At 43.6% G+C, this 59744-nt stretch overlaps 2 protein-coding genes across 3 annotated transcripts; both read left to right on the forward strand.

Moving 5' to 3' along the window:
* The first annotated feature begins 8834 nt into the window (after nt 1-8834).
* Nucleotides 8835-10351, forward strand: TEDDM1 (transmembrane epididymal protein 1). The gene has a single exon (XM_041749884.1). It carries the CDS (start codon nt 9446-9448, stop codon nt 10349-10351), a length of 906 nt encoding a protein of 301 aa, XP_041605818.1. The 5' UTR covers nt 8835-9445.
* Nucleotides 10352-17552: 7201 nt separating this feature from the next.
* On the forward strand, nt 17553-26887 carry GLUL (glutamate-ammonia ligase). 2 transcript variants are annotated; one of them, XM_041764804.1, is made up of 8 exons: nt 17572-17705; nt 18709-18828; nt 20272-20450; nt 21778-21939; nt 23379-23525; nt 23925-24052; nt 24236-24435; nt 25027-26887. In XM_041764804.1, the coding sequence occupies exons 2-8, from the start codon at nt 18722-18724 to the stop codon at nt 25343-25345; spliced, it is 1242 nt and encodes a 413-aa protein (XP_041620738.1). In that variant the 5' UTR covers nt 17572-17705; nt 18709-18721; the 3' UTR covers nt 25346-26887. The 2 variants fall into 2 exon arrangements, with proteins under 2 accessions (XP_041620747.1, XP_041620738.1); XM_041764813.1 differs by lacking the exon at nt 18709-18828 and having other exon boundaries at nt 17553-17705.
* Nucleotides 26888-59744: the final 32857 nt, after the last annotated feature.

The following is a 59744-nucleotide window of genomic DNA, read 5'->3' on the forward strand; positions in this document are numbered from 1 at the left end:
TCTGGAAGAAATGGATGCATTCCTGGAAACCTACAAGTTACCAAAACTGAAACAGGAAGAATTAAAAAACCTAACAGGCCAATAGCTAGTGAGGATATTGAAGTAGTCATCAAAAACCTCCCAAGGCACAAAAGTCCAGGGCCAGATGGCTGCCCAGGGGAATTCTACCAAACATTTGAAGAAGAAATAATAATTATTTTACTAAAGCTGTTTCAAAGGATAGAAATGGAGGGAATACTTCCAAACTTGTTCTATGAGGTCAGTATTACCTTGATACCAAAACCAAAGACCCTACCAAAAAGGAGAATTACAGACCAATACCTCTGATGAATACAGATGCAAAAATTCTCACCAAGATTCTAGCCAATAGGATCCAACAGTACATTAGGATTATTCACCACGACCAAATGGGATTTATCCCTAGGATGCAAGAGTGGTTCGACATTCATAAAACAATCAATGTGATAGATCACATCAATAAGAAAAAACAAGAACCATATGATCCTCTCAATAGAGGCAGAGAAGGCATTTGACAAAATACAGCACCCATTTTTTATTAAAACTCTTCAAAGTGTAGGGATAGAGGGAATATTTCACAATATCGTAACAGCTATTTATGGAAAGCCCATAGGAAATATTCTCAATGGGGAAACACTGAGAGCCTTTCCCCTAAGATCAGGAACACGACAGGGATGTCCACTCTCACCACTGTTTTTTTTTATATAAATTAATTTTTTATTGGTGTTCAATATGACAACATATAGAGTAACATCCAGTGCTCATCCCATCAAGTGCCCTCCTCAGTGCCCATCACCCAGTCACCCCCCACCCCCCACCCACCTCCCCTTCCACCACCCCTAGTTCATTTCCCAGAGTTAGGAGTCTCTCATGTTCTGTTATTCAACATAGTACTAGAAGTCTTAGCCTCAGCAATCAGACAACAAAAAGAAATAAAAGGCATTCAAATTGGCAAAGAAATCAAACTCTCTTTCTTTGCAGATGACATGATATTGTGTGTCCCAAAAGACCACCCTAAGATTGCTAGAACTCATACAGCAATTCAGTAATATGGCAGGATACAAAATCAGTTGTATTTTTATACACTAACAATGAGACTGAAGAAAGAAATTAAGGAATCAATCCCATTTACAACTGTATCCAATACCATAGGATACCTAGGAATAAACCTAACCAAAGAGGTAAAGGATCTATACTCTAAAAATTACAGAACACTTATGAAAGAAATTGAGGAAGACGTAAAGAGATGGAAAAACATTCCATGCTCATGGATTGGAAGAATAAATATTGTGAAAATATCTATTCTACTCAGAGCAATTTACACATTCAATGAAACCCGTATCGAAATACCATGGACTGTCTTCACAAGAGTTGGAGCAAATAATCTTAAGATTTGTTATGAAACCAGAAAAGACCCTGAATAGCCAGAGGAATGTTGAAAGAGAACATCAAAGCTGGGGACATCACAATGCTTAACTTCAAGCTGTATTGCAAAGCTGTGATCATCAAGATAGTATTGTATTGGCACAAAGACACATAGATCAATGGAACAGAATAGAGAACCCAGAAGTGGACCCTCAACATTATGGTCAAATCATCTTCAACAAAGCAGGAAAGATTATCTGCTGGACAAAAGACAGTCTCTTCAATAAGTAGTATTGGGAAAACTGAGCAGTCACATGTAGAAGAATGAAACTGGACCATTCTCTTACACCATACACAAAGATAAACACAAAATGGTTGAAAGGTCTAAATATGAGACAAGAATCCATAAACTAGAAGAGAACACAGGCAACAACCTTTTTGAACTTGGCCACAGCAACTTCCTACAGGACACATGAATGAAGACAGGGGAAACAAAAGCAAACATGAACTATTGGGACTTCATCAAGTTAAACAGTTTCTGCACAGTGAAGGAAATAGTCAACAAAACTAAAAGACAACCTACAGAAAAGGAGAAGATGATGTACAAATGATGTATCAGATAAAAGGCTAGTATCCAAGATCTGTAAAGAACTTATCAAATTCAATACCCAAGAAACAAATAATCCAGTCACGAAATGGGCAGAAGACATGGACATACATTTCTCCAAAGAAGACCTACACATGGCCAACAAGCACATGACAAAATGCTCCGCATCACTTGCCATCAGGGAAATACAAATCAAAACCATGATGAGATACCACTTCACACCAGTGAGAATGTCTAAAATTAACAAGACAGGAAACAACAAATGTTGGAGAGGATGCGGAGAAAGGGGAAACTTCTTGCACTGTTGGTGGGAATGCAAACTGGAAAGCAGTGTGGAGGTTCCTCAAGAAGTTAAAAATAGAGCTTCCCTATGACCCAACAATTACACTATTGGGTATTTACCCCAAAGATACTGATGTAGTGAAATGCCAGGATACATGCACCCCAGTATTCATAGCAGCAATGTCCACAACAGCCAAGCTGTGGAAGGAGCCATGCTGTCCTTTGACAGATGAATGGATAAAGAATATGTGAGATATATATATATATATATATATATATATATATATATATACACAATGGAATATTACTCTGTCATCAGAAAGGATGAATACCTACCATTTGCTTCAATGTGGATGGAACTGGAGGGTATGATGCTGAATGAAATAAGTCAATCAGAGAAGGATAATCATCATATGGTTTTACTCATAGGCAGAATATGAAAAATAGTGGAAGGGACTATAAGGGAAAGGAGGGAAACTTAAGTGGGGGAAAATTAGAGAGGGGGCCACCCATGGGAGACCCTTAACTCTGGGAAACAAAGAGTTTCAGAAGAGGAAGAGGGTTATGGGATGGGGTGACCAGGTGATGGGCACTGAGAGGGGCACTTGATGGGATGAGCACTGGGTGTTATACTATATGTTGACACGTTGAATTTCAATAAAAATTAAAAATAAAAATACTTTTATGGTATTTTTATGGAAGAAGAAGGTGAATCATCAAGGAGATGCACTCCTTTTGGCCTAGAAGAAAGCAAACAGCCATGTTGTGATCTTCCTGTGGGGGTCACATGGCAAGGAACTGTGAGCAACCTTTAGATGCTATGAGTGGTCCTAGCTGACAGCCAGGAAGAAAACAGTAGCTTCAAGTCTTAAAAACTACAAGGAGCTGAATTTTGCCAACGGTCAGTGAGCTTGCAAGAGAACTCTGGGCCTCAGATCAGAATCACAGCCCCAGTCAACACCTTGATTTCAGCTTGGTGAGATTCCAAGCAGAGGTCTTAGCAAACCCATATTGGATTCCTGATCAAGGGAAACTGTGGGATGATAAATGTATCACTTAAATTCCTAAATTTATGTTAGTGTGTTATGCAGCAATAGAAAACTAATATAGCTGGCGTTAGTTTTGGGTGAAAGTGTGTCCACTGGTCAGTGATTAGGAAACACTGTATCTAATTAAGATGAGGGGCCCATTGGTGAAAGATTGGAACCAAAATGAAGCAGGGGTCCTAATGAGAATGAGAAGCTTCAGGACCATCAAGTATTTTTGTTCTCTATAATTATAAGGCAGCCTTTGTGAACTTAGTTTCCTGGGCTCCAGAAATAGTGGCTTAGGGCACATGAGAATAATTCCAGACTTTGAGATACCTAAGGCAGAGGAGGGAACTGGTTGGGAGAAATCAGCTGAACCCTTCTGGTAGTTTGTTAACATCAAAGTTGATGGCCAAGTGATGAATTTACATGAGCTTCCAGGGGCCTCTTGGAGGCTTGGCAGGCAATGTATACTAGCTAACTGATTTAAAACCGATAAATCCTTAAATCTTACGGGCTAAACACAAAAGAAGGCTACTTCTCCCATGCTTATAAGCTTTCTACCTAGTCTTTCCGATGTGATTCCTCCCATCTTGTGACTTGTCCTTCTCTAGTGCCTCAGTCCTCTGTATTCAGCCAGTAGACATGGAAAAAAGAAAGGGTGAAAAATAGGTGGATGTTTCTAGAATCCTCATCTTGAAGTGGTGTAGATCACTTCCACACACATTATACTGGCCCAAATTCAGTCACTCAATGCCTGGGAAGTGTGGTCTCAGCAATACCCTACATTGGGGGCGGGGGGCGGGCGGGGCATGAGTATTCAGTAGTCAGATAGCTGTGTCTCTCACAGAGAATTTTGAAACTTTTCATGGGCTTCCCAAATTGCAGGATTAAGAATTCTGAACAAGTGGGACCAAGGGTCAACTCCTAATTTGGGCACACATATTCTGGTATAGAAGAGAAATGATCAAAAAAAAAAAAAAAAAAGAAATGATCTATGAATAAACAGACTCAGGGTGCTTGAGTTCTGTCCTCAGCCATGAGTATAAGTTCACTGCATAGCCATAATGGAAGAAATCGGTATAACAGAGGTAAGGTGAGTATATACTTCCACCTTGCCAAAAGTTTCCAGAAGAAAAAGAAATTTGCAGCTGTTGAAATGTGATCGTCAAAAAGTACCTGAGATCAATTATATAAACTGTGAAACCTAACTCATAATTATGCAACGAGGTATATAAAGCTCACGTTTTGGAAAAATCCAAAGAGGAAAATTATGGGCTGGTGTGCCAAGAGAAATACAGTACGTACATCCTTTCAAACTAAGAAATTAGAATGTTGTTTTCCATCTTCTGTGAGCTTTGTTTTGGAAAGTCAGTGACAAACCCCAAGGCTTACTAACCCTTACTTGAAATAAGATGAAAGTTTGGCCCATGAACAAATGGGCTATCTCTGACCTTGTGCATATTTCCGTGGACCCACTTCCTGTGTGGTTCTGCTTGAGTTCCCAGCCTCTGGCTTGCCTTCTTCCTGTGTTATATTTCTGCCTTGAAGCAAGGTGAGTTACAATCATTTTTTGTTGATGATGGTGATGAGGATATCTCTCCTAAACAGAAAGGAGGTAAATTAAAAGATGTTTTTGGAAAGCACCATACTAAAGCCACACAGTTACTGAGAAGTTTATAGTGTAGTTCTCTAGATCCCATTTTTGACCTAACTTCTATCTCCTCCATGATCTATTCTTTTCACTAAAACTTTAAAATTTGCTCAACATGTCATTTCATACTATCTAAATCTGCACAATCCAATACAGCAGCTGCTAACCACAGACAGATATTGAGCGCTTATACTGTGGCTTATCTGAACTGAGATGGGCTGTAGGTATAAAATATACACTGGAGTTTAACAACTTAGTATGAAATGAGGAATCTGACATACATCTTTTAAAATTCTTATATTGGGATCCCTGGGTGGCGCAGCGGTTTGGCGCCTGCCTTTGGCCCAGGGCGCGATCCTGGAGACCCGGGATCGAATCCCACATCGGGCTCCCGGTGCATGGAGCCTGCTTCTCCCTCCGCCTGTGTCTCTGCCCCTCTCTCTCTCTCTGTGACTATCATAAATAAATAAAAAAAATTAAAAAAAAATAAATAAATAAAATTCTTATATTAATTACATGTTGAAATAACACTTTGGTAATGTTGGGTAAAAATAATGTCTCGTTAATATTAACTTCACTATTTTGTTGTTAATGTGCTTTTCAAAAACTTAAAATTACATGTTATATTTGATTTCCATGGAACAGAGTAGTCCAAATAGTTTCTAATGTCTGTTGTATGTGTGTATATGGAGGTGTATGCCTTCAGCTAAATTGTAAGCTCTTTGAGGGTGAGGACTATGTCATATACTTTTTTTTATATGCCTTGCTATACTCAGTAGAATCAACAGCCGTAACAAATTCTTATTTACTGAATTCCTAAAGACCTTCTTGCTCATTCTAGCATTTCATGCCAAACAAATGGCAGTGTTTATGCCTGAGGCCCCTTGAGAATGGGGGTGGAAGGGCAGGTTCGAGGGGCATCTCAGTGTGGAACAGCCAGGACATGAAGGACCTCCACGGACTCCTGTGGTCAAGTGGCATTTCCCTCATGAAACAGCTGTCCAGGCACTCGTCCACAGACTCTGGAGCTGTCTGCCAGTTCCGCTAATCATTCACCACCTTTGGCTTCCTTCTTGGCTACCTGTGGGCAGTGTCTGGTTTGGGAAGAATGATTCCTATCTTCAAAGCCTGAGATCAGGATGTTCATGTTTTAATGAACAACATGTAGTGCTGGGGTCTGGCCAAGGTGGGGGGCCTGAGCATCCCAGATGGGACCTTAAGTGGAGCTACTTGTCCTCATATGTGCCACTTTCAACTTCCCATTTGGGTCAGTGCTACTAACCTCCCTCCTCCCCTGACTATTGGCAACCAGCTCACAGCTTCCAGAAACAAGCGGGAAAATGAATGTGGGAGCTGGATTGAACTCTGCTGCCCCCACCTTACACAGACCACAGCCTTGAAGTATGAGCAGCAATATTCAAAGTGACTAAATACAGCTCCCTGGGGCCTGCAGACCATGTATTGCCCAGCCCAGCCCTACTATTACTTACAGGAGTGATGAACCCTGTGCTTCTCCCAGAACATATCTAAAAAAAAAACAAAGAGAATCCCTGGGGTCCTCGCCTCCCTGACTCACTTCAGAAGTGTAACTTAGATTGTCCTTTTGCATTTCTCTGCTCTACCATGCTCTCCAGGCATTTTGATAATTCACCAAAAGAAAGAAACAGGAGATAAATATGCTCACATCTATGCAACAACATTTCATGCTCTTTTATTTTCACTTCAATAGAAAGTTAAATTCAACACGCAATTTTTTCAGGTAAGAGGTATGATATACAGCAAATGAAGGGAGAACTAGAATTAGAACCCAGATTTATGACTTCCGGTTGATACATTTTCCACTTCCTTATGCTGCCTTCTTAAAATTGCACTTCTATACCTCAATGATGGGTCACCTCCAGATTACAAGATTAAAGATGATTTTTAATGTTCTTTTTGCTTATACATATACCTGATTTTTTACATCAATTTAAAAAAGCCCCAAACATCTGGGGCATCTGGGTGGTTCAGTTGGTTAAGTGTCTGACTCTTGATTTCAGCTCAGGTTATGATCTCAGGGTCTTGAGATCAAGCTCTGTGACAGGCTTCACACTGGGCATGGAGCCTGCTCAAGACTCTCTCTCTCTCTGTCTCCCTACACTGCCCCTACATCCGCACTCACATGCTCTCTCTCTAAAAAAAAAAAAAAAGAAAGAAAAAAGGAAAAAGGAAAGAAAGAAAGAAAAAGAAAAACCTAAAACTAAATTTTAAAATAAGCAAATTCCGGGATCCCTGGGTGGCGCAGCGGTTTGGCGCCTGCCTTTGGCCCGGGGCGTGATCCTGGAGACCCAGGATCGAATCCCACGTCGGGCTCTCTGCATGGAGCCTGCTTCTCCCTCTGTCTGTGTCTCTGCCTCTCTGTCTCTCTCTCTGTAACTATCATGAATAAATAAATAAAATAAAATAAAATAAGCAAATTCCTTCATAAAGCAGAATTAAACTTCATTTTTCCAACTTGCCTTCACACTCAAATCTTAGCCCTACCGAATCTCTCAATAGTAAGAAGCAATCTGGATTACTGTGATCCTTAAGGGCAGAGAGAGATTGGATTTTTCTGGAATTAAGTGAACTTGAGAGAAAGGTATTTTGATAGGAGTGAGGGCTCAGAAGCAGTGCTATAAACTGGGTGTAAATTCTCCTCCTCTCCTCTAGGGGTGCTGTTGGCATACAGGTGCTGCCTCTCTGCCCCCAAGACATTGCTTGTACTGTGAGGCTGATGATTATGCAGAAGACAGTGATGTCAGCATGGTTCATGCTGAGTGATGCACTTCCTCCTTCCTTAGCACAACTGTCATACCTGGGAAAACTCCTATTTCAGTACCTACTGCAATAAACCCAAAACTATGTTGGGCCCCGGGGATGCCTCACGTTCTCTGTGCCTTTTTCTCCACCATTCTCTGCATTAGTTTTTTTCCATAAACAGATAAATGCATTAACAGATAAATGAAGCTGATGGGCTAATTCACATTAAAATACAAATGGCCAACACCAGCTCACTGGAGTCACTCACTCAACAGTATCTGCATTTTAAGGATTTGACTTTAATCCCATGAATCATGGGAGCAAAATGACATGAAATATGTATTTCTTATGGATATTACACCTTGACAGATTTGTAGTGAAAAAGTTTATAGTAGGCTGTGGCTATGTGATGAGGCTTGAGGTCATTTCAGGTCAATGTGGCAGCAGTCAGGAAGTATACTGCATGAAAGCAAGGACAGACAGAAACCTATGAGAACAAAATGAAGCCTGTGTCTTTCTTTCACCACCTCATACTTCAACGGCAAGTGACTTATAGAAGAAGCTGGTGCCCTGACACTAAAAGAAGCTAAGAGAGCTATAGGCTTGGTTGCTTCCCATGCCAAGGAAGTGAGCCAATGGATCAAAAACAGAAGGCATGAGGTAGCCTGGGTGGCTCAGCAGTTGAGCACCTGCCTTATGCTCAGGTCTTGATCCCGGGTCCAGGGATCAAGTCCTGCATTGTGCTCCCTGCAAGGAGCCTGCTTCTCCCTCTGCCTCTCTCTGTGTGTCTCTCATGAATAAATAATATTAAAAAAAAAAAAACCAGAATGCACGAGCTACAATGGCAGGTACCCAACACTTCCAGAGTGTGCTCAGGTTGCTGCTTCACTTCCACCTTCAGATTCTCATGTAAATCTCTCTTGTAGCCAATCCAATCTGGAACCACATAAGGAAGGAAATTATGGAAAATATGGCTTAAGTTTAGTTAGGTTGACACACTATAAAACCACCACAACCCCTGAAAATCAATATCAAAAAGTAGCCTTTCTGATCCATTTATTGGCCAGTAGAGATATTGAAGTGGGGTTAAGGGCACAGATGGAGATGTGAAGAAGTAAGAGGTGGAGGTGAAGGGAGATTTCTTGGGGATCTTCAGAATGTATCTATAAAAGAAGAATAGAAAAGTCAGATGCTAGGTATGTATTATATGATCACATCTCCAGATGTTTATAAATATATGTGTTCAGAAAGAGAACTTTAAAACTAGACCAAAATTATGTCTGAATGGCCAGGCTACCTCAGGATACCACAGCAACCCCTTCCCCTATCCCATGCTCCTCTCTCTTTGTTTGCGTGCTGGGCAGCACAAGGGGAAGGAAGCCATGGGGAAAAGGGACAGGTGTGCACAGAAGTACCTCAAGGGCCATAGAAAGGAGCCTCTAAAAGCACATTCACAAGCCTTCTTCTTTGGCAGAAGTCAGTTAGTTCCTAATGTACCAGAATGGAATGGAACAATGAGGCTTTACTCCACCAAAGACGTAGGCTTACTTCAAGAAGCATTTCCTATGTGGGGGAGCAGTAGGTGGGGTGAGATGATAAAAGTTGGTGGAAGGCAAATTCTTCCAAAACCCAGACCTTGAAGGGTCCCCAGAAGGTGTGGACTTGCCCAAATTTTGCTCTTCTCTCTTCGTTAGACAGATCTGTAGTTCAATGGGAACCTTCATTGGTCATGTGTACCCGGGACTGTTTCTAATCTTATATGGACTGTATCAGGCAATAGTAGTCTCCAAAGCTGTGATATTCAAAGACTCTCTCCTGGATCCTTCATGCCATCCTAGGAATAAGGGAAGATGGGCCAGGCTGTGGAAAATATCCTACAGAGGTTTGCTGAAGATGGTGACTGGCTCCATCTTAATAGCTTATGAGATCAGTTGCATTAAAGGAGGGTTGGTATTGATGAACAGACAATTGCCACCAAGATTTCTGTACCCCAAAGAGTGGCAGCATCTCACCATGTTCATCCTCCTCACCCTCAATGGCTGTGTAGATGTCATGAGCAAGAATTTGCTGCCTCAGAGGTGTGTGCTTCTAGAGAAAGGGACCCTGGTCCTGACCTTCTACGTGCTCCTGCTCTTGTTGGTATCACATGTCCAGGACACAACAGGGATAGAGCTTCAGATTCATTATCTGCTCATCTTGGTGGTGTTCCTATTGATGCTGGTGTTGACTATAGAGCTGTGGACTCCCGACACATTTCAACTCTTGCTGATTGAGGCTTTTCTGTTTCTGATGATGGGCTCTTGGCTGATGCAGGCTGGCTTTATTCTGTACAGGCCAGTCACTGGCTACCCATGGCAGGATGATGACATCAGTGACATCATGTTCGTCACCACCTTCTTCTGTTGGCATGTGATGATCAATGCCTTGTGTCTGCTGGGAATCTATGGCCTCTCTGCCCTCTGGCATCGTTGTCACTGCCCCAGCTTGAAGCTGATGGGATCCAAAGAAGCTCCATATCACAAGGGCACAGTAGGACCTCTGTACAAATTGCTGCAGGAAGTGGAGCAGTCAGAGAAAGATGAGCAGGCTCTTCTCCTTTCAAAGAGCTCTTCCTGACACAGGGCCTAGAATGCCTGGCACACTGTCCACCCATCTGCCTCCTTGCAGGTTCTCTCAGACATGAGCACTGCACCCTTTTTGGTCTCCAGTGAAGGTAATGGCCATGAAGGAGAGCAGCTGATCTCCATCTACTGGTACATCTCCTCCCCTTGAATGTCTACTTGCTGAGGAGATGAGGAGAGAGGAGCCTGAGAAAGAGTTGCTGATGGGACTCATGGAGCGGTGGGGAGGGCACCAGGGTGGGTAGGTAAGGGTGCAAGAAGAGCAATGGGGGGCAGAAGATGTAATAGAAGGGAGGCCTTCAAAGAGAGGAGAGCAGAGTCCAGGAGTCATGCTGTCCCTGGCTACTTCTCCAGGCACAAGTGATTGCCTTTTACCTGAGAGTATAATGATTTCTCACAATTCAAAACTGTAATCATTCAAGTCTTATCCTGATAAAGATAAGTAGGTACTTCAGTTTGCTCACCAAAGTTGCACCACCCTGTGGAAGTAATAGAAACAGAGTTTATAATTAATTCATACTGGTTGAAAGTATGCTTTTTATGCTTCCTTCCCACTTTTAAGGACTGCTTTCATATCAAATCCAAATTAATAAAGTGAGACTTTATTAATGCTTAAGTATACTAACATTTCAAATGTGCAGAATTCAAATATAGAATTCAAACGCTCAGTACTTCTACTTCATATTTTATTGCTCCTATTCCAGTCAAAGCTTTTCTGTTTCACCACTACCACCACCTTCACACATGTCACTTTCTGGATGGAATCCTGGGTCTTTGCAAATATCACTCCTTTGCATCTCACAGAAAGCCATCAGACAATCACATTTTTACCATGGTATTTGGTATGCAGCATAAAACCCACCTTCATCCTCACCCCACTGAGCACCCCCAAGGAGGCCTTCTCCAAGAATTTTTACTGACTCCTTTGTTCTGGAACTCTTAAGAACTTATATGAAACCCGTTTTGTTAAGTTGTTCATACAGCTGATACATTGTGCTTTGTACTGTCTCTGAAATCATTTCTTTCTGGGTAGGTTTTTCCTCCCACCTAAAGCATTGACTCCTAAAGGATAAGGACTTTGCCATATCCAAGTTACATAATTTCCTATATGTGCACCAAATATATAGCATAGGTGATGCTTAATAAAAGCTTATTTGCTTCCAGAATCTCTGCCTACCCTTGGTCCTTTTTTTTTTTTTTAAAGATTTTATTTATTTATGTATTCATGAGGGACACACACACACACACACACACACACACACAGAGAGAGAGAGAGAGGGACATAGGCAGAGGGAGAAGCAGGCTCCATGCAGGGAGCCCGATGTGGGACTCGATCCAGAGACTCCAGGATCATGCCCTGAGCCAAAGGCAGACGCCTAACCAGTGAGCCACCCAGGTGTCCCTAACCTTGGTCCTTCTGTGTTTCAGGATGGGTCCAATGTTCTATGAACCTCTGGGAAACACCAATAGTCCTAAAACCTGAGTCATCTCCTTAGTAATAGGCCAGCTGTCTTCCTCGTTCCTGGGATAACAAAATCCACCAACCTATTTCTAAATTGTTTACTCTGTTATTGCTTTTTAATCCTCAAAAGTATTTCTATAAGGAACTTCCAGAAAACTGAGACTCAGCAGGCTGACTTACCCAAGCCTTAGCTGGTACGAGGCAAGACAGGAATTTGAGTACAGTTGTGTCTGACTCAAGCTGGTGACTGTGTCCTCTGGGCCAGAGTGACTTTGCTAATAGCAATGGTGAGGGAAGTGATCCTCAAATTGAAATTGTTTTAAAAACGAGAAAAGAAAAAAAGGGAGAAAGGAAGAAAAAAATGGTTACCCAGAAGGCCCAGCTGGAACAGGTGGCACAGTAGAAATACTTGAGATGTCCCCTAAAGGGTGCATCTATGTCTTTCTGCCCACCACCCAATGTCCCCACCCCAGGCACCCCTGGGAGTGAGTCTGGCAGACTCCTGGCTGAATCTTAAATTTCTCGGCTCATATCCTAGTGAGGACTGAGGATAAGACTTGTTTGTAACATGTTCTCTGACCTTTGCCATTCCACCCTTAACTCTTGGGTTCTAGACTCTTCAAATACTCTTATTGGGGGACATCACTGGTGGGAGATGAGGAAAAAGCACAAAGCACTCAAGCTGCTCTTTCCTAGTCATCTGAAGCCTAATTTCATAGTAATAAACAAACATCTGGTAATAAATTGATACTTCCAACATAGTGTCTCTTAGATATCCAGTGTAGGTAATAGACTTGCATATTATTAATTTACTGTATTTTAGATACAACACAGAGGCCCTCCCCTTGCAGGCCAGGGGAAATAGAATTCCCACGTTTAAACTTGGGGGAGAGTCTCACAAAATTACACCAGAGGGCGCTACGATCCCACAGCCCGGGGCCAGGACTCTGGCTCTCCAACCTGGTAAACAAGTCTCCTCCAACTGGTTTGAAAGAGGTTGGGGGGAGGGGAAAGGAGGTCAGGAAAAATACGGAACTAACTCTAAGTATTGCCCAAGCAAGCATCCAGAGGACATATCCCAGGGTTGTTTGTTTCCCATTAAAATTTGGCACGTGAACATGAAATAAACAGGGATTCAAATCAACTAATCGGACAGAGGGTGAGGAAGGCAGGGCTGTGGAACCAGTTGAGGATATCTCTGGGAAAACTACCCACGAAGGGACACACTCTGGTCCAAGCAATTTTTTTTTTTTACCACAATGCTAAATTTCCTAAGTTTTTAAAAAATAAAGCTTCACTAATGTTCCATCAATCTAGAGAACAAAGAGAGATCCATACAAGTATTGAGGATAAGGAATAAGATTTATCGATGAAAAATCTCAGATTCACAAAATAATGAAACTGGGGACAGATGATTAAATATGCAAAACGATCTCCAAAGATTCCTTTAAAAAGAACCTGACATAAAGTATCCCCCCCCCGCCCTAGTTCTTCACAAAGAGTATATTGAATGTCCACTAGGTCAAAGGCCCTGGGCAAGCCACAATGTAGGATTCAGAGGTAGATGGCTGGTCCCCTCACTGAGCCCTTTCCACAGTGGGTATGAGAGGGACTGCAGTGTTGTGGAAGTGGTGGCCCAGGATGCACCCACAGCAGCCTGCAGAGACTGGAGGAAGGGAAACACAAAAGGCTCTCAAGGGAGTTACACCTGGGAAGTGCATTGGGCTGTGAAATACTGCCCTAAGGTGACTTCAGCAAGCTGCTACAGGTTATAGATGCCTCAGCCTCCTCATCTTTCAGAATGATGTGCAGATTATTTCTAGAAGTGCACAGCTTTAATTTTCTCAGCGGGACTTATTTCCCCATGTTAGCTAAGATGAACTTAATTCCTCCCAGCTCCCCAGGTTCCTATTTGAGTCAAGATTTGGAGTAGGGCTCAAACAGACCCAAAACCTTGGTCATAATACGAGCTTTGGGAAATAGAGTGTTCCCTGTATTACAGTGATTACAGGGGGCCTTCAATAAACCTAGAATTAGGCTGAAGGACCAATAGCTGAGACTTGAACTTCTGATTTCCTAACCTGCGCTTAAGAATATCAGTCAGTCAGTCTAGGGCCATACCACCCTGGACACACCCCATCTCATCGGATCTGGGAAGCTAAGGAAGGCCAGGCCTGGTTAGTATTTGGATGGGAGAAAGTCAAACAACCAGAACAGATATAAAGAACAATTCTTCTGTATTCAGTGTTCAGTACTGAATTGAGCTAACACCTGGTCTGTCCTTCTTTAATTATGTAGAATGAAACTGGAAAGCTTGGCCAACAGTAACTTCTCCCCCAAAATTTAAGATTCATGACATCAATTTCCAAGGCTGTTTGTATTGTTCTTCTTGTTTTAAGATTATACTATGGTGTATTCTTTGGGAAGGAACTGATGTTGGCTTAATTTAAAAAAAAAAAAAAAAGAACAGTTTACAATTCTGGGTTGGGTTTCCAGGGTGTTCCTCAAGTCTTGGTCTCAGCTATGTTTCTTGAATCTGAGTTAAGAGTTTTGTTGAATGCTTATTGAAATCATTCGAATATAGGGAAAACTCCACTTCCCCAACTGCCAGTTATGGTTGAAGGTTTGGTTATGTTTGAGCCTTACTCCAAATCTTGTCTACGGTGAGTGCAAGACAACCACACAGGCCCTGGGAAGGCATTTCCAGATCACCAGATTAAGAAATTTACAGCTTGCAAGTGAGAATCGGTCCTTTAGAAGAGAGAGAAGAAACTGAGAGAAGAGCTCATAGATAAAGCCCACCCAAGACAAGGCCTTTATTACAGGTGACCGAACAACACTAGAGAGATGCCTTTAGTCCCTAGCCTATTCTGCAGGTTAGAACAAAAGTTTGTACCTATAATACTGCTCTCCCAGTCCACACACCTGTTGGACATATCTACCCTACTCTAAGAGAGAACAACCTGACTTCAAAGCACACGTAACAGGACCCCCCCTCCTCACGCCCCATTGGGTTTGGTAGTGGGTGTACCAAGAGATGGAACAGTTTACGGTTCAAGCATGCTAATGCTCTTCAATGGAGAGGGTGGAAAATGGGGGCGAGTGGCAATTTAAGGGAAAAAGGGGGAAGAGAACAGAGGGCAGCAGACACAGCACATCTAACTGAATGGAACAGGCAGTCCTCCTTTTAACTTCTCTAAAAGTACAGTCTGGGTTTCTGGGGGCGAACCAGTTAGCTGCTTCTCCTTCTTCTTCCTCTCATACTCTTTTAAGCTTCTCTCATCAGTTCTTGGACTCATTTGGTCACTAACTGGGTTGGTTTAAGTAAGTAAGGGGCTGACCAAAGACAAGGCCTCTTGTTCCCTCCTGAAAGACTCAGTGGTCATGTATTCTACTTCTAACCCTCACGAAGTATGCCTCTGGTCACATGAATGGATCAAAGCAAATCCATTTCCATTCTTGGAAAAGCAGCTCAAAACACATGTTTTCTTGATGGTGCCGCTGTCATTTCTGTGTAATCAACAAACATCATTTATTGAACACTCTCTCTGGACACTATTGGAGAATAGAAAGACGGATCAGTTGCTCAAGGAGGTGAAGACACCTAGCAAGCGAAGCAGGTACACACACAGTGAAATATAATACCATGAGTTTTAAAGACTGCGTTTGCTTCTTTCTACCCCATTTTCTACTATGTTTGCCACCTACGTCTCAGACCGCTGGTGGTGAAGAGTGCAGTAGAAGGCTCTGGTTTATGCTTAAGCAGTTTGGCATCTGAAAATTAACATCTTTTAAAATAAAAACATTCCCTTTCCTCTCCCCCACTTACCCTCCTCAATTCAAGACTGAGTCAGAAAGTTGTACCTAATGGGTTGTTTTGGGGAAAGAAAGAATCCAATCTCCTTGGATTACCTTGACTTATAATAATTATAATTACTGTTTTCGAAGTTTATGATATACACCAAGTGTATATGCTACCAGACTTAATCTTTACAATATACAAGGTAACTGTTATCCCTATTCTGTAAGCAAGAAAATTGTGGTTTCATGTGGCTCGGAAAGCTAACCGAAAGCTGGTAAGAAGTGAAGCCCAGATGTGAACCTATGTTTGTATGACCTGAAGCTCAGCCTTTAACCACATCTTAATGTTTCAACATACAGCACTGAAGCTTGAGATGAAATCTTTTACTTTTCCAAGGAACCTTACCCAGTGCGGAACGTCACCTGTCTGAAGTATATACCAAAATCCCGTTTGAGGCGAAAGCTGCATCTATCATTTAAAAGCACTACAGTGTCAGACACACTCTGGAATGGAAGAGTGTTGACCAAAGAAGCCAAGTTATGTGTGTGTGGTTACAGGCAACATTTCTTTTCCCTATTTGTGGTACAAAAAAATAACCACAGGAACAAACTTTTCCCCTTCCTCTCCCAAAGGCAACGAGGCCTGACTTCTTGGGTCAAACAAAATAATCTCAAAGTCTCAAATACTGGGGCTCCTGAAAAATGCAATAAAGACTAGACACCATCAGGTGGATTTCAGGCAATAAAAATAGAAAACGAAGGGAGCGCACTGGTGGCAATGAAGATACCAGATGTGCCCATGTGTTGCATGTGTGCATCTCGATGTATCCTGTACAGTTATTATGCATCTGTTGACGGGCATCCATCTCAAGATTGTGTCCACATACCCGTTTTCTCACCCATCACAGCAAGGCTGAGAGAAGGAAGGGGTCCCGATTCCGATTTTCCAGATTAAAAAGAAGGCACAATAAGTTACTTGAAAAGCAAATCACAGCATTATTTTCAAAAATTCTAACATTCTGATGTACCCTGGGCTTCAAAGGGGGCACGTGAAGAACCCACTTTTCACTCAGCTGCCCTCGGGGAACAGTCTGCCGTCAGAATTTCAAATCTGGTGGGCAGCTGGAAAGGTGCCTCTCCCAGGGCTGGGTCTGCAGATGTGGAAGCCTGGGCCTAAAGAGTCGCTGAAAGACTGGTCTCTGGAGTGACAGGGGCAGAATCTGACAGGTCTCCTGAGCCTTCCTACACCCGCCAGGATCCTCTCTTAGGAATAGCAGAAGCGCAGCACGTAGGTTAGGGAGGGGAGAACGGCCTGGCGCTCGGCAGGCGCTTCCCAGGCCCCCCTCGGGGACCCCCCCCCAGCGCCCCGCCACCGCCCCCACTCAAACTGGACGCGAGCGCAGAGGAGGGCTGGAGGTTCTCAAACAACAAAAGGCAAAATTACGTTCCCGGGGATCAGAAGGTCCTTAGGGGGCCTTGGGGTCTGCAGGACGACCTCGAAAAAGAGAGGCCTCTCCTGCAAAACTATCCAACCTGACGGCGGCGGGGGCGGGGGCCGGGCGGGCGGCGGGGCGCCCGGCTCGGGCCGGGGTGGGTGGGGGCGGGTGGGGGCGGGTGGGGGCGGGGGTGGGGGCTGAAGGGCCGGCGCTCGGGCAGGCGGGGTCCTTCCAGGCAGGAATTCGCCCGTCCGCGCGCCGCGGGCCCGACCTTCCTCGGCTCCCCCCCCCCCCCCCCCCCCCCCCCCCCGCCTCCACGCGCCCCCTCCCCCCACGGCCCTTTCCCTTTCTTTCTTCGCAAGCGCTCGCACCCCCGCCCCGACGGCGCCCGCTCGCGGGGTCGCCCAATGGCCGCGGCGCCCGGGCGCGCATCAGCCGCTCCGCCCCGGCTCCCGGCCGCTGGGAGCCAATCAGGGCGCCGGGGGCGGCCCGGGCCGCGGATAAAGAGCGCGGGGCTGCAGGCGGCCTCGCAGGGCCGAGAATGGGAGCGGAGGGGAGCTTCTGAGCAGCGCCCCGGCCTCCTCTCCTCGCCGCACCCCGCTCTCGCGGCCTGCCCGCCCCGCCCGCCCCGCTGCCTGCGACCCGCCCAGGTAAGCGCGCCGCCGGCCCGGGGGCCTCGAGAGGTGCGCGGCGCCCCCGCCCCCGCCCCCGCCCCCACCCCGAGCCCGGCCCGCCGACCCCCGAGCTCAGGGCGGCCCCGTGCACCGCAGCCCCCGGTGCTTCTCCGCCCCCGCGCCCTCGGGCTGCTTTCGGCGCCCTCGGCTCCCCGCCGCCCTGGCCTGGCGGTCGTGGGGTGCGCGCGGACCGCCAGGCTTGCGGGAGGGCGGGGAGTTGTTTTGCTCCTTCTTCGGCTGCTCGCGGCTCCAAGCGCCGCCCCTGGAGGTCCCGGCGCGGCGGTCGGTGGAGCCGAGCTGGGGCCCGGGCTGTGCGCGCCGCGGGGGAATGACGGGTGGGCCCGCGGGAGCCCCGCTCCTGCTCCCGCTCCTGCTCCGCGGCCCTGGGGGACCGTGGTGGTCTCGACCTCTAGGCGCCTGCCTTGAGGCGAGTGGCCGTGAGCGTCGCTAGTGGGGTCCGGGGGCCCCGCACTGTGACGGAACAATGGGGAGCCCGGGCCGCGGCGTGGCCCCGGCGCAGCGGGCGCAGAGGCCTGGCGGGGCGGCGGCGGCTGCCCCCCGCCCCCACCCGCCCCCACCCCCCACCCCCGCCCCTGCCCCCTCCCCGCGCGGGCCCTCGGAGCGTGATGGCCCCGTCGGCGAGGCCCTGAGGTCCGGCCCGCGGCCCGAGGACGCTTCAGGGGCCGGGGGCCGCTCTCAAAGTGGATCATCCCAACTGCCCGGGGGGCGGGAAGCGGGGGACCCCCCCCTGCCGCGAACCCGCGAAGACCGCGGACAGCGAAGATGAAGACGAGGCGGAGTCGCGGTCCTCGGAGTCCCCCTCCAGCTGCTTCGGCTTCGTCGCCTACTCGGTGAACTCGGGAGAGAAGTCGCGAGTCAGGACTAAGGCCGCGTCCCACCCGCCTCCGTTTGCCTCCTCGGCGCGCTGCGACCCCGATCGCTCCCTGACCCCTTCTCCGTCTCCGTCCCCCTCGCCCAGAAAGCTCCGGTGCATGGACCAGCGGGAGCCCGAGAGCCTGGAGAGGCGCGAACGCAACTCCAAGCGGAGAAGGGCCAGGGAAGGCAACCCCAGCGACCCGATTGACCTTCTGTGGCTGGGGTGAGTGAAGAGACAGGGAGGAAGACCCCGGAGCCAGTGACAGCTGCAGAAGCAGCTAGGACGCCAGATCCCATTTTTATCCCACGTAAAACTCTGGGCACCGCGGCGGCAACCAGTAGCCTAGAATGTTGGCATCCAGTTCGTCTCACCCAAAAGAGCAGAAAAATCTGGAACTGAGGCTGAAAGCTGGAAAAAGTGTGGCTTGATGATGGCTTGATGATGGTGTAACGGGCTGGGGAGACCCATCAGTAGCCTTTAGTGGGAGCTGAAAGGGTCAGGTATTGTTCCAAGGCAGGGGCGGCGGTGCTGTGTGACCCACCGAGACCCCTGCACTGGATATGCAAAGAGATGCAAAGGTTTTCTACTGGGAGACACCAGAGAGGTTCTGCTTTTTTTTTCCCCCAAGGGAAGGGGTGAGGCTAAGGGAGGGAGAAGCAGTTCTGTTTTCAGCTGGGCAAACATGGACCGTTGCCCATAGAAACTTAGCCACTGTACTTCAGAAAGTTGCCCAAGTCGTCGCAGAACAATGTGTTCCCTTTCAGCCACCCTGGGCCACTGAGCTGGGGAGGGTGGGGGTACAACATTTCCTCTTGTGTTGGGTTGCTCTCCTTTCAGAGGTTTTTGTGGCAGTGGCTTGCAGTTTCTAGCGTGCCACTTGGCTTTTGAAAACCCAGATCTTTTTTGTTACCCAAGTGGGAATTTGCTCATTAAAAGTTCTCTGGTGGAATCTGAGGATGTCGTTTGCAAACATAAATCTGCCTTCTTAAGTGACAAGACCCATGGAAACGATAGCAGTGTACATTATAGAATCCAGCTCAGATCAGCTCTTTTGATGCCCCAGGGGTTCCTAATAACTCGCACTGCTTTTAGGAAGCCCACCAGTCTTTAAAGTCTTCGAGCTGGCCTCCTTGTTTCTTGCTACCATCTCAATGTGTGGAGTGGAGGGATCTCTACAAAAGGGTTTTTCACTGAGATGCCAGCCAGGATGCAAGGAAAAGACGAGACTGACCCAGAAACCATAAGCAGCTGAGCCTTTCTGTGGCTGGATTTTACGCATATTGGGAGAAGAGACCTTCTGTGAGCTATGTCCCTCTGAACTTTAGTGTTTTGTTTTGTTTCAGGAGCTCCCTGCTCCCGTCCAGTGTCTTAGTATAAAAAATAAAACACTTCCTCTACCTTGGCTACATTGAGAAAATAGAGCTTAGTCCTCACAAGTGTGGATTCTAGCTTGAGGAAGCCTAGAAGGTTTTTGTCTGATAGAAAAACTTAAACCCCTTGAAAGCAGAGTGAACAACTACACCCTGGAGAGTGTGGCTTCCAAAGGGAGGGGACGACAATCCCATTGTGACTTTTTGATTGGATTGTCCTTACTTGAGTCGTTTCTGTGGAGGCTCAGTTTGGAGTCGGTGACCTTCATCGTTTTTTGTTGGTTCTTCTCTGCAGAACAACTTCCACCATGGCCACCTCTGCGAGTTCCCACTTGAACAAAGGCATCAAGCAGGTGTACATGTCCCTGCCTCAGGGCGAGAAAGTGCAGGCTATGTATATTTGGATTGACGGGACCGGAGAAGGATTACGTTGCAAGACCCGGACCTTGGACAGTGAGCCCAAGGGTGTTGAAGGTGAGAGACCAAGCAGAGTGGGAGTCCGGATTGGGTTGGGGGGAGCAGCCTGAAACCAAGCCACTAGATTTAGCCACTTTATTATTCTGTTTGTCAGGGTTTCCTAAGGCAGGGTTTCTCAGACTCCATTCAGTTGATGTTAAGCTCCTACACTGCCTCAAAGCATAGTAACAATGGACCCCTTTATTTCAATAGAATCTTACACGTAAGCCAGTATATTGAAGAAAAAAGATTAAAAGTCTAGTTGGGGCAGGAGGGGGGCTGGGGAACTTTGCTGACTTGGGCATCCCCATTTAGTTGGCCCTAAGGCACCCCCAGGAACCCTGTTTGAAAAACCACTGTTCTAACCTGACTCCACTATCTACTTGATAAACAACTGAATAAACACTGTTTCATATTCCTATCAGTGAGGTTCTAGATGCAAAGCAGACTCTGTAAAGTGGTTTCTAAATAGGACTAGCCGTTCATTTGTTTTTAGTTGATGCCACTTTTGGAAATTCTTAAGCCACCTGATTGCTTATCACACCAGGAGCTCGTGACTTTCATTTTTCAGTCAAGAGCAAGCCATAGCCCTCCTTCTTCTGGAAGGGGACCGGAGAAAAAAATAATCACCTCTTACCTACTTTTAGGAAGGGTTACTCTTCTAATGGTGTTCACACTGGAGTGAATACATGACCATAAAATATAAAGTATAAATTATATACGTGCTGTGAGGCAGGTATTCGGCACTGGGGGTACAAGAGAAGAGTCTGTTTCTCTGCCTTTGGAGAGGAAGAAACCAGCCTTTAATACATAGTGGATAGGTGGATAATGGGAGCACCCTTGACTAAGTTACCCTGCTAGTCGTTCATTTCCTTATCTGTAGAATAATGACAGCTTGAGCTAGAACAGTCCCTGGATGCAATGGGGGATGAGTTAATGAAGCGACTCGGGGGGCCTAGTGGGGGAATCTGAATCTGCTTCTCCTATTCCAGTTTTCTAAATGGTGACTGACTTCCTGGTTATGTCAGACTATTTCAGTTTGTCTCCACAGTGTCTAGTCTAGCAGATGACCTGGGGAAGATAACTTCATTCTCAGGTTGTTTTTGTGACTTATTTTTCTTAAAGGAAGTGATGCAGTGGTCTTACTTGCAACCCATGTGGGAAGGACATTAAAGCCAGGTGCAGTTGTCAGAGTGTGCATATTGATGGCAGGAGTCATGTATCACTTGACTTTCTGAACAGAAAGTGTATCTCTTTCGACATAGTAAGGTTAAGTAAGGGTCTGTACTCTTGCCTGAAAAGCTCCACATTCTTAACCTAATTTTCCCTTCTCCTTTTACCCCAGAGTTGCCTGAATGGAATTTTGATGGCTCTAGCACCTTTCAATCTGAAGGCTCCAACAGTGACATGTATCTTGTCCCTGCTGCCATGTTTCGTGACCCTTTCCGCAAGGACCCCAACAAGCTGGTATTCTGTGAAGTCTTCAAATACAACAGAAAGCCTGCAGGTGTGTACAGGATAGGTATGGACCTGTCCTCAGTCCGTGAGTGTTGTAAAGGAAAAGGACAGGAGGTTCCAAAATTGGAACCGGGAACACGAGACCATCTTAAGATCTCAAACTGTTGTGGGAGTCTGGGTGATGGGACATGCGTCTCTACTTTGAACGCCCTCATTCAAGAGAGGCAGTGTGGTCCGTCTACGCATGGTCTCCTCTATTGGTTGTACAAAATAACAGTGAATTCCTTTAATCTGTCTACCAGTTCCCCCATGACACAGCCCTACTGCCTGCCTGTAGATTTGAAAAACGTGAATTCTGAAGTCAGAATGATGGGTTTGAATTCTGGATCTGCCACTTAACTGGCTATGAACCTTAGCAAGTTATTTATCCCCTTACACTTAAGTTTCCCTGATTTTAAAAGGGCGGGGGATAAAATCCATCTCCTGTCCACGTTCACCCAGTTGACACCCACATGTGTCTTGGAGGTTCACTGTAACTGCATTTTTTTTATTTTTGCCTCTCGTGGCCTTTGATCCTGATTCTCTGCCATTCACCTCGTTATCTCCACCAAAGCCCCCCACCCTCCCCTCTGTTAGTCTCTTGCTGTGCCCTGCCAGTGTGACTTGCAACAAATTACTTAGTTCCTGGACCTTACTGCCTTTGTTTTGAGAGGCAGTACCATTGTGGTAAAGGGCGTGAGCTCTGAGGCCAAGCCAACCACGGCTTTCCTGGTTCTGCTACTTGCTGGGTAACTTGGGCAGGCCACCCAATGTCTCTGAGCTGAGCTGCATTTTCTCTTTTGTAAAAGTAGAGGCTTTAATCCTTATGTTAGGAAGACTCCGTTGTGGTTTTTCCTTCAAGTAGTAGAGGTCTTAAAATGGTTTGGGGACATAGTTAAGCTGCTGATTTTAAGTCTGTATCTACTTATTTTAAAGTTCTTTTCTAGCTTAGAAATTGTCAAGCTCATCTACTTTTAATATTTTGCATTTGTACTAGACAACGTAGCCCTTAATCTTCTCACCTGGAAGAGGAAGCCCCCAATAGACCAATGATTCTCAAAATTGTAGGTTTGGCTCTAAATACTTGAGAAACCAGGAATAAGTCTGACGGCTAAAGCAGCTGCCTTGTGAATAGAGTTTAAGTGCCTGACATGTGGTACTTGGGAAGTGGCCAGCATGCAGATAAGGTGCAAATTTGCTCTCTTCTCATCCACTCCATGTGATTTGTTTGTGACCTACGAGTCTCCCTACAGACCTGTGATTACTACTTCTCCTCTTTTCCCCACTTAGGTTGATAGAACACACAAAAAAAGGTTTTACTCTGTATCATTCACCTTATAGTCCACACTTCAGCTTTGTGGGATCCAAAGACCTTTTCCCCATCTGCACTGGGATTCAGTGTATTTGCCCATGTCTTCAATGGCACATTGACTTTTTTTTTTTCCCTAGAAACCAATTTAAGGCATACCTGTAAACGGATAATGGACATGGTGAGCAACCAACACCCCTGGTTTGGAATGGAGCAGGAATATACTCTCATGGGCACAGATGGGCACCCTTTTGGTTGGCCTTCCAATGGCTTCCCTGGGCCCCAAGGTGAGTCCTCTTGATGAGAGGTGAACCTCCTGTTCCCTTGTTGCTTCATTGCCAAAGAAAGACTCTCTTCATAGCTGACAGTAAACTCTTTATGGATCAGAAAAGCTATGGGAATATCCCTAAGGCTGGCTGAAATAATACTATAGGGAGCCCCTCCTGTTACCCAAATCCAGACATTGTATTTAGACATTAACGTGGAGGGAAATCCTTTGGCTCCACTGAGGTTATAATATAATGGCCAAGAGGAGCCCCCTGCATGCTAGCACCCCCACCTCCAGGTGAAGACAGGCATAGTGATTCCGGAGAGCAAATGTTGAGAGCTTTCTGATTTCTGACCTTTGTGGAAAAGGATTTCTTGGGTTTCCTGTGTCTTGACCTTTCACCTTAATGCCTCTGCAGGTCCGTACTACTGTGGTGTAGGAGCAGACAAAGCCTATGGCAGGGATATCGTGGAGGCTCACTACCGGGCCTGCTTGTACGCTGGCATCAAGATTGCTGGGACAAACGCTGAGGTCATGCCTGCCCAGGTAAGTGACTTGTTCATCTGTAGGACCTATGGGCAAGTGGGGACTTTTGCCAGCACCCTCGTTTGCCTAACTAAAACTTAAGCGGGATTGGAATAGAGGTGAGAAAAAAGCACGGTTAAGAGCTTCTGAACCGGGGTAAGGAGTTGGCATTACTGTAAAGGCCAACTGTGTTGTTCTCTCTAGTGGGAATTCCAGATAGGACCCTGTGAAGGAATCGACATGGGAGATCATCTCTGGGTGGCCCGTTTCATCTTGCATCGTGTATGTGAAGACTTCGGAGTGATAGCAACCTTTGATCCTAAGCCCATTCCCGGAAACTGGAATGGTGCAGGCTGCCACACCAACTTCAGCACCAAGGCGATGCGAGAGGAGAATGGTCTAAAGTAAGTGCTTTCTCCTGATGGGGCCATCTTTTCCTTGCTCGCGTACTTGCCAGGGGTCTGATGTGTTGGGGTTAAATGAGCCAGACTTCTCCATGTGGACTTGAGCTTTTAGCACTTGGCTTTACAAGTGGTTTTCTAATTCTGTCATTTTGTTCCTATTTGAAAAGTACCAAAAAATACTCTAGGAATCGAATCCAAGGGTAGCGATTGGAAAAGGGGGGACCTAATTTAATTAATGGGTTTGAAAGTCTTCAATAGGAAATAACTTAGTAACAATAAAAAGCATGTGAATGAACTTAATGCTTAGGGGTGGGGGAAGGTCTTTGATAAGGATCTTTTCCTTTAACAAATACGATGTAGTGAGTGTCCAGCACCATCCTGAGGCACTGGGTGGGACGCACAGGTAAGAAGGCAGAGTTACTGCCCTGGTGGAATGTTTGATCTGTGGGGACCATGTTTTGGTGAATTGTAAGTAAGCAGTCGTTGATAGAGGAGCCCCTCCATTCTTAGATCCATACCTCGCCCCCTGCCGTTGAAGGGCAGATTTCTTGGTGGCAGGTTGGACCCCACCATCTTCTGCATTTACCCTAGGTACATTGAGGAGTCCATTGAAAAACTGAGCAAGCGGCACCAGTACCACATCCGAGCCTACGATCCCAAGGGAGGCCTGGATAATGCCCGGCGCCTAACTGGATTCCATGAGACATCCAACATCAACGACTTTTCCGCCGGCGTGGCCAACCGTGGTGCTAGCATCCGCATTCCCCGGACTGTCGGCCAGGAGAAGAAGGGTTACTTTGAAGACCGTCGCCCCTCTGCCAACTGCGACCCCTTTTCGGTGACAGAAGCCCTCATCCGCACATGTCTTCTCAACGAAACTGGCGATGAACCCTTCCAGTACAAAAACTAAGCGGACTAGACTTGCAGCCATCGAACCCCTCCTAATTAATTCTCCATCCTGCCTCCGTGTTTGCCCCTCTCTTGACTGTCCTAATAGCTGTAACTCAAAGGGCGGAATATCAAGGTCTTTTTTTATTCCTCATGCCCAGTTAATATCTCTTGCTTTCTTTGGCCAGGATAGAGGGGTCAAGTTCTTAATCTTTTTACACCCCCCCCCCTTTTTTTTTCCCTGTCACTGAAAGCTGTCTAGTATGTTAGTAGGGAGGGGGGTAGGGAGACATAACCACTGTTCCCATTTAATCAGGTGTGTTTGTCCAATAGGCGTAGCTATCCGGACAGAGAATAGTGTTTGTGAAGGGAGGGGGAGGGCTCTTTCTTCGAGGTAGCTGAGTGTTGAGGGGGGGAGGGTTACTTACTCTGGGGTTAGGTTAGGATTTCCCCTCCTGGTGGGAAGTTCCACTTCGAATAAGGTTATAACCAACTTTCTATTAAAAGTGAGACTTAATGAGAGAATCAGGCGGGAATGTGCCTCCCGTCCTCCTGGTGCAGGGCTTCCCCTACCTGGGGCGAGATAGCCCTCACCTGAAGACAAGCTCAGCGTAAGGATGGATTGACCTACCTTAGCAGAAAGTTCTTATTGCTTGGTCCTCCATTTATAACACAAAGCAGAGTAGTATTTTTATATTTAAATGTAAAAACAAAAAAAATTATATATATGGGTGTGCAGATATGTGTGGTTTTTTTCCTAAAGGAGGAAAAGCATTCTGGTCATGGAGAGCCAGATTTGCGGTGAATAGTCTGGAAATAAGGATCTCCTACTGAGTGGAGACTTGGTATTCCCTCACTGCCACTATAGGGCTCCCATGTGCCCTGCCCACTCTTCTGCAATTGGGGGTAGACACCGGTCGGTTGACAGGTGGAAAGCACGGTGTAGAAGGAGGAGTCACCTGAGCCCCGTGGCTTTGGTTTAAAAGACACACATGTACACACAGAGGTTTAGAAATAAAGAGTTGGCTGGTCAACTTGCATGTTACTGACAAGGGGTTATTGGGATTATTTTCTGATGGGACTAGCATGTCACTAAAGCAGGCCTTTTGATATATTAAAATTTTTTAAAAAGCAAAACAGAAGTTTAGATTTTAATCCTGTTGTAGGGTTCTTCTGAGTCTTCGTTGTTACAGAATCACCCGTTTGCTTTGGCTGTCTCCTTCCTATCTCTGCTCTTATGGGGACATGGGGACAGCCCTGGAGTCAGAACACTTGTCATTTTGTATCCTGGTGTCTATTCTGAGTGTGAGATGCTCCTTTCCATTGTTAAGATTCCTGAGGCGTTACTTTTTCTTTTATAATAAAATGCAAACCCCATCTTCATCCCTATGTTTTCCTGGCTGTGTCTGGCTGTTTTCATGTTGGCTGCAGCCGGCCAGCGGTGGCTTCCTCTTGCCATGACGACTTCTAATTGCCATGCACAGTATGTTCAGTTAGATAGCTCTTCGTTGTAAACAAACTGTTAACTGCCCAGCGCAGCTCTTATAAATCAACCTAACATTTATAAGATCTCTTCTGACTCGATTCTTTGTGTTTCTTTTTTAAATCCCTGCGTGCCTTTTCATTCTTTTTCCTACCAAAAAAGGGGATTTTTTTTTAAAGAGACAAAGGAAGCTCAAATTCACTCATTCTAGGAATTTTTAAAAATCTGTCTTGAGTCATGTTGCCAACCAGCTGGCTTTTGTACTTTGAGTGTTTGGAGTCCCGGGATGAAGGCATATCCCAGCCCTAGAGTTTTGGAGGATGGTACAAACCCTAGTCCTCTCCTCATGTGCTCCAGAGCTTGGTTTTGACTTCTGATTCTATAACATCGTCTTAAGCACCCTTTTTAATTTTATAGCAGCCTGAAATGATTAATGTGTTATCAAGGGCTCTCACCATCCCTACTGGTCTTGATTTCATCCTTACCCACCACCCCCGAGGTGTTGCACCTCTTGTCCCTGTGGCGACCCTGATTGAAGCCTTCCGAGGCTGGCTGGGTCAGGGACAGCTAGCCCAGATATGCCCTGGACATTCCTCTCCTTACTCTAGCCCAATGAGCTGCTTATTGAGTCCCCCTAAAGCTCCTTGTTCTTGATCCCTTTACCTGGAAGCTGGTTCTCCCACCTTCCCTGCTTTATTCTCAGTTCATTTCCATACATACAGGCTAGGTGGAAACTCTCCTCCACAATGTTGTGTGTAACCCTCTGGCGAAAAGCACTACTCATCCAACACTTTAACCTAATGTGCCAGGTATTGTGGGCAATAGCAATTACTATCTTTAAAAGGTAATGTCCTCTATCAGTTTGGAGGTCGGTGGGTCCTGTCAGAGCAAACTTAGAGATGACTGTTTTCTTTGAGCAAGTGTGTATTTTGCTCTAGTTTTAGGCAATCCTAGATAATTGTGGGTTTTGGGTGGTTTTTTGTTTTCTAGGAAGATTGGCTGGACATTTTCAGAGTAGGATGATATTGGTTTACTGGGTATGGTCCCAGTTTGTATTGGTTGTTTCAGCGTGATTTTAAGAGTGGCTTCTGTCACTCAGCATCCTCTTGGTTTTGCTGACAAATTGTGGGGTGTTCTTTGCATTGAACCTCTACTTCCCTCTTACCAGCTGAAATTGGCTTCCCCTCACTGGAGCACCCCTTGCAGTTCAAGAGTGGGGGGTAGGGATGGTATGTTATCTGCAGCACAAGCACCAGACCGAGGCAATGGCCTGAGCACAGTTCCCAGCAAAGATGACATGAAAAGGAATTCTAAATTAATATGATCAGAACTTCAGTGGAAACAAGGTTACTTCCTTCTCTACCCTCTCACCTAGAATTAGCTGTGACCTATAGAGGTCACAGTGCAATCCCTTTGTATTCCTAAGGTGGTTTTTTTCTTTTTTTTTTTTTTTAATAGCTCATTTAACAGACACTGGGTTACATGATAAGTTATCAGTGATTAAGCAGAATGGCAGCCAAGCCCTCAGCCTTAAAGAGACAGAGGCCTGTGTTCACAAAAGGAGTTATCCGTTTTAAAATGGAATTTCCTTAATTTCATTCTGCCAGTACTGGGTAGGAGCTAAAGAATTGCACAGGTTAAAAGAGGAATGTCAGAAAACCAAAGGATTCCATGGAGTTCCTTGGATGGTCACGTTGGGACCATTTAACAAGCCGGATCTGTGCTCCTGGGTGGTGTTGCACACGAGTAGAGAAGTTCCTGAACACGCCCGTGGCACCAAGATTTCAAATATCTAACCAAAGGCTTCACTTAGATAATTCCAGCTACTGCTTGGCCCTTACACCAACAAAGGTCAAGTCTAGAAAGTAACTTGCTATCCTAAAGAAAGCCCACCCCTCAATAGGACTTTTTGATTATAAACTTAAGGGATCTCTGGGTGGCTCAGTGGTTGAGCGTCTGCCTTTGGCTTAGGGCATGATCCTGGGGTCCAGGATTGAGTCCCACATCAGGCTCCTTGGAGGGACCCTGCTTCTCTCTCTGTGTCTCTCATGAATAAATAAAATCTTAAAAATAAATAAAAATGATCATATATTCAGGAAGGCAAGGGTCCTGGTTTTCTCAGGACTGGATCCCGGCCCTGTCATGGTGCCTGAGTACTTGCTTAATGATTATTTTTAAGTATCAGTTTTGTGAGTTCTAAGCCATTTGGCGCTATTGGTGACATCCAACCCATGAAGTCTGGGTGGTTTGGCTGTGTTCTAACCCAGGTCATGGCACTAAATTTAAGTTCAGTTTTACTGAGCCTAATGACTGCTGGCTTGGCTAATTCTGGCTGGAGTCAGGCTGCCAAGAGCCTTGTGTTGCTTTGTGAGTTATAACTAATATAAAGTGGCAATTCATTATGTAATTCCAAGGCTTCAGGTAAATTGCAACTGTAAACAAATGTGAGCTGACTAGAGCCCTGCCATTTTATAGCCTTTAGCTCAAGCACCAACCACTCATTTAAAAATATGTCATACTTGATTTTACGATATGCATATATATGCACTTCACATAGTCATAAGGTAGGCATACACCATATTTGGGCATGCATATACGTACACATTAGATACACAATGCATGCACACACGTACACATTAGACGTACATGCATATATGTACACAGTAGACACACAATGCAGGGATTCTTTTTTTTTTTTTTTTTTTTAATTTTTATTTATTTATGATAGTCACAGAGAGAGAGAGAGGGGCAGAGACACAGGCAGAGGAAGAAGCAGGCTCCATGCACCGGGAGCCCGATATGGGATTCGATCCCGGGTCTCCAGGATCGCGCCCTGGGCCAAAGGCAGGCGCCAAACCGCTGCGCCACCCAGGGATCCCCAATGCAGGGATTCTACATGAACCTTCCCCAAGTTACAGCATCTTATGAAGGAGACAGGAACTTATGAATATCTCTTCTAGAAGCATCATGCATTCAATAGAATTCATTGGACTGATAAGCTGTCCCTAGGAGCCAGAAGGCAGGACATAGAAGCTGTTAAGTCTTCAAGCATGGTTCTGCTGCCAGCTCTTTCTCTGGGTAGGAGGTTTTCAGTCACTGTCAACGTAGAAGTATTTGTCTACAGTTCACTGCCCAAAGCTCTCCAGCGTCCTAGCCCCACTTTACCGAGGAGTGTTGGTGTGGTTCCTAATGTCATTTCATGAGTTGTTTTCTGGGGGTGTTGGACCTCAGCGAATTGTCGTTTTTCTCATGGGTTTCAGACTGAGTTACTTGCATTGTCTTGAGATTGCAGCTTATCTCAGTTTGTTCAACTCCTCCACCATAGGGCCTCATCAGCAGACCTGTGACTTGACTCCAGTGGGCATGCGCTCACTAAACTCTGCCTGGAAGCCTTTCTACATTTGCCTTTCAGTGAAAGTTCAGAATAACTTCCTTGTAACTATTATACTGTTCTTATATTGACATTAAATGGAAGACGCATCCAAGATACTTCCAAAATTTAATAAAATGGGGACCAAATAGGCACTATTTGGGGTATTTTGGTGCAAGCACATGAATGAGGGGGTCAAATGAATGGAAATTCTTCTCTTTCTCTTCTAATGACCTCTTCTTACAGCTAAAAGAATGTCATTCATATCACCAAGCAATATGGAACATCTGATCCTATCACTATGTATACTAGCTTATCCCCAAATGATTTTGCAAGCTGTTTTTTTTTTTAATTTTATTTATTTGCTTGATAGAGAGAAAGAACACAAGCAGGCAGAAGGAGAGGAGAGAGCACAAGAAGGCAGAGGGAGAGGAAAAAGCATGCAGGACCCTGGGATCATGATCTGAGCTGAAGGCAGACACTTAATGGACTGAACCACCCAAGCACCCTTATAAGCTGTTTTGATAACTCAAATAATGTTATGTATAAAGAAATATAGTATTATATTGGTAGAGGGGGGAGAGGAGGATTGTTTTTTGTTTTTCATTTGGAAGAAGTAAACATCTGTCTCGGGGAAGGAATCTGTGATTTATTAGGAACTACATTTAGAGAGACAGTACAGTAGGAACATCCACTTTTCCAGGTCTTCCTTTAGAAAAGATCATAAAACAAACATATTGGAATTCTCCCCACACAACCCACCACCAGTTAGGATCCAGAGGTGGCAGCATACGTTTTTATATAAATATATTATAACCTAGCCCACTTAAGGTACTTAGCCAAGCAAGACTTCAGTAAATGTCTGTTGAATTAGGTTGTTAGAGAAAAGTCACTACCCATATAATATCACTGGCTAGAGGAAATGGATAGAAGCCTGGAGTGGGGTGAGGGGCAGTTTATTTACAAGTATCAGTCTTAGGTGTGTTAATGGCTGTGTATGAGCTGCCCCACTCCTGAAGTTAATCCCAAATTACCCAGTTCAGAAATATCTTCTCTCTAATCCAAAATGCAGAGCCTTTTGGGGTGATCATCCCAGTTGCTATATCCTGGAAGCAGCTGAGTCTTCCAGATTCTTTTCTTCCCCCAGGAGGGGATGAAACTCCCTCCAGATTTAGAATTCTGTGCTATGAACTATCATTTCTAAAACTGAAATAAAAACAGTTCAGTCTCAGGTTTGTTTTCTTGGGGGGATAAGAGTGCTCTTCCAATTTATGACCACTTATTTGCCACCAGCGTTCTCAGCTGAACTCAGTCAGGTATGTTAGAGAAGTCTGAAAGAAATGACAAGCCAGGGTAGCCCGGGTGGCTCAGTGGTTTAGCACCACCTTTGGCCCAGGGCATGATCCTGGAGACCCAGGGTCGAGTCTTGTGTCAGGCTCCCTGCATGGAGCCTGCTTCTCTCTCTGCCTGTGTCTCTGCCTCTCCTCTCTCTCTCTCTCTGTGAGTGTCTCTCATGAATAAAAAGAAAAAAAAAAAAAAAGACAAACCATATTTTAATACAGTATATTTTGGGGGGAAATTATGAGGGGACATTTTGGTAAGAGTAGTTATTATAGGAATATTTAACCATAGGTAATTTAAAACTCATTTCTTCCAGGTTAGAAAGAATCATTTCTCGAAGACTCCAGCTTCATGGATAGGCATCCTGATGCTGGGTAGAGATCTACCTTTGGTGCCTCAGCCCCGTGCTCTCCAGCTCTGATGGATATATATCATTTGAAAACATCCTAAATGTGTTATCTGTGGTTGCATAACAAATTACCCCAAAATGTAGTTCCTTGAAACAGCAAATATCTATGATTTCATACAGTTTCCTAGGGCCAGGAATCTGGGAGTGACTTAGCTGGGTGGATCAGCCTCAGAGTTTCTTTGGAGGTTGCAATTAAACTGTCAGGACTGCAACCCATGAAGATTTGATTAGAACTGCAGATCATGTTTCACATGACCGTTGGCAGGAGGCTACAGTTTCTTGCCATATGGACTTCTCCATAGCTCTGCTCTGCTCAAGACATGTCTTGCCCCAGAGTGAGTGAACTAAGAAAGCAAATCACAAAGAGAAAGAAAGAGAGAGAGAGAGAAAAAAAAAGTAAGCATATGGAGGCCACAGTCCTTTTATAACCTAATCTTAGAAGGGATAGCCCATCACTTTTGCCATACTATATATGCTAGAAGTGAATCACTAAATTCAGTCCACACTTAGAACAAGGAAAAGCTCCACCTCTTGAGGAGATGAGCATCAAAGAATTTGTGGGCAAATTTTAAAATCAACCACAATGGGCTCTTGTTCCCTACCCTCCCTCGTCAGCTTTGGCCCCGAGGCAGTAGTAAAGATTAAATTATTATCCGAGGGAGAAAGTCTTTTATTTAAGGTTTCTGGTTTCTTTCCTCTGACTTTTGTTCTTAATTATACCCTTTTGTTTGTCAGAGAGCAGAATTAAGGATTTCCAGTACATTGTCTACACTTCATTGGAAGTGAGGGATAATGTTGATTCCAACCCTCCCTTTCTCCATCCCAAACAATAGGACGGTCCTCTGAGAGCCACTCAGGGGACCTAGAGCAGGAAGAAAGAGACAATATCTGCAGGAACCAAAAAAAGCCCAAAGCGTGTGTTTTTGCATATAAAGTAATGACTATATTGGACTCCTATTGGCCTTCCAAAACCACTTGCAACCTCTGCATACACATTAGACCCACATCAAGCCAGTGCCTGTGTGCTTCTCCATGACACATCATCCCGTCAGAGATGCCCTTGAGAATCTGTGTTTTTTTTTTTTTCTTCCTTGAGTCTTTGTGACCACATTTCACCTGGATTAAAGTGTTGGGAGAAGACACATACACACAACGCAATTGATTTCCTCCTTACCCTAGGCTAAACTTTCTCTACTCCTGAAAACAAAACAAAGCACTTCATGAACCAACCCTTCTTCTAACACTTAAGAAAAGCAAATCTTCAGCAGAAATCCCGAAGACTTCCTTATTTTTTGCCACAGCATTCCCAAGAGAGAACCTAAAGGGGCCTGGTTAATATCTCTGCCTGAATAATTAGGTTGTGGGAGTGAGGACATCCCCCAGGGGACAAGGTTATCATAAGTCATTTTGGGCAGCTTCAAAATATCGGTATGGCCCTGCCTTTTTGTCTACACAGCTATTGAAAAAGCAAGAAATACTTCTAGGGGCCCCTAAACTGATGAGGATTGTGCAAAGTTTTCAGGAGAGATGCCAACTAGAAATTCCAGAGGCAGTCACAGAGGGTGGAAAGGATGGAAGACTCTTGTCCTAGTCTTCATGTTATTCAATCATCAAATCACTCTTTAGCAACACCCCTGCCATCCCCACCCTCCCTTAATTGTTCTTTCTCTGTCTTTTTAATGAATTCGGAAACTCCAAGACCCGACTGAGTACATCTCAGGAGAGACCCAGGTGACCGGTGCACTTGGGGCCTGTGACCCTGGGGCCACTGATCTTCCTTGCAAACAGTTCAAGAAAGTCTGAGAGCACCAGGTGTTTTCACTCTGGGTTTCACCCAGCCTGGCACGGTAGGCGGCAGGGTTATTTTGCTTTCATAAGCCATATTATGTAAGATCTGGAACAGTGACGCTGAGCCAACTTAGAGGTCACAACAGAAGGGGAGGAGAAGAACAAAGAAATGGAAAGAGAATGAGGAAAGAGCAAGAAGGGAGAAAGAGAAGAGAGAGAGGACAAACCAAGGAGAAGGTGGAGACAGAGGGAGACCATTTTTTTACTGCCTGTCGTTCATTCTTGGTCTCCAGTGACAGCACACACTACCCGAAAAGTTCTTCCCCCCTCATTTTAGCTGTGCAAGAGGCCTCCTTCGGTTCACAATCTGTGGAGGATCTCGCTGAGTGCCAGCTGCCCGTAAGCCTCACCCCTGGGCCCATCGGTGTCTCTGTTGGAGGCTGCAGCAGCCTGGCATGGGGGAGCACTGAGTGTTCTTGTGGGAAAACACACAGGAATGACGTGGTCTCTGATCACTGAGCCTCCGTCATTGTTCCATGCTTGCTTAGCAGATGTGCCAGGAGGCTGGCGAATGAGGAAGCCCCAAAGGGGGTTGGAGACCTGAGGCATTTTCCCTTTGCTGTATTTCAGAAGGTGATAGTCCACTTTCTGGAACTTGGATAGACAAGAGGAGCAGATGCCAAAGATAGGGTGGAGGGTTCTGGATTTGCACACACAAAACACACACAAAACATTACCCACAAAATACCAGAGTCCTCTACCCTGTGTTTGGGACCTGCTCCTGAAAGTCTTTCCAATATCTGGGAAAATACCCAATACCCAATATATGCTTTTGAATGAGTAGATCAGCTCTTATGGATCCTGAGCTACTCTTATTTCTTCCTCCTCTGTTTTTTTTTTTTAAAGATTTTATTTATTTATTCATGAGAAATATTTTGAGAGACGGCAGAGACATAGGCAGAAGGAGAAGCAGGCTCCATATGGGAGCCTGATGCAGGATTCGATCCCAGGACCCTGGGGTCATGACCTGAGCAGAAGGCAGATGCTCAACCATTGAGCCACCCATGCATCCCAAGGTACATTTCTTATTCGAGAGATACAAGCAGTAACAGATCCATTATTCTTTGTTTATCTTTTCTTAATCTTTTTTTTTTAAGATTTTATTTATTTATTCATGAGAGACAGAGAGAGAGAGAGAGGCAGAGACGCAGGCAGAGGGAGAAGCAGGCTCCCTGTGGGGAGCCCGATGTGGGACTCCATCCTGGGGCTCCAGGATCACACCCTGAGCCAAAGGCGGCGCTAAACTACTGAGCCACCTGGGCTGCCCGATCTTTTTTCTTTTTCTTTTCTTTTCTTTTCTTTTCTTTTTTCTTTTTTTTTTTAAGATTTTATTTATTTATTCATGAGAGATACAGAAAGAGAAGCAGATACGTAGGCAGAGGGAGAAGCAGACTCCTCACAGAGAGCCTGATGCAGACCCAATCCCCAGACTGGGATCACTCCCTGAGAGGAAGGCCCAACCTGCTGAGCCACCCAGGCATCCCAGTTTTTTATCTTTTTTTTGTGACATGGCCATAGTTTTGTTTGAGAACTATGTTCCTGTTGCCTGCTCCTTTGCCTTCATGTTTCAGAGGAGGACTTTCAGACACAGATCAGTTGTTTGACTTCCTGACGCCTTCGTCTTCACCCTGACAAAGTGCAGTATCCCAATTTATATTTTTAATTAGCACCAATGGGAAAGTAACTTGATGCTGGGATGGAGACAAGAGATGACAGAGGAAGATCCTGAAGGGAATATGTCATATCCACTTAGCTCTCTTGTGTGATCTGAAAAGATTGAAGCGTAACAATGACGACTCTGGTGTATTCTTAAACAACTGCACCTAGGGGCTAAAATGACCAGATGAACGGAGAAGGAAAATAAGTAGCATGAATTTTCCACTGTGATTCTCAAAGTTAACTCGATTCTTCACATCTATGTATTAGGAGGCGGTTGTACTAGCAGGCGACCTCTTCCATCTTTAGGATATCCCTGAAAGGCAGGTGGAGAGGAAGTTCAGTGAAGAAAGGAACGTGGAAATTAAGTGTGATGTCCCTGAAGTCCCTCAGGGAGATGCTTCCTAGATGTGGAAGTGGCGTTTGCTTTACAGTGAGTGTATTCTTTGACCACATAAATGTTGCTTTTCCAAAGACAAAGGACTTATTTGTATGCTGTTTGTTTTTAATCGACAGAGAGACTAAGCTATAACTAACTTTTCACTTCCGTGCCACCTTTTCCTCAAATTTTGCAACCATATACAATGTCTTGTAAAATTCCAAACTAACCAGAGTTCTGTGTTTCGAGCACTATGGTCTTTCGACAACTGCGATAATGAGGATAGATCTTAAGCTTTTGGAATCAGGGACCTCACCCTAGGGCTAACTACATAATATTCTCCAGAGGAGGGAGAGAGGAGTATATATTTGTAAGAACCATCCCAAAGGATTCTTTTCAATCAACCTCAGGGAATACCTGTTGGCTTCAGAGGGCTGAACAAAGCCATGATTTGGGGCTCCAAGGGCATGGGTTCACTCTCCATTTGGCATCAGTTTACTCAAACTCATCAAGATTATCTATCCATTCTTGTAAAGTCGAGCTTATTATAATAATACCCCAAGCTGCACAAGGGGGATTCTTGCTACAAAACCTAGTCTCCTTCCTCAGGCAGGATGATATTGGACCATATTTTGAACTGATGATCCTACACTAATTCTGTCAAGTTCCCATCTCTGTTTTTCTCAAGCCAGCCGGAGCTTCAAATCTTCAAGCCTTTATCACAGAGTCTCTCATGTACATATTGCTCCACATATACCCTAGTGGGGACACATTCATTCCCCTCTTCTCCACATCCTATCCTATCCCTGTGCTCTCTGGAATTAGTCCTAACTAATTCTCTGCATATGCCCTCCAACCCATTGCCTTGACCAACACTTCGAGAGCAAGGCTTTCCTTCAGGGCCAATTGGATATATGAATTCAGAGCTTTTGGTTCGCAGACACCTCTATGTGTTCTTGGCCCCTCCTTAACACTGTATCTCACATCCTTTCCTTTTCTCTCTCCCTCATTGGTTCCTGCCCCCCTTGACTGGCTTCAACATCTGCATTTTAGATAGCTTCTAGGGCTCTATCCTAGACTTTTTAATGTACATCTCCCTGCAGGTAACCCTCAGGCTCTGATGCCCCATTTTTTCTCTCCCCTGGGCTCTAGACTTCTGTATCCAACTCCACACTTGATAACCCAGTTGGCTGGCTACTAGGCATCTAAAATTTAAATATGACCAATTTGGAGCTCTTTATTTCAAAGCACTCTTTCTAAGACTCTTCCTCTCCATACCTCTGGCACCATCCATTGTTGCCCTAAACCTAGTTATTAATCTTAATTCTTCCTTTTCATTCATGACATACTCTCTTCCAATTTTGTCCATCAGTAAATCTGCACATTTTATTTACAAATATATTTTGAATCCTTCCATCATTATCCAGCTCCACCATTACACTCACTCCTAGTCCAAATCACTGCATGTCTCACTTCTACTTTAGCCTTGCAAAAGGCCTCTCAACTCTAAGCTCCAATTAATGTATTTCCCAACAATAACCAGAATAATCTTTCAAAACTTAAATCAGATGATGTCCTGTCTCTTCTAAAACTTTTCAATGGCTTCCCATTGCTATTGCAATGAAATGTAAGCTCCATTCTGCTCTTAGGCCCTGCATTGGTCTGTACTCTTTCTCCTTTTCTGATATCATCAGAGACCAGAGTGCCTTTCCTCCCTGTGTTCAGTCCTACTGTCCCACTTTCTGTTCTGTGAACACACCAAAATGGTGATCTTTGAGTATGTTGTCTCTTCAGTCAGAAAAGCATCTTCCCAAGTTTCAAGCAGAGCTGTCTGACCCTCAAGCTCTCAGCTCACTGCCACCTTCTCAGAGAAGGCTTACTTGACTGTACACTCTAACGCTTCGACCCTGTACTCTGTTTATTTCATATCAGCCATAGGGGTTCTTTTGTCATAAGTATCATAGTTAGCATAACATTATCAAACTAATCTGTTTACTTGTGTTTATTATCTGTATTCCTTACAATAATTATTTTCAGTATGATGTACTAGAAAGATTTGGGGATGTGGAATTTGATGAAAGATTAACTTTTGTTCCCATTATTTACCTATTTTGTGATATTGTGATTTACTTTTTCTCTCTGTGCTTTATTTTTCTCATCAGTAAGATTGGGATTAACATAGCATTATAAGGTTGCTGTGAGGATTAATGAGACAACATCCATAAAGTGCTAAGCAGAGTTTTTCCTGCTACTATATATTGGGCATGGTATTTCTAAAAATGCTCACTTTCATCCCAAGTAATTGCATCCCAAGTAAAATCATTTAAGAATTATTTAAGGTGTCTTCATAAAAATGTTCCAATTTTATGGTATGAATCAAGGAAATGCCATGGGCACATTCATCATGCAAACCAGTAGAATGAACACCAGTAGAATGGCCATCATCCTCAGAGAACCGACATTAGGGAAGAAAGGCAAACTTCCCAGTTCCACATAGTGAAACACTGCCAGCCAGATAAGTCCAGGAGACACAACAGAGACAAGGTAATATTGTCAAGTACGTCCATGCCAGGTCTGGACTATGAGGCTTGGAAATAGGGCTGGCCATTGGAGCATGGGGTGTTAAGTGATTTGTTCAAAAATTTGAGTTTCTTTCTGTAGTCCTAAGAGCTAAGGTAGGTAGAGACACTATCCCTTCTATTTTATCTAAATTCTGACTCCCTCTCACCTCTTTTAGAACATGTCTATGTGGAAGGTGACGTTCACATAAAAGGAGAAAATTAAACACTAGACTTAAAACCAGAAGTTCTGGATCTGGGCACTGCTTCTGTCAGATACAGCATAGAAAGAGATTCTGGACCTTTCTGGCAGGTTGAAATCACTGGCAGTCTTGCAGACATTGCTAGTGGAAGTGTGAATTGGGGCATCCTTTTGAGAAGGTAGTTTGACAATTTAAATCATTATTTCCAATGCACATAGACCTTTGACACCCAGCATTCTCTTTCTAGGAATGTACAGGCTTGCATATGTGCATAAAGACATGTACAGGAAAGATCATCACCCCACTGTTTATATTAGCAAACTATTAGGACCAATTGGTTAGAAAAATATGGCCCATCCATATATATTATGCAGTTATTAACAAGAGTGAAGGAAGTCCATTTGAACTGATAGGGAAATTAGAGCTATATTGCTAAGTGAAAAAGCAAGGTGCCAAACGGCATACTGTATTCTATCATTTGTGTGAATATGTGTCTATGTGCGTGAAGCATACACACTCACAGACACACGAACTTACACCCTTATATTCATAGACTATTCCCGGAAAAATTTACAAGTCCTAGTGGGAGCGACTTAACTCGAGACAGTGGTAGGAAAGAATTGCTTGTAGTTATTTTCTTCCACGGTTTGACGTTTTTAAAGAAATCATGCATTCGTGATCTTTTGAGAAAAAAAAGTCTATACTTTTTAGCACCTTGGCACTAAGTTTACAACACTTAGTCAGTGAAGGAGAGGTGTCTAATCCTATTATCTTTGGGCAAGTCACTTAATCTTGCTGAGATTTTTCATCACCTATAACATGATTGTAATGATACACAGCCCTCAGGATTAAGTAAGGCCGCTTTGTGGATGTGCCAATGCACACTAGTAGAGAACACAGTAAATGTCTAACAAATGCTCGTCAGACCCACTCTGTTCACCCCCACCATAGGTAGAGCCATCAGCATATCATCTCTCAGGGCTTAGGTTTCCTTTCTTAGGCCAGGAAACTTGCTGTGGATGCCATAGCTATTTAAATCAACTGACCTTTCCTGCTAAGGCTCCAGGACATCTCTATCTTAGGCTAGGGATGACGAAGGTTGCTGATGACGGAGGTTGCTGGGGATGTGTTGGGGGGTGGGGCAGGGGTGGGGCCATGCCTTCCTCAGGCCCATATGACCTATTGGCTCTCATGCTCTGCAAATTTCTCTTGATAGAGATGCCTGCCAGCCAGACTGGTAATCTCGGTGAAGATAGAAATAGCGGAGCTCATGGCTCCAATTCCCTATCCTCTCTTCGGCCTGAAGTCCTTCTTCACAGTTGCCAGAGTTTTAATTTCCTTTCTCCATTGTTGCCTTGTGGCTGCCTCAAGCACTCTCCTGAGGGCGTGGAGCTTCGTCAAAGCAGCAGAGTAAGGCTTGCAGACTTTCTGGAGGACAAAGGTCAGGATCTAGAGAAATTTTTTCTTGTTTCTAGAGAAACAAGAACATTTCATTATCTTAAGAGACACTGTCAAGATGCCATTGTCCTGCCATTCAAACCAAGTGACCCCACCAGGGGAAGTCATGTGATTTAACCACCTCCACCACAATTTCCAACAGATCTACTTGCTCCCGTGCCCATTACACAACCTAAACAAAAGTGTGTGCTTGTTAACTCCAGAGAGTAAACCCATTCCACTCATACCACCACCGCCTACTAGAAAACTCCTGGAGTTAAGTCGAACATGCTCAAGGTTGACCTGATTTCCACAAAGTTTTGCACAAATACCATTATGGTATGAGAAGCAACTTACAGAAGTTCATTTGATCCTTCTAGCTTTCTGTATCAACTAGGCTTAACCATGGTTCCCAGATTTTTGGTCAAACATTACTCTGGATGTTTCTGTGAAGATATTTTTGGATGAAGTTAACATTTAAATTGGTAGACTTTGAGTAAAGTTTACCCTTCCTTAAAAATGTGGGTTGGCCTCATCCAATCTAATGATGGTCTTTAACGGAACAAAGACTGACTTTCTCTGAGCAAAAAGGAATTCTGCTTTGACCTGAACTGCAACTCCTCATGAATTTCCAACCTGCAGGCCTACCCCAATCAGGTTTTGGACTTGCCAAGCCTGCACAATGGTGGGAGCCAATTCCTTAAAATAAATCTCCCTTTCCTCTTCTCTTTCTTCCTCCTTCCCTCTCTCTCCCTGTCTCTGTCTCTCTCTCTCTCCTCTCTCTCTCTCTCCATTTACAATTTTGTCCTGTGAGCAAATAAAACCCAATTAGATAGTTTTTATCAATATCTTACCAAAGCCAAAACACAGAAAAGCATGCTTTGATAAACCCGGAAAAATATACTGGGCATTAAAATTAAATGGTTGAACAAAAGTTGATTTCCCAGATTTTCTAACTGTTGAATCGTGAAAATGCATCACTTTATAATGAAAATATTTAACATGCATTTCTTAATAGGGAGGCTTATGCTATGACAAAACAGACTTTTGAATTAAAATTAACTTCAAAAAAAAAATAAAAAAAAATAAAAAAAAATAAAATTAACTTCAAAGTAAAACAAAACAAAAGAAAAGAACCAACCTTGTGTTTGCTATGCATATCTAGCTTTAAATCAAATAGGCTCAAGGCTCTCTTTCCACTAGATTCTGCCCCTAAGACTCTCCATAGAGAGTCCTGCCATTGCTCGGGTGTTCCTGATTTGGCAGTCTGCAAAGGCTACTTGCCAAGCTTGAGCTAGGCAAGCACTTGCTTGCAGCTATTTTTCATCTGATTCTCATAGCTATGGGAGAACTAGGTTGTTCTTACATAAGAGATAAAGAAGCTGAGTCTCCAGGAAGTAATGTGATTTGTTTAAGGCCACATAGCTAGTTAAGAGGCAGAGTCAGGATTTGGACCTTAGTTTCCTAACTCCATTCCCAGTGCTCTCACCTCTGTACTATAGCTGTATTTCCTCAGATCCCTGGAGATGTAGGAAAGAATAAGACCAAGAGTCTGGTTCATTCTAGATGAGCTTTTATATTGAAGGAGGGGTGGGATGTTAAAAAATGATTTTGATCAGCATCTTGCAAACCACTTCCTAGGGGTCATCTTCCCCACTTCACCAAGTCTTCATGGTTCATACTACAACCTGCTCCAAAGGAAGGCCAGTTCATCTCTTGTACTCAGGAGGGGCTCTGGGCCCTGATCCTCTTTGGCTTGTGCCTCAGCTCCCTGGCCATGGTGACCAGGTCCCTTTTATTCTTCCTTTATGATTGTTTTCACACCAGAGAAAACCATCCTTCTTACCTGCCACCATTAGAGGCTGGGAGCAAGGTGAGGACTTCGGTGGACAGGGCAAGGAATGAGGGAGTGGGAGGGGGGAGCACTATGGAGGTAGTTTGGGAGAGTGTAGAAAAGGCTGATGAGGGACACAAGGGAATAAAAAGAAGTGGTTAAGAGCACAGAGTCTCTGGAACACAGATTGTATGGGTTCGAATCCCAGCTCTGCCCCTGACTTGTGTGTGTGACGTCAGGTGAATTACTTTGCCTGTCAGAATATTCATGTCTAGGGTTGATGTAAAAGTTCAATGAATTAGTGGACATACGAGTGTGAAGCCCCTGCTACATGTGCTCTGTATTTGCTTTTATAACCCCCAAGCCAGCTGTGTGACTTGGGCGACTGGCGCTTCCTTTCTTTGACCTTCATTTTTCTCATTGATAAAGTAAGTGGATTGGATTAGGTGATCCTGATTTCTTTCTAACTTTCAAGCCCCAGGCTTCTGATCTCTTTTTAGTCGTTGGAAAATATTGTCAAGTTTCTTTCAAGGGCTGGCTCCATGCAGAGTCATTTACATGATCATTTCAATAAAATGCCATTTAAATAAAAAGTCAGCTAAATGATCATAGTACCCTCCTCGCGCAGCATCTATGGGGATAACTTTGTGTCTTTGGACATTACAAATGTTTTGTGTTTTAAGGTTTTCTAGTTGAAGTTCAAATTCTCTGGGAGATCCTAAAAGCAGAAAAGATTGAAGGACCCTAACAGCAAATAGGGGAGAGCAGACACCGTAGGACGTGAGTGGCAGAGGGTCACTGCGGCCTGCCCCAGTCTAAAATCCCCACCCAGTTTGCCACTCCAGTCTGACCAACTACCTCTTTTGCCTCGACAGGCCTACCTTCCTCCTTTCCACCGTGTTGTTAAGCTACTCCCCTATTTGCTCCTTCACTAGCAGATATTAAGAAAGGATGGTCAACACCCATTACCTACTCTCCCTGGCCAGCTGGCCATGTCCCCATTCTCCCTGGCCTCTCTAAGGAGCTCTACCCAGTTGACTCTCAAAATGCCGCTCCCCTGAAGTGTCAGTGACTGACACTCCTGCCTCTTCTTCTGCCCTTTTTCTATCTCCTTTTGACTTTCAGGCAAGCTCTAACTCTACTGGAGTTGAGTCTTGGACCAGCTCAGCCCATGGGGGTGTTCAGGCTCAAGGGATTGCTTCAGAGAGTTCGACTTCACTGCTCCATTTCCAGGATGTGTGCCTCTCTTCTTTTCCCTAAGCTCTTTTTTACACCCCACCCGGCCCCCACCCCGAAAGAAAGATCCCCCTCCCATGCCTGCTTTTGAAACAAATGTTCCGGGAGTTGCCCAGGCAGGTTCCAAACAAACAGCTGCCAGAGCCCTGCCCTTCCCCCAGCACAACTTGCTGCTGCTATAAGTAGACTAGGATCTATAGCCCTCAACACTGGAGTCAAGTTGCAGGTACTCAGCCCTAGAGACTGTCCTCCTGCCTTGTGTTTTTGCTGAGAGGGATCTGAAGCCTGGTGGAGCCCCTGGCTCCATCCTACATTTCCCTGTGTCTTTGTGGGCTGAGGCTCTGGCTGGTGGCCAGTGGGGGCTGGCTCGTGCCCTGCGTCTCGTGGTCCCATGGGAACCTACAGTGAAACAGCAAATCGTTCACATTTCCAAAGCCAGGTGAGGCTAAGACTTTTCAGGTATCTTGTTCTTTCCCCCACATGAGCCTCTTAGACCCCCACGTGCTTGTTAGACTACATTCATCAGCATGGAAACTTACTGTGGGCTTAACCAAAAAGAGATTTCTCCTTCTTACCTGACAAAAAGTCAGAGGTAGGTGCCTGGGCTATGCAGCAGCTCCAGGATGACATGAATGTAGAAAACTCCTTTTAGAGGACTTTTGCATCTTCAGAATTCTTTCTTTCTTTTCTTTTTAAAAAGATTTTGTTTATTTATTCATAAGAGACACGCAGAGAGAGGCAGAGACACAGGCAGAGGGAGAAACAGGCTCCCTGTGGGGAGCCTGATATGGGACTGGATCCCTGGACCCCAAGATCATGACCTGAGCCAAAGGCAGACCTTCAACCACTGAGCCACACCCGGGTGCCCCTCCAGAGTCATTTTTGTATTCTAGGCAAGAAAAAGGAGGAATGGTGAAGGAGAAAAGGCCAGAGTGGCCCTTAGCAGCATCACTGGCCCCTTCAACAGACTCCCCGGCAAACACCCCTCCTTGCAGCCCACTGACCAGCATCGTGTCACTTGGGTGCCCCTATGTGCGAAAGGATCTGTGAGAACTTTAAACGAATTTTGATACCTAGCACCAAGTTAGGGTTCTCTTGGTGAAAAAGAAGGGAGAAATAGACATTGCTTATGTAGGTAGCACTGTCTCTGCCATACATGGTACTTCCCCCTGAGGACCCCCACTCAAGTTCACTAACATTTCCTGCTCGACCGCCCTAGATCATCTATGATCTCTCTAGACTTGGACGAGACAGTGTGCGGGTTAAGAGTCTGGACTCTGGAGTCAGAAACAGTTGTTCAAATCCCTGTTCTGGACTCACTAGCATTATGGGTTTGGTCAAGTCACCCAGGGCTTCAGTCATCATACCGGCAGAGTAGGAGTAATAATTGTTCCTACTTCTAGGGTTGTGGTCAGGATGAAATGATTTAATAAATAGATAGCCCTTGGTACATAATCAGAGCTCAACAATTTTTAGCTATTATTATTTGATTGCTGCACAGATCATATTGAATTATATTTTAATGCATCATTTAAAAGATTGTGAGCCTGCTGAACAAGGATGCCGCCTTCTCCTGTTTGCTTTTACGAATAAAAACAACTGCTTTCACCAAACAAGTGATCCATAAATTCACTTGCTTTGTAAAAACTGAAAATACCACAAAGAAGGCTAAAGGCCCTTTGACAATCCCATCCCTTCACCATCCTTTTTCACAATTCCTGGAAGGGAACACTGATAACTGTTTCTGCCTCAGACCTTTTCTTATACATTTCATATAGGCATGTGTACCATGGAAAACATGGATTATTTTTAACATTTCACTTGTATTATATGATATCAATCATCCTTTAACTTCCTTTTTTTTTTTTGTTTTCAACTCAACCATCTATCTCAGAAAGATATTCTTTCATTAGCTGCAGCTTTCCCAAGTTGTCTTTTATTTTCCTTTGCCAAACTGCTTTGTGGTATTTCTATATGGATATGCAGTACTATAGTTTATTTAGCCAATCCTTATTAATTGACACATAGGTCATTTCCAACTCAGGCTATTGCAAAACAATGATGCAAAGATGATCCTTTTGCACATGTGGATAGCAGAAAATGAAATTTCTGAGTTTTAGGATGCAGGTATTTTAAATCTTTAAAATACTCCCAGGTAACTCTTACTCCCTTGCAGGGATAGCGGTATCCAAGAATGTGCTTTTTTTTTTTTTTTTTCATCTTCAACTTAGGTCTACCTTTGGGCCTAGCACAGTCTAAGTTCAACAAACTTTTATTAACTTGAATGTTCCACCAAGATTTTGGGTGATTTCACAGGGAAGTTGATATATTTGGAGGCCTCCATAGACTGTTTGCTACATTAGATAATTCTTTTGAGCCTTATGCTCTCTCTCTCTCTCTCTCTCTCTCATTACACTTTGGTTCTTTTCTACTTCTAAGAACCAGGGAGAATAAGCCTAATTCCTATTTCACATGATGTGCCCAGCCTATATCAGACTGTAATTCCTTCTTCACCCCACCATACCCATTTGAAATTTTTCAGGGTTTTTGTGAAGATAAATAAGATAATATTTGTGAAAGTAGCAGGAGTTCTTTTCAAGGCTGGAATGTAAGTGTGGCAACAATATGTCTTACATTTCTTAGAACAGATTAGTTTTTATCTGATGAACTTGCATTTCATATTATTTAAATTTTTGATAATGGAATAAATTCACATGGTTGGAAAATGCAGAAGTACAAAAAGGTACACATTGAAAAGTCTTGCTCTCACTCTTACTCCCCATTTTTCTAGTTCCGACTCCTCTATCCAGGTACCCAGGTAATCACTTCAATTTCTTGAGTATTATTCTATAATTTCTTAACTACTTACATATGTAAATATAAGAATGTTTCTCCACTATGTCCCTTCTCATACTGTCTCTCACTTCTTTCCATTCACATTATATCTTGAGATATTTCCATCTAAGAACATAGAGTGCTTCCCAATGATTACTTTTGGCTTTTTGTATCACAGAAATTGAAAACTTAAGGTTTTTAAAGATTTTATTTATTTTATTTGAGAGAGGGAGAGAAAGAGAGAAGTGGGGAGAGGCAGAGCGAGAGGAAGAGAGAATCTCAAGCAGAATCTGCTGAGTGCTGAGCCCAACTTGAGGCTGTATCTCAGGACCCTGAGATCATGACCTGAGACGAAACCAAGAGTTGGATGCTTAACTGACTAGGCTACTCAAGCACCCTGACACTTAGTGTATAAAAAACTTAACCTTGCATATAACTTCCACTCAGCTTTAGCAATGGATAATTTGCCAATTTTTGAACCTATTCTCCTACTTTAAGAATTTTTGTTGTAGGATTTTAAGGCAAATCCCTTATAGCATGCCATATTTCCATTTTTGTTTTTCTTTATTGTTTTTAATGGATACACAGATACTCTGATAAAAAGATATGTACCATAATGTATTTTAGCAGCCCTCTGAAGTTCATAAAATAAAATCACGGGAGGACCTGAACAGCAGCCATGGAGGCTCTGATCTGAGAAGCTAGGAGCAGCCCTTTTCCTGTTGCTCCTCTCAAAATGCTGTAAGAGCTTTGATTTTAAGTACCTTCCTATATTAATACTCTCCTCACATTATCATGATTAAGAAAGCTATGAATTTTCTGAACCCCATCTTCTCTCTCTCTCTCTCTCTCTTTTTTCTTTTCTTTCTTTTTCTTTTTTCTTTTCTTTTTTTTTTTTTTTTTTTTTGTGAGGCCTTTTTCAACTTACCCAGATTTGTTCCAGAGTTTCTTAGTCTCAACACTGTTAACATATTAGGCTGGATAATTTTTTGGTTTGAGGGGGGTGACCTGTGCACCCCCTCACAGGTGAAGGTTGTTTAGCAGTATCCCTGGTCGCTACCCACTTGATGCCAGTAGCACTCTGCTCCCCCACGTCCACTTTGACAATCAAAAATGTCTCCAGACATTGCCAAATATCCCCTGAGGTGCAGTCTTCCCACCCTGACAATATTGCTTTGGACTTCGGGCAAAAGGAGGAAAAATGGCAAGAAGGCAAGTAGTAGACATAGAAACCTCTCATGGTCTACTAGCTAATATCTAAAGAAGAAGAACAATTGGACTGAATTATGATTTGGTTTAACTTTCTATTCCAGAGCCAATTGCTCATCTGTTTATTTAACCAAGAAGTTATAACTTATTAGTTTAAACAAGGTTTGGGAATAGAAGTAGAAGCAGAAGGCTAATGAATGAATTTGCTAATCCTTCTTTCCAGACAGTGACCTTGATGGATAATATTTCTTAGCAGTGACATATCACAAGCACTGTTTATCTTTTTACCTCTGATAAAGTCATATTTTGTATATTTATTTTGTGATCCAATGCCTTGTTTCCCATTAGTATCTCATAGTTAACTAGATGAAATTGAAACTTTTTTTTTAATATGTTACATGAATTTGTATCCAAGTCTTGATAATTTCTGCAATATAAGCTCTGTTTCAATCTCATTCTCTGTGGCTCTCAGAATGTGTATTTAATCTTAGACTTGGCCACTGACTTCTTATGAGAAAGTGGAAGAGGAGCATAAAGGAGTCTCCTTCATCCTCCTTTTTGAGAAACAACTTGTCTTCTTTGCAGAGGGAAGGATAGAACTGAATTATCCCAGCTTAGAATGTAAACATGCTGTCGGATGCCTAGAAATCCTGCCTAGCTGTGAAGGATCAATTCCCCCACTTGCTCTTCCGAGAGGTTCCTGCACCTGCTAAGCAAAACAGTCTGTCTCATCCTCTGTGCTCTAACAGTGTTTTAAAACTGCCTGATGTCATGGCGAAGTGGGGACACATATCTCCCTTTAACCTGTACTGTCCATTTGGCTGTGAGCACCTGTAGAGCATGGACTCATTTATATAAATCCCTGTAATCCTCAGTATCTATTATCTTATTTGGCACATACTAGTTACCAAATAAATTTCAGTTTGGTTTGTATTGGTCTAAGTAATGGAACCCTTTCTTCTCAAAAGTTCTGACTGCTTGACAAATATTTATTAGTTACTCCTTTTGGAGTTTATGCCTTTGGAATATTTCCTCCATGCCCCAAGAGTAGCATTGCTGTGTCACATTCAGTGAGAGATGACATTCATGGTCATTATCATGTTCATCCTCAACATCATCACTACTAATAAATGCCTCTTACATATCATACTTTTACACATATCATATGAAAATTTGCGATTGCATTGCAAGGTAGGCATTCTATACCGGTTTTTCTTTTTTTTTTTTAAGATTTTATTTATTCATGAGAGACAGAGAGTCAGACAGAGAGGGAGAGAGAGAGAGAGTGAGAGAGAGAAAAAGAGGCAGAGGCATAGGCAGAGGGAGAAGCAGACTCCATGCAGGGAGCCCGATGTGGGACTCGATCCTGGGTCTCCAGGATCACAACCTGGGCTGAAGGCGGCGCTAAACCGCTGAGCCCCCCCCCCCCGCCCCCACGGGCTGCCCTATACCCATTTTTATGATGAGTTAGGAAGCTAAAGCTCAGAGAGGTTCACAGACTTACCCAGGATCACCCAATTCAGAAGTGGGTAAGCTAGAAAACAAGTTCGGATCTCTGACTGCTAAACACCTGCTCTTTCCATTGTGTCATTCCACTTGGGTTAGAAGAGAATGTCAGGGGAAGCTCCAGTGTGGAGTAAAAGATATTCTTATTTTCCTTATAGGATATTCAAAACCATGGTGGTCTCTCAGATTTCTCCTCCATAGGAAAGTCCTTTATCTGTTAAGGTTGGAAAGACATGGGTCATCCGCACAGAGACTTGGTTTATTTTCAGTAATGCAAGGATCCACAGGAAGGGTCATCTGGGGTACTGAGAACCCTCTGGCATATTCTGATCTCATTTCCTCCTGGTCCTGTAGCTCACAGCTCTGGCATTGTGCAAGGAGAAGTATGAGCAGTTTGGAAGGGAGCATGTGAGGCAAAGCCAGCAAGAGGAGTTAGGGTGGGGCAGATCCCAAGAACATCAAAGCCCTACTGAGGCCTTTCTCTGCTTACTGCTCTGTGACCTCTTGAGCAATTCTTTTTTTTTTTTTTTTCACTTTCCCACTCCTTTGTTCCTTTGGATGGGAGAATTATGGATGTATTGTCCAAACTAAGATGATTTTTTAAAAGACTTCGTTATTTATTTGTGAGAGACATGGAGAGAGAAACAGAAAGATAGGCAGAGGGCGAACCAGGATCCCCACAGGAAGTCTTATGTGGGACTCAATCCCAGGACACTGGCTTTAGGACCTGAGCCAAACAAAGGCATACGCTCAACCACTGGGCCACCCAGGTGCCCCAAACTAATATGAATTTTGAAAAGAGAGCACTGTACACACAGGGATATCAGAATTCTCCTAGGGGCACCAGGATGTATGGTGTTCCTGTCTGGAAGTCCTATTTCCATAACATTTCAGAAACCCAGAGGTGAGTGTCCCTGACACCTTAAACACTGAGAACACCTCTGTACACGTTGGCTGGAAAACTTCATCAGAGAGTCAAAACTGATGGGGCTTTTTTAAGCTGCAAGTCTTACATAAATTACTCCACCACACTGAATTCAGTGTTCTCGTGTATAATGGGCACAATATCTTATGGGACTTACGTGGAATAAATAAGATATCACGTGTACTATGTCTGGTGCACAGCAGTGTCTTTCTCAACTGGATTGGGGTGCAGGGCAGGGGAGACTACTAAATATTTAGTCCAAGTTCAAGGGGAACTTTGGAAAATTTGAGAGATGATCTAAATTTCAGGTTCCTGTACTTTGAAGAGTCTTTTTAAATTTTATTTTATTTATTTATTTTTAAAGATTTTATTTCTTTATTCAGGAAAGACATGCAGAGAGAGGTAGAGACATAGGCAGAGGGAGAAGCAGGCTCCCTGCAGGGAGCTTGATGTGGGATGTGATCTGATAATCCATGAGGCTCAAAGACATCCAGGCACCCCTGCTTTGAGAATTCTTGACTCACTCTTAGTTGATGGAAGTGGAACCCACTCATGTTTCCCAGTTAAGAACTATGCATCCACTAACTGGGAATTAGGGAACAAAGGATTAGAAGAAAGCACTTCAAGAGCTACTTGCATTGGCCCAGAGGAAACAAGGCAGTGAAGGCTCAGGGGAGGCATGGCCACAATTCCACCTGTGACAACAAATGGAGCAAGTATGGAAGATAATCTTGGTTGCTATGTTGACAGTTTCCAGCAGAATAAAAAAAAAAAAAAAAAGAAAGAAATGAAGGAAAGAGTTGAGATCTTAAGCCTGGGGCTGAAAAGGCCTGAATTATGACCTTTTACCTATTTTCTTGTTTCTGACAATAGGCTTGCAATCTCCTGATTGGGCAATGATCCTTTAGGCATCCAAGCTCAAGGGAGCATTTTCCAACAGAGACTCTGTTTGGGTCAGGGCTTCCCTGTTAAAGTGGCCTCCACCTTAGGCTTCCTCATTCTTTTTTTTTTTTTTTTTTACTTACTTAATTAATTATTAATTTAATTGGAGTTCAATTTGCCAACATATAGCATATCACCCAGTGCTCATCCCGTCAAGTGCCCCCCAAGTGCCCATTCTTAGGGAAGGAGACGGGGCAGGGACCTCCTTTGTGCATGGGTCAGTCCTGCCTTTGTTAGCAATGCTGGAACAGCTAGAAGATGGGTGATGTGACGTCTGTTCCTGAAACTAAGTGGAGAACACCAAGTAAATAACAGGATTGAATGGAAAGGGGCAAGGATACAAGTGACTCAGGTTACAGGCTCTCAGAACAGCCCAGCATCCAGCTGGGGCCAGGTTGGTGCCCAGGGGCAGGCTGATTGTCATGCATTCTCCTCCTCTTCCCTACTTTTGAGCCCCTCTGCAAGGGGCTTGTGTTGTCTCTTTTTTTGCCCTCCAGGCTTCTCTGCTCTTCCAGTGGGATGAGGAGCAGATGTGCTGAAATGCTAGAAGGCACATGGCTGGGGTGCTATTTCTGACTTGGGCTGAACTCAGAAGTCCTAGAAAGAATGTTTCTGACACTGCTCGCCTTCTGATAATCCATGAGGCTCAAAGACAAACTGCCTGGCTGTGCTGGGTACTCATTCAGACAATAGGCTTGCAGACTGTGGCATCCAGAGGGACCAGGGTAGGACGGTGATAGAGGTGGTGACCTAGCCCATAAGTTGCTCCCCAGTGGCTGGTTCAGTGCAAACTGCACTCTTGGCTGCTTTGTTTATTTATTCATCCATGCATTTATTGAGCAGCTACATCTGCCAGACATTGTTCTGGGTGCTTGATATACATAAAAGAACAAAACATACTTAACATTCATATTTTCATGGATTTCATATTCTAACAAGGGGAAGATAGAGAATACCTAGTACCATAATAAACTAATGAAATGTTTAATGTTGGAAGATGTCAAATACTGTGGAAAGAAGAAACAGTGGAGCAGAGGAAGGGGGATGGGGAGTGCCCCTGAGGAGGTTGCGGCATTAGGGCAGTCAGATGAGACACCATGGAGAAAGATTTCAAAGACTTGAAGGAAGTGATTAACTTAGTTCCTATCTGAGGAAAGAGTGATTGAAGTAGAGGAAACTGCTAGAGCAAAGGCAGAAGCTGGGAAGTCATGTGGCATGTTCAAGTAACAGCAAGGATCCCAACAGAGCTAGAGCAGAGTGTAGACAGGAGAAGAGCATGAGAGAGGGTCTGAGAAAGTGAGTACAGGAGAGGACCTGATCCTACAGGGCCTTGTAAACCATGGCAAAGACTTTGGGTTTTACTTTGAGTGAAACTGGAAGTCATTTCTGAACCTTTTTTTAAAAAAAATATTTATTTATTTATTTATTTATTTATTTATTTATTTATTTATTTGAAAGAGAGAGTGTGTGTGAATGCATGCATGAGCAGAGGGAGAGAGAGAGAAATTCTCTTTTGAGAAATGGCATGATCCGACAGGTTTCAGAAGGAGCCATCCAGAAAGACGGCGGCAGCCGTGTCAGCATTGTATTTGGACATTTCTGAATCCCCACATCACAATTGCCAGAGAGACTGGAATGAAAACTAAGAACCACTGGACAGGGCAGCCTGGGTGGCTCAGCAGTTTAGCCCCTGCCTTCGGGCCCAGGGCATGATCCTGGAGTCCCGGGATCAAGTCCCACGTCAGGCTCCCTGCTTGGAGCCTGCTTCTCCCTCTGCCTGTGTCTCTGCCTCTCTCTGTGTGTCTCTCAGGAATAAATAAACAAAATCTTAAAAACAAAAACAAAAACAAAAACACCGGGCAATATTTCACCCAAAATTAGGGTGACAATGTATCCTCACAAACCCTAAAATAGAAGTGGACATAAACCAGTCACCCAAAGCCACAAGACCTGCATGGTATCGGCATCTCTGCAGAGGAAAGGAATGGGACCTGAAGAAAGGAGAGCCACAAAATAGTCAACAGTTACTCACTGGAAGGCACAGGAGACCAGTCTGAGAAAAGCATTTCACTGGTAGAGGAATGTAGGGGCCTGAAAAACACCAGCCCCCTGAGATTTTGAAACAGCCTACAGTAGGCTCCCTTCCTGGGGATGGCCTTACCTGAGGAGAAGTGGCTGGGGGCAGATTCAAAATAGAACAAAAGAAATGTGGGAGGAGGACCTGCAGAGCAAAGCAGTGGAGGAGAACCAGGAGATCTGAGAGAGCAAGCTACCATAGTGTATTTTGTTCAATTTCATTCATTTTTCAGTAAAACGCAGAAACAACAGAGGAGGAAACCCTTGTGAAATTAGAGATGCTACCTTCAATCAAGTTTCCTCCTAGCAGTTCTAGAAAATGTAATTGACAGAACAGTGAGCAACAAAAAGAATCAAGTTTAAATCCATGTAAAACTGTTATAAGAAAAAGGGAATATGAATAACATCCCTATAGATCATGAAATCATGCCAAAAAGTTATGCTCCAAGAAAAAAAAATCAAAAATAGAATATATTTTCTCAAAATGAAATAAAACACTAAGAAAATGTCTTCTATCAGAATTAGATATGTTCAGAAATGAAGTGACAAGACTCAAAGAATTGGAAATAGGATTACAGAAGCAAATAAACATACAAAATAACATCTTAACAGAAACAGAAAGTAAAAAGACACACCTTTTTCTTTTCTTTTTTAAAAATTTTCTTTTATTTCTTTGTTTTTCTCATCATGATAAGTGCACTCTTTAATCCATATCCCCTATTTCATCCCTCCACCACCCACCTCCCCTCTGACAATCACCAGTTTGTTCTCTGTAATTAAGTGTTGGCTACTTGGTTTGGCTCTCTCCTTTTTCTCTCCTTAGCTTATTTATTTTATTTCTTAAATTCCACATATGAGTGAAATCATATGGTATTTGTCTTTCTCTGACTGACTTATTTCACTTAGCATAATCCTCTCTAGCTCTATCCATGTCATTGCAAATGGCAAGATTTCATTCTTTTTTTTTATAGCTGAATAATATTGCACTGTATATTATATTATACCACAGCTTCTTTTTCCATTCACCTGTCGCTGGACACTTGTGTTACTTCTATAGTTTGGCTACTGTAAATACTGCTGCTATCAACAGAGAGGTGGGTGTAGCCACCCCTTTGCATTAGTGTTTTTGTATTTTTTGGATAAATACCCAGTAGTGCAACTCTTGGATCAGAGTAGCTGTACAGCTTTTTGAGGAAACTCCATACTCTTTTCCATAGTGCCTGCACCAGTTTGCATTCCCACCAACAAACAGTACATGAGGATTCTGCTTTCTCCACATCCTCACTACTCCTGTTGTTTCTTGTGTGTTTGATTTTAGCCATTCTGAAAAAGGTACATCTTAAATTTTAAAAATAAATGAAGAAGACAAGGATTTGAGAAAACATGCCAAGTATTTCGGATTGGCAAAAAGATCCAACATAAAGATAATGAGGGTTCCAAAGAAGAAAACCAAAACAAGGAAACAGAATGAAACTCAATATTATGACTAAAGAAAACCTGCCTGAATTGTAAAAAAAAAGAAAGAAAAATATTTGAAACAACATATGGAAAGAGCACATAATATGCTGGGGGAATAAACACATGCTAGTACATTTTCAGGTTTAAAAAAATGAAAAATGGGGGAAGCCTGGGTGGCTCAGCCGTTGAGCGTCTGCCTTCCCCAGGACATGATCCTGGAGTCCTGAGATTGATCAGGCTCCCTGCATGGAACCTGCTTCTCTCTCTGCCTATGTCTCTGTCTCTCTGTATGTGTGTGTGTGTCTCTCATAAAAAAAAATAAAATCTTTAAGAAAAATGAAAAATGTTTTGGGCACCTCTGTAAAAAGAGCATGTCACTTATAAGGGAAAGAAAATTGATTTATCATCAATTTTTGACAGTAGTGATTTATGCCAGAAGCAAATGGAGTGCCATGTTTAAGGTACTCCAGGAAAGAAAATGTGAACCAAAAATTTTAAGTCCAGCAAAACTTACTTTGAAGTAGAAAGGACCCTGACAAATGAATCAACATTTCAGGACTCAAGGAATATTATTCCCATGAGCCCTGGGATTTTCTGAAAAATGTGCTTCAGACAACGAGATGACTTGAGAATAATGAGCATAAGAACTGTTAGTATTAAATATATAGTTACCTGTAAAATTAGATTAAATGAGAGTTAAAAGGCATAGGCAATAGCATATGCAATAGCTGTATGTTCTGACAATGTAAATTTACTGTAACCATTAAAAAAAAAGTAAGAGAATAGGATTAATATGAGCAACAATTTTTTTTGAGCAACAATTCTTAAATTGTTTTAGTAATCATAATTGATGGCAATAGTTTCGGTATTCAGAGATTGTTGTATTTATTTATTTATTTATTATTTTTTTAAAAATTTTTTGACTGTTGTATTTATAACACAGGATAAAGCAAGTACGTTTTTGTAGGATATTCTGTTTTCCCAAGGTACCTGAGAAATAAGACTATCAGAATTTGAACTGAAAATATTATTATGCATTCATGAGAATTTTAACTTCATTTTATCCTCAAATATGTTTATTCTTTCCTTCTCCTCCACCCCCCAAGTTCTTTCTACTAAAACATTCAAGAAGCACTCCAGATCTGAGCCATAAAATGGTCAAGATGAGCCTGGAACATTTTTTTCATACCAGAGACTGAAAAAGGTATCAAAGGCAATGTTTCAGCTTCCCAGGGTTACCATAACAAAGTATGAGAAACTGGAATGCTTAAAACAATGGGGATTTATTCTCTCACAGTTCTGGAGTCTAGAAATTTGAAATCAAGGTGTCAGCAAGATTGGTTCTTTATGAAAGCTCTGTGGGAGAATCTGCTCCATGCCTTTCTCCTATTTTCCGATCGTTACTGGCAATTCTTGGCTGGTAGATGCATCACTCCAATCCCTGCCTCTATTACATGACATAGTTCCTGTGTGTCTGCATGTCCAGATGTCTCTCTTCTTCTAAGGACACCAGTCTTATTGAATTGAGGGCCTACCTAAACCAACACGACCTCATCTTAACTTGATTACATTTACAAAGACCCTGTTTCCAAATAAGGCACGTCCATAGGTTCTGGGTGGGCACAGGTTTTGGGAGGACTCTATTCAACCCACTACAGACTATTAGGATCATGTCAAAATAACTCATCTTAAAGAAGCTTTCATTGGCAAAAGTTTGGATGAAATAAAGCATTTTCTTCCAGAAGAGCCCCTTCAATGTGGGTAATTATTGGCAGACCAAAAAAAAAAAAAAAGGAAAAAAAGTCACAAATCTAAGATGAAAACTAAAGTGTCATGAACATCTTTTCATTTTAGTGAAATTGGTTGGAATTTCTGATAAACATAAGCTTTTTTGAGCTTCAGTAAGAATAAGAAATACGAAGAATTAAAACTCATCCTGTATGTTTAAATCTATGAATTCTAAATTATACACACACACACACACATACACACAACACAAAAATTGGTCGGTTTTAGAGGATGACAGGAAATCAATCCGTTATCTTGAAAACCAAGGAAATAAGTGGGAAGAACTAAGCCTTTCCTATGTAAACTGTAATACTAATGGAAGGAAACATCTCCTCATACAATTATTCCAGCTAATAAATGGAAACAAAACCATGCAATTAGGATATGCCCATTTTGCAAACCCTAATGAATTAATGGGTCTAGGCAATGAGCGTCATTGGTTGCTAACATCAAAAAGAGGAAAAGCTAAAAAATGAAGTTGATTAAAAACAATAAAACAAAAGGAATGAACGCCAAACTACAGTTTGCCAAAGGAATCAGACCAGAGTCTGATCTGGCTCTGAATTCAGCTTTCAATATGCAGGACATCAAGAGGACAGAAGAACGTGTTGAAATGCGTTGTGGTGTTCAATCTGTAAAACCCAGACTATGGGAGAGTATGCAGGTCACATGGCCCAGGTTCTCCAACAAGAAAAAAGGAGTGAAAAGAAAGTGTTAGAGGGGATCCTGTAGATTAAAAGAGACATATAAAAATTTAAAAAGTAGGCAAGTCTGAGCTGTAGTATGTGGGCACACCCATGTGGATGATAAAACCATGAAGAAGCATAAGGAAGCAAGGGCTATGAAAGTCAGGATAATGCTTAGTGTTGGGGGCCCAGCAGAACTGTGTGATTGAGATGGGGCACATGGAGGGGGTGCCTAGGGTGGCCCATCACATTCTGCTTCTTGATCTGGGTGGTGGTTACAAGGGTGTTTACCTTATACAAATTTGTTAAACTAGATATTTGTTTGTAACTTTTTGTATCTATGGGTTTTTTTTCCATGATAAAATGATTTAAAAAAAAAAGAAAGAGTTGGTGATCACTCTGGCTATAGTGTTAAGAATAAATTATAGGGCTATAAGCCTAGGAGCAGAGAGACCAAGTAGGAGGCCCTTACTATTATTGAGGTAAAAGAGAAGATGCTGGGTCATACTAAAGGAAGTGGTACCAAGTGGTCAGATTCTGGATGTATTTTAAAGATAAGCCAAGAGGATTTCCTGATGGTTTGGATGTGTGATATAAGAGAAAGAAGAGGAGTCAAGGATGATTTTGGAGATTTTGGACTGAACAACTAGAAGGATGAAGTTGCCATTGGTTGGAACAGCAACAACCATGCATGTCAGATATTTCTGTTTTGTTTGGGGGAGTAGGCAAGAGTTCAGCTTAAACATGTTGAATTTCAGCTAGAGGAGGTGCAAGTGTTAAATAAGGAGTCCTGGAAAACAAATTCTTCTCCTCCTCCTTCTTCTCCTCCTCCTCCTCCTCTTCCTCCTCTTCCTTCTTCTTCATTTTTAAACAAATCAGGAGTCTGACAGGAGAGATGCCTGGGCCAGAGGTTCCTTCTTTGGGAGCCACTAGCACAGAGGTGGTACTCTTGTGCATATAAAAGGCAGATGGAGTCAGATAACTTGAGGCTTAATCTCCTTCCTTCTAGCTTGTGCCATCCTTAGCACATTATTTAATGGCTCCATTTCTCATTCAGCTTCTTTGTTGCAATGATAGTGGGACCTACCTCATCAGGTTGTGGTGCTGTGAGTTTGAAATGAGGAAAAGTGTGCCAACTGCTTAGCGGAGTTCTTACAGAGCACAGTGCTCAGTAATTATTGGGTATGATGATGTGATGGTGATGGTCTTACATCACAGCCTGCTTCCTCAGGCATCCAGTGAACTTTGCTCGATGCTCCAAGGGTCTCCAGAGCCTCACCCCAAATATCCATCCCTTCTGGATAGCTGTTCCATAGCCCAGTTTGCTTCCAGTTTTCTAACTACTCGGTGCTCCGAGTAGTTTTTCTTTTCTTTCCTTTCTTCTTTCTTTCTTTCTTTCTTTCTTTCTTTCTTTCTTTCTTTCTTTCTTTCTTTCTTTCTTTCTTTCTTTCTTCTTTCTTCTTTTTCTCTCTTTCTTTTTAAGATTTTATGTATTTGAGAGAGACAGAGACAGAGAGAGACAGAGGGTGAACAGGATGGGGGTGGGCAGCAGAAGGAGAGGGACAAGCAGACCCTGAGATCATGACGCTGAGATTATGACCTGAGTTGAAATCAAGAGTTGCATGCTTAACTGACTGAGCCCCCCAAATGCCCCTGTGCTCTGTTTTCTTAAGTCTCTGTTTCTTGCTAGTCGATCTGATAGATAAAATTTGAATCCATTGATGTTGGTATTTAGGGAGCTGTTGAGACACGATCAACACTTTTCCAACAAAGGCTTTTGGAGCCATGACTTAAAGGAGGAAGTTGTGAAGGAAACATTTGGCACCCGGGGAAAGCAGTGGGACCACTTTGCCAATACAGGAAGCCCTGTATTCTCTGCCAGATGAAAGGCCTCTCTTGAGTTTTGCCCTAAGAATAAGCTCATGATGAATGCTCTGCAGGCAGAAAAAGTATTTGCTCTGATTCCACCCTTACCCAGACCTCTCTTCCCTCCTCTTACACTTACTTGGTAGACTGAGTTCAGTTATTTTCTTGTTGAACCATTGAGCAAGGAGAAGGTAACACAGAGTGATGGAGAAGAGGGACTGCGTCCAACTTCTGAGGAGCTTTTCAGATACAAGTATAGAGTCTGATGCTCTGGGATCTGGAGAACCTGGTCAATGTCTCCCATGGCTGGTCTAGGTTCAGGGTTCCCAATCATGGGTGTGTGAGAAGAATTCACTGCCTCTGTAATCTTCACATTATTCCATAGAGAAGGGCAGCAGCAGCATTTGGTGATGGAAACATTGCTTGCTTTCTCCTTGCCTCCTCCTTAGCAGCCAGCCTCGGTCCTCTTAGCAGGGCAATGTACAGAGATCTGCACTCAGAGCTCATCCTCCTTGATGCACTATCCAGGCAGCAGGTGAGAAGGTGGGTCCAGCCAGTGTACAAGTGGAGACTCCTCTCCCGTCTTCAGCCTTACACTATGCAAAGAATCACAGTTCAATTCCCAGAAGTCACCCCTAGCTTCTGAGATGAGGGTGAAAGGGTGTCCATCTCCTGGCGGAGGATGTTGGTGTGGTTGAAGATTTTTTGTGTTGGTGTCTCCTTTACCTCTGCTTGATTCCCAAAAGGCAGGTGTGGGACTTGTGAGCATGAATCCTTTCCCATTATAGGACTTTTATTTCGAGATGTGTATTAGCCCTCAGAACATCTAGAAACCTGAAATTTTGTGAAAATTTGGTAAATGAGTACAACTTTCTCCTAGAGTTTGGCTAAAGTTTTTTTTTTTTTTTTTTTTAATCAGATTCTTTTGTGTGCGAGATCAAGGAGTTACTAGTAAGAACAGTAACAGCACTGTCCTTTTGACACCGCTTTATTGTCTCTACATGCTCTCCTTTTCATTTTCTGGTACTTTCTCTCATTTTCTAACCATTAAAAAAGTTATTAAGAAGCACTAACAAATGTTTGTCCAGAAATTTAGAGGATCCAAAGATCTCAATGGGAGCTTCTTTAAGAGCCTTCAGAGAGAGACTGTGAGGTTAAGGACTATGACCACCACATTTTACAGTGGAGGAAACTGAGGCTCAGGACAGGCAAGGTGGATCTAAGATTCAACTCATGTCTTTCTCTGAGAGTGACTCTTTTCTTACTCGATACAGAGCTGAAATTGTACTACATCATGCCACTTTATTTGTACCCAGATGCCAGGAAATTGCACGTTGAAAAAAGTCCTCACTAAGGCAATAGATACTCAGTTTTTG

This window comes from Vulpes lagopus, chromosome 1 (genome assembly GCF_018345385.1).
Source record: "Vulpes lagopus strain Blue_001 chromosome 1, ASM1834538v1, whole genome shotgun sequence".
In the NCBI taxonomy this organism is placed as follows: domain Eukaryota; kingdom Metazoa; phylum Chordata; class Mammalia; order Carnivora; family Canidae; genus Vulpes; species Vulpes lagopus.

What these genes read in the sequence shown, in the direction of transcription:
- TEDDM1 (XM_041749884.1), top strand. Translation starts at nt 9,446, where the DNA reads ATGGGAACCTTCATTGGTCATGTGTACCCGGGACTGTTTCTAATCTTA.
- GLUL (XM_041764804.1), top strand. Translation starts at nt 18,722, where the DNA reads ATGGACCAGCGGGAGCCCGAGAGCCTGGAGAGGCGCGAACGCAACTCC. An exon ending in ATTGACCTTCTGTGGCTGGG is followed by an intron (nt 18,829 to 20,271) that starts GTGAGTGAAGAG and finishes TCTTCTCTGCAG; the next exon opens with AACAACTTCCACCATGGCCA. An exon ending in CGAGAGGAGAATGGTCTAAA is followed by an intron (nt 24,436 to 25,026) that starts GTAAGTGCTTTC and finishes CATTTACCCTAG; the next exon opens with GTACATTGAGGAGTCCATTG.